The 72089-nt window shown below is 41.8% G+C and overlaps 4 protein-coding genes across 4 annotated transcripts in view; 3 read left to right on the forward strand and 1 right to left on the reverse strand.

Annotated features, from left to right (window-relative positions):
• Positions 1-4460: 4460 nt before the first annotated feature.
• LOC108703465 (olfactory receptor 10A7) lies at positions 4461-5431 on the forward strand. Its single transcript, XM_018239593.2, has one exon. The coding sequence runs from the start codon at positions 4473-4475 to the stop codon at positions 5397-5399; it is 927 nt and encodes a 308-aa protein (XP_018095082.1). The 5' UTR covers positions 4461-4472; the 3' UTR covers positions 5400-5431.
• A 6411-nt stretch (positions 5432-11842) lies between these two features.
• On the reverse strand, positions 11843-12784 carry LOC108703466 (olfactory receptor 11L1). Its single transcript, XM_018239594.2, has one exon. It carries the CDS (start codon positions 12782-12784, stop codon positions 11843-11845), a length of 942 nt encoding a protein of 313 aa, XP_018095083.2.
• A 7908-nt stretch (positions 12785-20692) lies between these two features.
• On the forward strand, positions 20693-32430 carry LOC108703553 (NXPE family member 3). Its single transcript, XM_018239737.2, has 6 exons — positions 20693-21153; positions 24149-24655; positions 27322-27542; positions 28334-28407; positions 29587-29793; positions 30798-32430. Exons 1-6 carry the CDS (start codon positions 21097-21099, stop codon positions 31328-31330), a joined length of 1599 nt encoding a protein of 532 aa, XP_018095226.1. The 5' UTR covers positions 20693-21096; the 3' UTR covers positions 31331-32430.
• A 29928-nt stretch (positions 32431-62358) lies between these two features.
• Positions 62359-72089, forward strand: part of LOC108703554 (NXPE family member 3) — a 13509-nt gene continuing 3778 nt past the window's right edge. Inside the window, exons 1-4 of the mRNA XM_018239738.2 lie at positions 62359-62476; positions 64334-64837; positions 67439-67659; positions 70127-70200. Of these exons, the coding sequence (XP_018095227.1) occupies positions 62420-62476; positions 64334-64837; positions 67439-67659; positions 70127-70200 (856 nt within the window). The 5' untranslated portion in view covers positions 62359-62419. The remainder of the gene's footprint in view (positions 62477-64333; positions 64838-67438; positions 67660-70126; positions 70201-72089) is intronic.

The following is a 72089-nucleotide window of genomic DNA, read 5'->3' on the forward strand; positions in this document are numbered from 1 at the left end:
TGCTCACGGGTTCAAAAGGTTGGGGTTCCCTGCCTTAGATGATAGCCCTTTTATATAACAATACTGTATAGTGCAGTATTAGCCTTCCAGTCATCTTATGCCCTTAGTGATTATGTGCATTACTATTATATTAAAGGTCATAGACCAATTAAACTTTAAGAGCCGAGTTTACAGATATTGATTTGAGTTTACAGATATTGGATCTACTCTTGAGCAAGAATGGTAAGTGAGAATGGCAGTATCACAGTAGCTGCCTCAGATGGCAAGGAGCAGAGAAACGCCCCTGTTTAGGGCATAATAAATCTCCAAAAATTCTATTTTTTTTCCTCTAAAAATTAAAGTGTTTCCCCTTTAAAAAGTCAACCAGAAAAATGTGAAGTTTCATTACCTCCATAGTGTAGTTAATTAATTTTACAGTAGTTTGTGGTAGAAAATCACTATAATCTGCACCATACAAAATGAAATTCAGTTTCCAATAGTAACAATAGTAAACACAATAATGAGAATAAAGATAGACACCCCCAATTGGTAAAGGTGTAAGAGATCAGTACAATGTGTACCTAAAAATGAAACCAACATCATAAGCAAATGTCTACATTAATTTAACCCTTCTGATCATTACCATACGTACTCTGCATTAAAACAACGATCCCATAGAGTGACCAACCATGGAAATGTTTCCACCATGTGATTAATTAGCTAAATGCTATAACACTCTCATGAGTTTTGACTGATGATTAAACAAGACTTTTAATCATCTCACTGTTTCTTATTAACCTCAGGGGGTAGTCAGAATAATCTGTAATTGATCAGAAGTCCCAATGGATTAATTCTTTGAATGTAAACATGAAATCATTTGTATGACATCTGCCAGTGCCAATTAACCACCCTGTGACAGTTGTGCAATCTAAAAATATTTTGTTATTTAGTTGGTGATATAAATACAGTTCCAGTTGCTCCTAAACATTCCTGCTGTGAGAACTGACAAACTGTAAGTAGCAATAAGTGCTTCAACCACTTGGATTCATTGTTTTCTTGTCATTTTTAACAAGGATTTTCCCAGAACACAGACTTTCTCTGCTGTTTCCGTGAAACTAAAAAAGAGTTGTTTGTTCCAAAGCTTTGAAGAGCAGATCATAATACAGTTCCAACAACTTATTCATGGGGAATATATTTTTTATATAGCACCAATGACAAACATTTCACTAGAATCAACGTAGTTGCAATTGCATATTGTTAGGAAACAAAAGAAGAGGACCCTACTCTCATGAGCTTACAATCTAAGAACATATTTCCTGCAGAACACAGAAATTGCAATAGGAGGGTAACTGTATATTCACAGTTGGAAGGAATGAACTGTTTTCCTTTCTGGTTTGAAATATGTTTTATAGTTCCTTATTAGCCAAGGGTGTCAAGTGTTTCTAGTCGTTTATGGGAGTCACCATGAAGTTCTGCCTATGTGAACCCAACTGGACAGCAGCTGGATGGCATCAATGGTGCTAAAGATTATTGTGAAGGAGACCTTAGGAGGAGAAGGTAGGTTGATGGTAGCTAGCTTGAGGGTAGATCCTGTCATAGCTGTATGAGTGAGGGTAGTTAGCAGAGCAGCCAGAAGGTACAATGAGAAGAACAAAAGGGCTAGTTACTTAGATGTCACCCATCAGTAAAGGGACAGGCTCATGGATAGATGGATCCCAAGAGGAGCACCACTTTGATGGCCTTGTGCTCTGGGAACTGGACAAATGCTGGTTGCTAATGAGTACTAACACTGGCTCTAAATAATTCCCTGATTGTGCCTTATACAGCAAGGAAGTAACTGTTCTAAATATCTAATAGCTGAATCAAGATGGAAGTACCAGCAAATAACCAATTAAATGCAAAGCCCAAGTTAATAAAGATCTATTAATCATGTGGAAATCCTTCCTCCATACCAACAGTAAGATCCCACCTGATATAAAGAGTTGTGTCTATGGGCAATGTTCTTCTACCAAAACTGAGCCAAATAAAGAATATGTTTTGAATGATCCATACATACAACCAAATTTCTTATATTGTGTCTTATATATTCTATAATCAATACATTAGACGACTGGTTCCAGGCAATGGGTGGAAACGCTATTTAGATCTTGTAGTTAATTTTACGTTTCTACTAGAATTTCCCAGACTTCTGTAAACGTATATATATGTATATATTAAGTGCCTACACTCCAAATTAGATGAAAAGAGGGATGCGTGGTCCCCTCTTTTATATGCCAAATGTGGAAATATCCAGGACCAGCAATCACTTTGTGAACCAATGCTTTTATTAGGACCTCATTAGCACCTTTATCAAGGATAATATAAAGGTATGTCTAGTATCTAGTAGGTAAATAACATATCATATAGCTTGCTGACTATCCTTTCTTTGCTGTTTAATTTATCCCAACTGTCTGTGTTACATGTGTTTCAATTACTGAACATCCAATGACAGAGATTATAACTTATCAAGAAGAGAGTTTTGTGCGAAAAAAAAAATGGTTCTCTAGCATAAGGATACTGTGTTATTATAAGAGCAGGCAGTACTTAGTTATGGTCAATCTATTATCAGTTACACAATTCTGATTTGTTGCCATGGGCATAAGGACTGGTAAAAGTAAACTCCTATCTAGTAAATCTGGCCCGTAATATATTTAAATACCTGCAGAACTGTTTGAAAGCTTTGGGATATTCACTTGAAATGCAGCTCAGGAGAAGTCAAGCACAATACCTTACTACTGCCATCATTTATTCCACTTTCAATTCTTTTTTTTTTTTCAATTTATCTTTTGTTCCTTAAAGAATTGCTTATATAATGATGACTAAAGCTTGCTGAAAAAAAAAACAATTTTCTTTCCATGTATCTATGTACAAGAGGAATTTGTAGAAGAAACACATTGTACTGTATATATTATTCATTACTGTGGGCACTGCTCCTTTTTTAGGTTCTCTATATTCTGTTTCTACGGCCTTTATTCTGTTTTCTACCTTGTGATGGATTTACTACTGTTTTCTCCACTTTAACATTCTTCCTTAGTCCTGTTACCTTCTATTCTCCTTTATATCATCTTTTCCCACCCAAAGTCATACATTGTTTTCTCATCCCTGTAACCTTTTCTTCTCAACTCTCCAATCCACATTTCCCTTCTTTTCCACCCATACTATTCTATACTGTCTCTTTAGTTCCCTTTCAACTATAGGTATGGGACCTGTTATCCAGAATGCTCGGGACCTGGGTCTTTCTGGATAATGGATCTTTCCATAATTTGGATCTTCATACCTTAAGTCTACTAGATAATCATGTAAGCATTAAATAAACTCAACAGGCTCATTGATCACCATTTATCATTCTCTTGTGAAGAACGTACCTGGTGGTCTAGTGGGGGGGTGGCAGGGACGCCCCTGGCATTGGGTGGTCTCTGTTAGTGTCTTAGGGTGCACGCGGCGGCGTGCTCTTGTGAAGTTTAAAGGCACGCTGGCGTGATGACGCCAGCGCGCAATGGTGTGAAATTTAAACAGTATTTAAAGCTCATTAGGGCTGTGAGACCTTGCCCGTGATAGGATCTTGTTGCTGGTGCTTTGTGAGCTTCTGTATTCTGTATCCTGATTCTGGTTTTGACCCTTGCTTGGCTATCGACTATCCTGACCTCTATATTTGACCCTTGCCTGAATATCGACTACCCCTTCTGCTGAACCCTCCTGTCTGATTGATTACCCGGTTTAGACCCTTGCCTGCCTGATTACGATTTACATCTGCCTGCCTCGACCTGGCCTGTTCTGATGACGATTCTGGTTTCCTGTTTTGTACCGTGACCTTCGGCCTAAAGACTCTCGCTAACAGTCGTGCCCCTCTGTCTATCCAGAAACTCTAGCCTTGCACCTCTTGTTTAAGTCCTGGTGGCATCCAAGTAGCTGAGGGCTCCTCCCGAGGCCAAAGGTGGTCACACTACAGGTGAAGCACGAGCCGAGACCAGGGTGCTTGGCATTTGTTCTGGTGTTGGGTGCCGACCGTGACATCTCTCTTCTATGATGCCTTGCTTTCTTACTATCCTATGCTCTCTACTCTCTTCTTTTCTGCCCCTAAGTTCTGTTTTATTATTATTATTTTCTTCCTGTTCCTGTATAAATTAATTACTGTATTTATTAACTTCAGAGTCCTACTTATTCTGTCTGTGTTCCAAATATTGTTTTCCTACAGTATGTGATTTTCTTTGGAATGGCTTCTGCCACATCAAGCCACACATACTAATCATTCCAAACTCTTTCAGTGAAAGTTTAGTACAAAATAAAGGCTATAATAAGATATTAAAGTATAGTGTAGTCGAAGGGTTATTTATCTGTGCAATGTATGTGAAAAAAACCAACTATTTTTGCTTGTGTATTTATTTCAGGGAAAGCAATTTCGTAGACCTTGGCAATCCTTCCTTTGACCCTGAAGAGCTTCTGTTAATTCAGCAATGTGTACGGACAATCAGACTGATGTCACCGAGATCCTACTGCTGGGTTTCCATGATATAAATAATTCTAAAATTCCACTTTTCATTCTATTCCTCTTAATCTACAGTGTGATATTATTTGGAAACTTCATCATCATCTTCCTGGTGACATTTAATGAGAACCTTCAGATCCCCATGTTCTTCTTTCTGAAACATTTAGGGTCAGCAGATATTCTGCTCACAACTAACATTGTTCCCATGATGTTACATGTCATAGTAAATGAAGAAATGATTATAACTCTAGTTGGTTGTCTTTGTCAGCTTTATTTCTTTGGTGTTTCTGGATTCGTGCAATGTTTTCTTCTTGCAGTAATGTCCTATGATAGATATCTTGCTGTCTGTTACCCACTGCATTATCTTTCAATCATGAGGCCCAATGTCTGTCTCCAGTTTGTTGTAGGGTGTTGGATATTAGTGTTTGTAATAACAACAACTGGACTTATTTTGGTATGCCAATTGCATTTCTGTGGCTTTAACCAAGTTGACCATTTTTTCTGTGATTTTGGCCCAGTTGTTGCTCTTTCTACTTCAGACACATCTGTAGTAACAATGTATGATTTTATAAATTCAATCCCTACTATTTCTGTGCCATTTGTTTTCATCATTGGAACCTATGTGCACATCTTCATAACAATCCTCAGGATGAATTCCAAGACTGGAAAACAGAAGATGTTCTCCACCTGCAGCTCACACCTAACTGTTGTGTGCACATATTATGGGACTCAGATCATAGTTTATATGGGTCCAACTGGAGGAAAGTATGCTATCATGAAAAAGTTCCTTTCTCTTTTGTATATTGTTATCACTCCATTTATGAATCCCATCATCTACAGTTTGAGCAATAAGGAGATCAGAGAATCTCTGAAGAAATATATTAAGGTGAAGTAGGCATGTATGTCAACAAATAACTGTGAGAGAAATGTCACAACCTCTCCTGCCAGGGGAATTGTTCTTAATTAAAAAAGTACATTTTCGTTATAATTGTGTATATCAGTTTATTTTAACTCACATTTCTGCTGTTCAGTAATATTCCCTACAACATACAGTAAGGTGAGGATGTGAGCCTGTGCTAAGTGTGTTTGGATCTCATCAGATCTGTCTGCTTTACTTAATAATTGTTCTCCATGGTACAGAATGCAATAGAGGATACAAATAAACATTTCCGTTAAAAGGTCCAGATCTATTTGTTGAATAATGTTAACTATTGCCTGTTGGATACATTCATTTAATTACTAATAGGAAGTAAAGCAGGAAAATAAATGGTAGTACAGAGATGTCTAAGTTGTTCATGGAAAACAATAAGCAGAATTTATATTTATCTTACTTAAAGATCTGCATGTTTTGTGACCTATTTTATTTGGGCAGTGTAGAGTGGTGTTAAGGGAGCTTTGACAGGTTAGGAAGACTCTTGGATGAAGGGGTTAAGGAATTTGTAAGTGTCATGGGGGGAATGGTCAACAGGAAAGGAAGTGCTTAGCTGGAAATCCAGCAGTCTTGTCTTAGCAGTGGTCATATCAGAATCCCACCCTTGTGCCCTTATAACTGGTGGTGAGGTATGGTAATGTACAGGGTTCAGTATTGGAAGGAGTTTATGTCTTCTGTCGCCCTTGGGTTGGCAAGTTGGCAGAGGAACTGGTTGCTGGAGTTGGAATGGGCTGTATTTACCTTTTTATGGAGTTTGGTTGGCATCTCCTTGAAAAATGGTCCCGGAAGTTATTGGTTTAAGTGAGGCTTACTTTGCTCCTACTTGTCTGTCCAAGTGTAGCAGCACTGGAATGGCTGGCAAGGAGGTGGCCAGTTCACTTGGTGGGGTTCTATTGGTTAGCATTACAGTGTGGCGATTTTGAACTGTCATTTTCCAGTTTATGTTCCTAATAACATTGTTAATAAAGCTGTGGTCTTTTCAAATCCCCCATGGTTTTTAGTGTCTTCATTTTATGTATGCCAGGTAACTGAAGGGTTTAGGTATGGTAAGCTGCCTTGATGCTGCCCAGATCATAGGTTACCATGTCAGCAGTCCACTACAAAATCCATGAAGTTGCATCAACACGACTTTTCTTGTCGACTTCCTAGTTCAAGTTGAGTCTTAGACATCTAGTTATTTATGTTATTTATATGTAGTTATGTCCCTTCATGGGACTGCAGGGTTCTTCAGGTAGGTAGGTCTTTCATTTGAAACTCTTTAAAAAAAATGTCACTCCACCAGTTGGTGCTGCTGACCTCCATCATAGAAAATCTTCTGCTTCCCTTGAAGTTTCTTCAGTTTCTTACCACTTACTAATTTGTTCTTTACTGTCTGGCCAAAACTAACATGAACATGAATTGGCCAAAACTAACATGATAGTGTCCTCTGGAAGGCACAAGCAAGGTTTACCATTACATGTCAAAGGGACAGAAATCAAAGAAATGTGACTATGGGCAAATTTCCCTTGTTCGCCGATTCAAATGGGCCTACTTATCAGCCTTACTACCTCCTAACAACAAGCAACAGGCAGTCATTTTACTCACTGCCTGGTCTATCGATTGCTTGCTTGCAGGCCTGTGCACAAGTCTAGCAAGCTACCAAATTTCCATACACCATTCTAGTGTCAGCAGGGATCCAGCATATTTACAGATGTTCGCATTGGACTCTTCATATTTTGGCTGATTCCAATCTGCCACTGCTTCAGCTCCTGACATTTTCTCCAAAAGATTTGCCCCCCTGCCCAAACCATTCTTCAGGGTTATCCCTCTAATCCCTTCTTTGGTCTTACTTTCCCTTTTTCCTTCACACTCTTCTAGACTCTGGCTAGGATGCTCCCAATAGAGAAACCTGTGGGTGTATTTATGAATTCACCCAGGGTACCCAGTCTTTCTTTATATAATTGTGGAGACACAGTCTTGTAGCAACTGCTAAGCACCACAGTAGAAGCACCAGAAGGTTGGAGAAGGTGGATAGTAAAGGATTACTTCTACTTACTCTAGCTTAAAAGTCTGTAAAAATCACATTCAATGTGCTTTCAGTTTCCAGTGTAATGGACACTAAAAATAATTGTGAAATTGTGTTGAATACTTGGATCTGCAACACAAAGTACATGGTCAAAGTTGAATTTAACAGTTTGTATAGGATATTGAATATATTTTATTTAACCCTCGAATAATTATTTAAAACTCTGAATTTTGGGTCAAATGAAATCCCTTCAAACTCTTGCTGTTCTTAACCACAAACAGTAGATTTACTGAAGAACAGAAAAAAAGCATTAACAGGATTTAATACGTGTTCTTTGTTTCCCAGAATTCTTTACTTAGTAAAGATGTGACATATCATCTACATAATTAAAGCAGATCAAGTAGCATCAATCTGGTCAGAAAGATCAGTTACTCAAAACCCAAAATGGAGTTCTATTGTAACCATGGCCATCTCCATGTCAGCTACGAGTGGGTAAGCTCCTCCCCTTGACTCACGACAGAAGAAACTCCCCTCCCAAAGACTTTAAAGCCTCCCCACTCCCCTACACAGGTGTCTTTTCTTTCTTCTGCCTTGGACAGTAAATATTGTTTTCTGTGGGATCCAACTCAGGGCCTCACCGAAAAGGCGGCCAATAGGGGGAGTCAGGTTTAAAGGTTTTCCTGACAAGGGCTACTGAGTGGTACAGGCAAGATACTGTACCAGATAACGGATCTGCTTACTGGGAAAGCAGTATGTGTAATTGTGTATGCCGTGGAACATAGGGGTGGGGGCACGCTCTACTGGTGGCGGCGGCTGGTCGCAGCTACGTATGAACGGTCTTCCACTATTGTTTATGGCAGGCAAAGTTGGCATTTGGTGGCTGCCGCTGGTGGTTATGTGTGTCTTTGCCCCGTGCCCCGCAGAGAAGGCGGCTGTTTCCTCATTCCCCCTCAGGTGTGTCCTCCCAATCTGCCTACTAAAAGGCGGCATCTTGGGTACATAGGGGTGCAGTGGTCTAATGGTTATCTGAAGGTTTTTTTGTATTTTTGAGATGGGTTCTATAGACTCTGCTACCACAATATATATATACTTACCACACTATATATTTGTGTATATGGTATGTATACATGTTTTAAAAAACAACCCCTCCTGGCTTGTGCAAGTCCACTGATTGCCAGTCACTACTCAGCTGGAGGCAATAATTCCTCATGTACCTGAAGGCAATAATTACTCAGTAACCTCAGTGCTGTTATCCTCAGAGATGTCTGGTAAGAAATCCATGTATCCTCCATGCTGATAACTGTGAGTGTATAACTTGTTGTAGGTGGTGAAAGCCTCAGTAAGTTGGTATATCTGTGGGGCAGCTCTGGCTGCAGATCTGTTTTCCAGATTAAGGAATTGTATCCAGATCTGGTTTGACCAGTATCCGGCTGATTCCATTAAGACACAGCTGAGCTAATTAATTGCTAATTAACCACTTACCTGTAAGGGGGGGGGAGATCTTGTTACAGGTCTCTGGCCCTGACGCTTGTTCACTTTTGAAGTTAAGCACTGGAATTGGGGAATCAATTGTATCCCAGGAATGGTTTCAAGCATATTCATTGCTGGGACAGAATATGGAGTTTGTTCTCTTTTGAATTACAGGAAAGATGAAAACTATTCAGGTTTTTCAGGTGTTTCTGTCAGTCACAGTCTGGGCTGCCTTCTGGATTGTTCCACATCATACTCAATCCATAAATGTAGTTTCTTAATGCTGGTGATACCTTAAAAGTTATACCTACTAGTTATTCCATACTAGTTACACCAGACTGGTTATTAGGAACTACTCAGTAATATCATACTTGGTATAGCATCACCAGACCTTACAATTAGGGGCATTCAGTGGAAGTATACTGTGTATAGCACTATATGTCCCTATAATCCAGCCCAATCAGTCACTGTATAATTTTGAAGGCTCACTCAATAATTTTCATAAGGTTTTATTTGATGTTTACATGATTTTCTAATAGACTTAATGTAGGAAAACCCAAATAATGTACAGATCCATTATCCAGAAAACCCCAGGTCCCGAGTATTCTGGATAACAGGTCTCATACCTTTATAAGTCTGATTTTATTATTATTATTATTATTACTATTATTATCCCTTATTGATATAGCAGGGATATAGCATGGCAAACCGTTTTACAGTCAGGCCCATTCAGTTATTGTTCAATGTTTATAGAGCTACTTAATAATATCATACTGTGTGTCATATCATAGGACCTTACAATAGGGTCACCCAGTTGACATATAATGTGTTTATCACAACATATCCTTACAATCAGGCCCAACTAGTGATTGTATAATGTGTACACAATAATATCAAACTGTATATAACATGGCAAACCCATTGCAATTAGGGCCACTACTGTTATAACACCACACTGTGCCCTTACAATCAGGGCTATCTAGTAATGTATAAGGTATACAGAACTACGTGCCCTATGCATTTAGGTCAACTCGGTAATATCATATTGTTTATAACAGGGCCGGCCCTTTGCAATAAGGTCACTCAGTAATTATATACTGTGGATAGTGTTACATGCTCTCACAATTAGGGACACTTAGTAGTTACACACTGGGGGAGCTCTTCAGGTTCCTTTTACATTCAGGGTCACTCAGCAATACTATTCTGGGTATAGCAATACATGCCCTTGTTATTATCCAGTCTACTCAATGACTACATACTGTGTATAGCGTTACAAGCATTGGGGCCACTCAGTAAATGTGTTTTGTGCCTTGCGCTATAGACCTTCACATTGAGTGGCACTCAGTGATTCTATACGGTGTTCATAATTATAGGCCCATTTTTGCAATTAGAGGCCACCCATAATTGCATATTGTGTATATCTCTACCCCTGTACATTAAAGGCCATAGTCTGACAAAATGGATATAACCCAGGAGTGGTTTGGTCTTTGCCTAAAGTCAGTGAACAATCTTATAATGATATCACTGCAGCAGGTCATGGATCATCATTAATATTGGAATCAATTCAGTATATGGAATGTCAGGGTTATGAATTATCTAAACATTTTATGTTTGTGCGGCCACTACATAGGGTTATTACCTGCCCTTAGATGATAGCCCTTTTATATAACAATACTGTATAGTGCAGTATTAGCCTTCCAGCCATCTTATGCCCTTAGTGATTATGTGCATTACTATTATATTAAGGGTTATAGACCAATTAATTGGCCAAGTTGTGGGCTTCAGGCCAAGTCATCTGTCTGTATGGCCATTCATTATGTTATTATTTCCATGCAAATGATTATTAATCAGCAGTTTGGATAAGCCATATGCAATAAGGCTTTGTGTATTGTTAAAGGGAATAATGGTTCTCTAAGTTCTAGAGCCTTTACTCTAGGCCACATTAAGGCAGCTGCTCATTATGGAAATACTTGTTTATAACCAGGTAATAAGTGAATATGGAACCTTACAGGATTTTCCTCAGTTTAAGTAGAATAGTAGAAGCAAGGGAGCAGCTGATAAAGGTCAGATAAAGTTTATTCAGTTTATAAGGCATGGGCTGTTGCTACATTTAACCAGTATTTTGGTAATGTATATCAGTAGTTTCTCAATAGCAGCATTACTGCATCTAACCATGATGCCTTAGGGCTATTTGGAATATTATGCAGTCGTATTCTGATTTTGAGAAGGGAATATTCTTCAGTTGATGGTTGGGTAGAGGTAACATGACATTTTAGGCTGCAGCTGGCTTGTTCTACAGCTAATCTTAAGTAATACTGATGCTAAAAGATGATTTTTTAAATATGAATGTACATTAAAAAGTACCTATAGGTCATTTTGATCAAATTTTGCTAAAAGGTTGTTTGTAAGTAATTGTTAGTAGAAGTTCCTAAACCTGACTGTTTTGTCAACCTGACTGTCCCATCTCAGCCTGTCAGTTAGAGTTTCTAATGCTAACGGACTCCTGTTGCACAAATATGGCCGCCCCCTCATACAGGAACATGGGGCATCAGACAGGTAATGTCAAAGCAAAACGATAAGTAGCAAACAAAGCCAATGGAAAAGGGAAAATTACATCATACTTACCTTGATTTTCCTTTCCTGGCCATCCTCCATGTCATGAAGTTTAATCCCACCCTTACTGTAGTTTAACCTGGTAGCTTGTTACTTAACACCTGTGTAGGGGAGTAGGGAGGCTTTAAAGTCTTTGGGAGGGGAGTTTCTTTTGTCTGGAGTCAAGGGGAGGAGCTTACCCACACGTAGCTGACATGGAGGATGGCCAGGAAAGGAAAATCACGGTAAGTATGATGTCATTTTCCCTTTTCTGTCTCAACTCACTAGCCTGATTCTCTTCATTAGACTCATGCTGCATGATCACACAAAAAAATAACAATTATTGGTTTAATTGTTTAATATGAGGTTTCTGTGTCCTTAGATATTTCCTGATAGTCATTTGTATTTCTTGGTTCCTTAGACTGTATATGATGGGGTTGAACAAGGGAGTCACGACAGTATACATCAAGGAAACACCCTTGTTAATAGCAGAGTGCTCTTTTGATGGGACCACATACATAGCAAACAATGCTCCATAAAAAGAGCACACAACTGCAAGGTGGGAACTGCAGGTGGAAAAGGCTTTCTGCCTTCCAGTGTTAGAAGATATCCTCAGGATGGAAATGATGATATAGACATAGGTTACACAGATGAAAATAAATGGGACAATGGTTAGAAGTGTAGACGTGGCAAATACCTCTAGTTTTACTAAGAATGTGTCTGAACAAGACAGATCCAAGAGAGGCCCAAGATCACAAAAGAAATGGTCAATAACATTGACACCACAAAACCTCAATGTTTGCAAAAAATATATTGGGATAACTGTCAGGACACAACTTAAGGCCCACAATGAAATAATCAAGTTTAGGCAAAGCTTGAAGTTCATAATATTATTATAATGCAGAGGTTTGCAGATGGCCAAGTATCGGTCATAAGACATGGCTGAGAGCAGAAGACACTCTGTGGTTGCTGATACACCATAGAAAAAGAACTGGGTAAGGCATCCTGATAAAAACACAATGCCACCATCAGTTAGTATGATCAGCAACATATTAGGTACTATATCTGTAGTAACAAGCAAGTCAGAAAAAGAAAGGTGGGCAAGAAAGAAAAACATTGGAGATCGAAGACGATAACTTGTTGACACCAATATGATTATTAAGAGATTGCTGGTTAATGTTAACATATAAATGACAAAAAACATAAAGAAGAGAGGGATCTTGAAATCATGGAGGTTTTCAAATCCTCTCAGAAAGATTTTACTGTCACTGGTAGCATTCATTTCTCCACCCATATGTTATTCCAGGACAATGAAGACAACTATTAGAAGATAATATCACTTTAGGAAAATAAAACCCCAAGTGCATGTTCAAAACCATTCATTTTCATTGGGAGAAATTCCAAATGCAAGATGCTCTTTAGCCATCCCCAACAAAACAGTAAGTTGAGGTAAACAGTGGACCAACACTGTAAATAAGTTAAAATGGGGGTATTTTTAAATATTTAAATTGCTAAAGGAACCCTGAAATTATCACCAGGTTCAGGTACTGGTGACTCCAGAGTTCACTTAAGTCCATGCACGCAATTTTGCCCAAGTAATTTGAGCAGGCAGGGCAGGAGCTTTGGAACTTGACACAAGTTGCTAAGGACGATGGGGCAGATTTACTAAAGGGTGAAATGTCATTGCACCACTTCGCCAGGCGCAAATTGACTACCACTACGCTAATTCACTAATATGCGAAGTTGCACCCTGGGCGCCAAACACTGGCAACTTTTCGCTAACGTTACTTCAGCAGTGCGAGAATTTCATAGTGAAGATGCGCTAGTGTTCGTTTGTCCTTAGCGAAAATTTGCTAGTGATCTTGCGCTTAGGTCAATTTGCATACGGCGGGTAATTTAAAGTTGGAGTATGGAGGTCTTTATTATAAATGTTGGTGCAAATGCTTGAAGTTACCACTTTTTATTAAGGGAACCTTAATAAAGACAAGAGAGTTAATATAATGCCCTACACATGAGCCCACTGTAAGATGAATGTTCCATATGTTATGAAATGTCTGGAGAAAACTGGTTAGCCAAAAAAAGTTTGTCAGGACTTTGGCAGGCAATTCTGCTTCAAAAAAAAGGAAAAGTCGCCAGCGTTTTTTGAACTGTGATGAATTTTCGGCTCACAGGATATGATGTAAGTGAGAGAAGATTGAGGAAGATGCAGATTCTTTTTAGCACTTCGCCTGGTCTGAGGTGGTGAAGTCAACTCTGGCCAAAGAGGTAACGTTCAGTAAAATTCGCATTTCAGTGGCCATTTGGCCGTTGGCCAGATCGAAAAGTCGCCTGACGATAGAGTGCGAATGATCAGCAACAGTCCAGTAAATTGGCGATGTCCTTGCGGGTTGGCAACGATGGCAAAAAGTCTCTAGCAATATCCACTTCGCTCTTTAGTAAATCTGCCCCTATGGAGGAACATACAAATTTTGTCAATGAATTCTCAATTTTGTGCTCATTTCAGCACTTCCATTAGCTCCTACATTGAGTCATCCCTGTGCTGATTCATTGCAACACAATTATTTACCTACTAAATATGTGAGTACAACACTTTAATTCAATAATAAGATTGGTGCTCACTGTTTATGGGATACTGGAAATGACTTTGCCTACAGAAATTAAAGTTATCTGTTATCCTTGAGTTCCCACTGAGAGGTAAGTGTTGACAACATGTGGTGGTGCACATTTCTATTGCACATTTACTTTAGCCCATGGGTGGCTACTGTATATTGATGATAAAAAGCCCTTTGGACTGAAAATAATCAGATTTTATATATGGAAAAATTGTTGGGGTATTGATTATCTATATTGTTACTTTTTTCACATTGGAGAGGTTAATCTGGAAAGGCAAACCTGAGCACCCCCAAAGCTGTTATATAACTACAGCCCCCTCCCCCACTCCTTTCTTCAAGTTCTAGATGTTTGGGGGTGCTGAGCACTTTGACATTAGCTTAAGGTTTTTACAGTTGTTAAATCAAATGATCTTTAGAAACTGTTGCCCATTGTAATGTTTTTTCACTTTCTGCCCATAGAGACTCTAGAGAGGCTGAGGGGAAATTTTTTTTTCCACCTGAAGTCTGTTCTCCACAAGGTTATTCATTAATTATTAAAGAAAACAGCCAAAAATGTGAGAAACTTGAATACAGCAAGCAGGTCATCATGCAGGTTTTTGCTTTCTTCTATTGCTTATAAAAGTCACTCAGTATCAATGAACCTTCAGCATTGACACCAGGAACGTGTCTCCATCTTCAGCTCAACATTATTAATCTTCCACAATTCATACTATGGTCAGTAACAGAAGATATGGTCAGATCAAAGGTGATCCTCATACAAATTAAATAAGTCATTACAAATTTATAAGGATTATAAACAATTAATCATAATGGCTGCAAAATCTGACAATGAATACAGACATTTCACATAATATTTGTTATTTGCTACTCTTTCCTGTTACTTTTTAGCAATCTAGTTAATTTGGCGATAATAATCTCATAGTAATCTGCTGATATTGATGCAACCCACTGTGGGAACCCTGAAGTTACCAGCACACCCAGGGCAATTCCTGTAATTCCAGGCCTACCTAGAGTAGCATCAATATGCACTAAATGCTTTGAGATTCGGTGTTAAAGCTCCACACAAAAAGTTAGTGCTGCATTACTTCAAGTTGTGAAGGTGGGATATTTTGTATGTTCCCTACTGGGGCAGTTTCCCAAACAATTCCAGGAGTTTTCTACACTTTCGTATATTTTTTATGAAAATACAATCCAATATGATTCTTCAACTTACTTTGGTTTCTGCCTGTCCGGCAAATAAAGACTGGAATAGGGGCACGTGCTCTCACTCAGCAAGATTTCCTAACACTACTCTGTGAGGTTAATGTAGTACCTGTCTTTATAGAAGAACAAGGAATCCTGAGGGAGATTTCATCTCTGGGAATTGGCAATTATCTTGTTGGCAGTTTGTCTCAAGGAAATTGCCAGTGTGTATAAGTGTGTGAGTGACAACATGTCCGGAATCTAGAAAGGAACTACTGGCTTAGCCAAAGCAACAAAGTTTAGGGGGAATAACCCTACTAGTAGTGTTTATCTTTAGTTATGAGTGTCAGTGGGTAATTTGGGGGGTTTGTGTGTAGGTGCAAATGTTGTATTAGGCGTCAGTGTTTGTGTGTAGATGTGAGTGGACGAAAAGTATCTCCAGCATACCTTACTTGCTCAAGGGATTTCTGCCGGGTTTAATGTCAATCCCACAATGACAACATTGTTATTGTCGGATTGACATTAAACACGGGAGGAATCCCTTAACAAGTTACGTGTGCTGGAGATACTTTTGATCATTGAATCGTGGAACAACTTCTTGCCTAAATAGATGTGAGTGGATGCATATAAGCATCAGTATATAGGCTTAATCATCTGCCAGTTGCTTTGTCAGTGGTTCACTCCTCCTCCAGTCTCTTCATTTTCTTAAAGGGACAATATTCTGCCTTTTGACACTCTCTTTCAATTTGGTTGTGTTAGATGCAAATGTCTACCCATAAGGAGAGGACCAATATGCCCCCTATTTTTACATGATTTAACTCCAACATATCATCAGTTCACAGATTTACACAAACAGAACCTTTTATATTTTAGTACCATGAAAAGATCTATGACGATACATGGTCAGCACCTACTCCAATCCATCAGACTGAACCCCATGAAGATATACAGTAGATCTGCAGAACTTGCTGAGAATGACAGAATGGGATATTGCTCAAGTCCCCGGTGACTTCTTCTACACCTTTATTCACTCACGTTCCATGTATTTTATGGGAGAAACCATAGAAGTCCTAATCACATCTAAGGACCTCAAGAATGGGCGCATTAAGGGTTGGGGCCCACCGTGTTTTTTCCCGGTATCCCGCTGGGCCAGTCCAACACTGAACATGAACCATGAGCTACCTTCCATATCCCTGTATTCCCTCACTTGCTAAACACCATACGACCCCTTCTTGTACCTATCTAATGTATCAGCCTGTACCCCTGATTCACTTCCCAGCTCTCCCTGTAACACCCCTTTCCCTCCTCTAATCTCATTGGCTCCCTCCTGTCTGCTGGGAGGAGCTACTGGTGAATAAAGCATCCGACCCTTCCTTGTACCTATCTAATGTATCAGCCTGTAGCCCTGATTCACTTCCCAGCTCTCCCTGTAACACCCCTTTCCCTCCTCTAATCTCATTGGCTCCCTCCTGTCTGCTGGGAGGAGCTACTGGTGAATAAAGCATCCGACCCTTCCTTGTACCTATCTAATGTATCAGACTGTACCCCTGATTCACTTCCCAGCTCTCCCTGTAACACCCCTTTCCCTCCTCTAATCTCATTGGCTCCCTCCTGTCTGCTGGGAGGAGCTACTGGTGAATAAAGCATCCGACCCTTCCTTGTACCTATCTAATGTATCAGCCTGTACCACTGATTCAGGGAGACAATTCCACATCTTCACAGCTCTCACTGTAACAAACCCCTTCCCAATATTTAGGCGGAACCTCTTTTCTTCTAATCGGAATGGGTGACCTTGTGTCAGCTGGAAAGACCTAGTGGTAAATAAATCATTAGAGAGATTATTATATGATCCCCTTATATATTTATACATAGTTATCATATCACCCCTTAAGCGCCTCTTCTCCAGAGTGAACATCCCCAATTTGGCCAGTCTTTCCTCATAGCTAAGATTTCCCCTTTACCAGCTTAGTTGCCCTTCTCTGTCCCCTCTCTAATACAATAATGTCCTGTTTGAGTGATGGAGACCAAAACTGTAGGGCATATTCTAGATGGGGCCTTACCAGTGCTCTATACAGTGGGACCCCCTCCTCCCGTGACTCTCTGCCCCATTTAATACAAGTCAAGAGCTTATTTGCCCTTGATGCTGCTGACTGGCATTACTTGCTACAGACAAGTTTATTATCTACAAGGACTCCAAGCTCGGTCTCCATTATGGATTTGCCTAGTGCAGTCCCATTAAGGGTATAAGTGGATATTGTTACATCCCAGGTGCAGGACTTTATATTTATCAACATTGAATCTCATTTGCCACTTAGCTGCCCAGATTGCCAGTTAGTCAAGATCATGTTGCAAGTGCCACATCCTGGATGGAATTAATTGGGCTGATAGTTTTGTCTCATCTGCAAACACTGATACATTACCAGTAGCTGATGTTAAAACAGCACATTATGAATCCTGACAGTAGTTATATTACAAAGGTTACTTTCAAGGTTCCCTCATGACATCATTGAGTATTAACCATTAATAGGATATAAAAGCAGTAACAGCAGTCACTCCCTTGGGTGCAGCAGTGGTGACGTAATAGTAGAAGAAGACGCACGTAGGTTCAATCACAATTACCCGCCTAGTAGATAGGAATTGTAAAGGACTAATTTCACCATTACAGAGATATTCTTTAGTGGTTCAGATCATCTTCAATAGAAGCCTTTGAGGGAGTAGCTTGAGACATTTTCCACTCCACTTTAGGCAAGCAAATAGCTGAAAGAGCTGCTCCAGTCCAAACTAGTTCTCCTTGGTAACCTAACTATCTAATTCAAAGCTCAAAGGAGTGCAGATGAAATCTATCATCCCCTGTGTATTACTCATTCATCCTGGGGAACCTGTTCCCCAACTCTCTTTAAGGTTTGTGTTACCTTGAACTGGACTCCTTTTCTGTGGTCTATGTCCACCTCAGCCTCGAGGGAGTGTTGCAAAAGAGAAAGAGATATGTAATCCCTTATATAGACTACTAGGGGCAGGAAAGTCACAAGAGCCACGAGAAAGTAAGGAAAACTACCCCATACAGGGCATAGATGTCAGAAACTGGGACTTCATTAGCCATTAGGGGAATTAAGCCCTTTGGGGTTAAGAAAGGCATTGAAGTTAGCTGGATTATTTGGCACGCATTAGGCACACAACCAGGAGAGCAAATATTGCATATGGAAAGGGCAATATTTGGGCAGATTGGATGTGATGGTAATTCAAAAGCATAACTCTGTTGTTGCAAGGAACCATAAGACATATGCAGGTATGAGTATCAGTGTGTAGGTATGAGTATGAGTGTATAGGTATGAGTATGTGTGTGTAGGTATGAGTATCAGTGTGTAGGTATGAGTATGAATAGGTGGGAACAGGAGTCAGTGTGTAAGTATGAATATCAGTGTGTAGGTATGAGTATCAGTTTGTAGGTATGAGTATCAGTGTGTAAGTATAAGTGTCAGGGTGTAGGTATGAGTATGAATGGGTGGGTATAGGAGTCAGTGTGTAGGTATGAGTATCAGTGTGTAGGTATGAGTATGAATGGGTGGGTATAGGAGTCAGTGTGTAGGTATGAGTATTAGTGTGTAGGTATGAGTATGAATGGGTGGGAGGAGTCAATGTGTAGGTATGAGTATCAGTGTGTAGGTATGACTATGAATGGGTGGGTGTAGGAGTCAGTGGGTAGGTATGAGTATTAGTATGTAGGTATGAGTATGAAAGGGTGGGTACAGGAGTCAATGTGTAGGTATGAGTATCAGTGTGTAGGTATGAGTATCAGTTTGTAGGTATGAGTATGAATGGGTGGGTATAGGAGTCAGTGGGGCAAATTCGCTAAGATTCGAAGTTGCGCCAGGCGCAACTTCGCCGCACTTCGCCAGGCGTAGTTTCGCCAGCGCTCCGCAAATTCACTAAAATCCGAAGTTGCGCTCAGGGGTAGCGTAAGGTTGCGAAGTTGCGCTAGCGTTGATTCGCTATGTAAAGCGAAGTTACGCTAGCGAAGGCTAATTTGAATACGGCGCCAAATTCAAATTTCAATGGAGGAATACGTATCAGCACTACAAATGCCAAGAAAACCTTCAAATCATCAAATAAAAATTTTATTTTGCCCTACACATGTGCCCACTGTCTAGGTAAGTTGCCATGAGTTAGGAAATGTAGGGGGGAAGGAAGGGAGCCCCAAAAAAAATTTCAATCTTTTTCAGCCTATCACCCATAATGTAGAAAACACGCCATCGTTTTGTGGGACTTAGAAAAAATTTTGACTTTTTTTTAAACAATCCCTATCTACTCTATTGCGCTTCACCAGGTCTGAGGTGGTGAAGGAAGTCTAGCGTAAAAGGTAGCGTTCAGTACACTGCGCGCGTTAGTGAATTTGCGTAGTTACGTCGCTAGTGAAAATTCGCCTGGCGTAAGGGTGCGAAGTAACACTAGCGAAACTACGCCAGCGTTTGTTAGTGAATTTGTGCAGTAACGAAAATACCAAACGCTATCGAATTAACGCTAGCGTTCGGCGCTTCAGCGCTTAGTGAATTTGCCCCAGTGTGTAGGTATGAGTATCAGTGTGTAGGTATGAGTATTAGTCTGTAGGTATGAGTATGAATGGGTGGGTATAGGAGTCAGTGTGCAGGTATGAGTATCAGTATCTGAATATCTGCACGTCTTTCCGGTTTTTGCGAATTAGCATTGTGAATAAATTTTTGCAAATGGCGTGCTAATGAGATGGGAGTTTGCGCTAACGCACCCAATTTATAAACATTGCGCAAGGCAGATTGATTGGTAAAGTGAATATATTTGCCCTGCGTATGATTCTATTTATAAAGCTGAATAAGTGAGGTGCAAATAGCATTGCGATTTTTTTTCACAATGCGAATGTCTATAAGAGCTTTTTAAATAAGTCAAAAATCACAAATTGCGAATATTTATGGGCAGACTCTGTGACTGAATTACGCCACAACTTTTTTGGCGGAGAAAATATTTGCAAAACAGTTTTGCAAAGTGCGCGTTTAAGTTACTGTCAATGTTATTTTCGCGCATAACCACCTCGCACTCCTGTCTCATTTGCACGCCATCTGCGAAAAATTATTCACAATGCGAATTCGCAAAAACCGGAAAGACGGGCAGAGCAGTGGAATATATTAGCATTCAGGAAAAAACATGGGCAATACAACCATTTGCGAAAAAATATGCGCTGCGTGAACTTTATAAATGACCCTCAGTCACGGTGCCCATATTGTCCATATTGTCCACATGCCAAGCTCATTGATTGGTGAGAAACACCTCTAGAGGCAGCTGATTGGACAAGGAGTAAGTAGGTAGGAAACGTAGGCAGTCTCAGCACAATGGGAAGGACTTTCTCTGGATCCCTAAGGCCAATGACACATATTGACAATTTTAGTGTTTTAGATCCCGTGTGTTTCCAGCGCAACATTTGAATTCTGAAATTGCCCCTACCTCCCCCCACTACTATCGCTCATGAGTATGACAAGATGACAGGATAGTACTAGTGCTGGTGAGTATCAGGCAGTTCTAGTATAAAATACACAAAGACTGGAAAATGCCTAGAATTTGCCACAAGTGCCACTGGCCTAAACTGCTCTGAAACATGACAAACCTGTGTGACACTGAGACATCTAATTGCCACTCATTGTTCCACTGCTTTACAGCTTCTGGCATTGTGCAGGGTGTGTTATCTGGTCTGGGAGTAACTTACTCACACATCAGATAGAGCTCAGCACTCAGTACTCAGTCATACTCATACTGTCTCTATATCTGCTCCTGAACCATGAGACGCTCCTTCTTCTGGACTCTATCAGCCTGCGCTCTGTGGGCTATCATTGGGGTAAGTAGCTTTGTATAAATACCCTATATGTGTGATTGTGTGTGTAAAGTTGTATGTGTTTGCACATCTCTAGGAATAGTGTGTGTTTGCGTGCACATGCAGTATGAGAGTGTGTGTGTGTGAATGTGTGTGTGAGTGAGTGTGTGAGTATGTGTGTGTGAGAATGTGTGTGTGTGAGTGTGTGTGTGAGTGAGTGTGTGTGAGAATGTGTGTGTGTAAGTGTGAGTGTGAGAGTGTGTGTGTTTGTGTGTGTGTGTGTGTTTGTGTGAGTGTGTGTGTGTGTGTGTTTGTGTGTGTGTGTGTTTGTGTGTTTGTGTGTGTGTGTGTGTTTGTGTGTGTGAGTGTGTGAGTGAGTGTGTGAGTGAGTGTGTGAGTATGTGTGTGTGTAAGTGTGAGTGTGAGAGTGTGTGAGTGTGTGAGTGTGTGTGTGTGTGAGTGTGTGTAAGTGTGAGTGTGAGAGTGTGTGAGAGTGTGTGAGTGTGTGTGTGTGTGTTTGTGTGTGTGTGTGTGTGTGTGAATGTGTGTGAGAATGTGTGTAAGTGTGTGATTGTGACACGCACCCCCTGCTTTTTGAAGTTTATTCTTTTAGTATTTCTAGGGCTAAATTTACAGTGTGGGGCAAGTAAATATGTGTAAAGGAAAACTATTCCGTGTTATAGAATGTCAATTTACTTTCAATATGTTCATATAAACACATGTTGATGGGTAACTGGTAATTCAGTGCTGCTTTACTTCTTGCTCTCTAAGGTCACCAATAGTAAATAAAATAGGGCATAATATAATATAATATAATACCATTATGCCCATAAATGCAATGCAATTAAAAAATATTAGCATTCATTATGATTATAATTAACATGTGCATCATGTGACCCAGGACCTCTCCCTATTCACCTATACACCCCCTCACTAAATTCTAGTGTATTTGACTCCTGATATCGTGGGCAGATTGAGCTTATCTCTGTATCTTCTCTCTCTCATTCCAGGGCACTCCCTCTAACTACAACCTGTCCTTTGACAGTTTCATACTTTACATTTCACTTAAAGGAGAACTAAAGCTTCAGGGCAGGAATGCTGTACATTACTTGTGTAACAGCCCAGGCCACCCAGCCCTAGCAGGGAAGATCTGTGCCAGTGAAGATGACCCCAGTAGCTCCCTGTCTTCTTTTCTGTTCATTCTCAGCACATTCTCTGGGATGCTACCATCTACCAGAGCTTAGGGATGCACTCAAACTATACAGTCACATCTAAACACTGAGCATGTGCAGTGCCACTGACACTCCTAACAATATCCAAGATGGGGAGCTCCTGAGCACAAATTTGAATACCTGAATCATTACTCACTGGTGCTCTGAGTGCTGATTATAAAAGGTTTTTAGGGTGTAGTTATCCTTTACAGGATAATATATAATAATACTTTTCTCCCTGTAGCTCTCAGGCACTTCTTCCCATATTCATTATGTATTCAACTGTGTGAGAAAATATATTATCAGTGATGCAGAGAAATATATTAAATGGTATGAGAGGTTTCCAATTGCCAGGACTCACATTTCAGGATTGAATGGAGTTAAGAACTCGTGGGTAGCACTGCTTCCTGATTATACAAAGCAGAAGCTCAATGTAGGACTCAGTAGCTTCCAATGAATCAGGTCTGTGGCTCCAAGTGCAGATTATACAGATGCAGGGAATTGAGAGAGCTTCAGAAATGCTGCAAATTCATGGAATGTCTCTTTCCGGTTAAATATTAACATTAACAGTGTATGTTTGGTTTACTTTATAAATGTGTGACCTAGGCTTCTCCCAACAACAACAACATAGGGACCTCATGTTCTGTGGAGGTTCTATTCATCACCCAATCATGGCCACTGTCACTCCATCTGCTTCCTTAGGCTCACACCTTTCAGGCTCCTTGACTGTCTGGAGCGGTGATCCCCAACCAGTAGCTCATGAGCAACATGTTACTCTCCAACCCCTTCGATGTTGCTCCCAGTGTGTCAGGCTCTTTGGAGACAATATAGGAAGAGCAGTTAGAACTGCTGTTTAGTGTACAGCTCACTGAACCCGTAGGGATGATTCAAGTGCAGGTTTAAGCGAAGTCGTAGTCTTAGAACAGGCAGATAGTCGATAGGCAGGCGGCAGACAAGACGTAGTGAGGGACAGGCCGAGGTCAAAAGGCAGGCAGAAGATTATCGAAATGGTAAACAGGCAGAAGTCAGTAGGCAAGCAGAAGACAAGCGAAATCCAAAGTCAGGCCGAGGTCGGTAACGAGAGAAGCAAATCCAGAAGGCAAACAGGAACAAACAGGAACGAGTCCAAGCAAAGAAATAACCAAGCACCGTTTGCTTTTGCTGAAGACTATTTAAAGGGGCAGATTTGGCGCCAAACGTGATTGACGCAGAGCGTCAATTAGCGCGCTCGCGTCCGTTGAGACGCGCTCGCGTCCGTCGCGACGCGCGCGCGTCCGAATAAACGGACGCGCGCCCGCGCAAAGACGCGAACGTGGGCGTCAGACGCCGAAGATGCCCAGAAGCCTGCGCACCCCTGCGCCTGCGCCCCACATCGGACAGAGCACTAAACATATCTGGCACAAGTACCTTACACAGTGGCCTCAAAGCAGGAGATAATTTTTGAATTCCAGGCTTGGAGGCAAGTTTTGGTTGTGTTAAACCAGGTGTACTGCCAAACAGAGCCTCAATGTAGTCTGACAATCCACATAGGGGCTACCAAATGGCCAATCACAGCCCTTATTTGGCACCCCAAGAACATTTTTCATGCTAATGTTGCTACCCAACCCTTTTTACTTCTGAATGTTGCTCACGGGTCTGGAGAATAGGAAGATAATGAACTACCTGACAACAGATTTACATATAAAGATCAGAAAATACTCAGGAAATAGATTTGATCTTGATATGTTTTGCTCTGCAAAAGATCAGAGATGTTTTAATGTGTCTAACTGCATTCCATTTCCACATTGTTTAACCCCACATTGCCTCAGCTTATTTACAGATTTACACAAATACAATTTTATATCATAAAGCACCCCCAGAGGTTAAGTAAAGATGCAAGTTTGGTGTCAACTCCAACCCATCAGTCTACAGCCCCTGAAGATAAAGAGCTTCAGAACTTGCTGAGACTGACAACATGGAACATTGTACCAGTCCCTGATGACTTTCAGCTTTCCACGAGTCAAAACACTTCCTCCTTCACATTACTGCACCCACGTTCCACCTATACCATGGGAGAAACCATAGAAGTTCTAGTCACAGCTAAGGACCACAAAGGTCGTCCAAAGACATATGGAGGAGATTACTTTATTGTGAAACTTTACTCTACCAGTATGAAAGCTGGAGTTACTGGATCTGTCCAAGATCACAACGATGGTACCTACACAGCAACATTTCTTCTTGTCTGGCCAGGAGAGACAAAGATCTCAGTTAAACTTATGCATTCAAGTGAGGCCATTGCTATTCTGCATGAGAAGAGAGACTCACGTCCAGACAAGGTAAGAAGGTTATGAATGTGAATATTACAAGACAGATTATTGTAAGACTAGTGTTCGCCTGTGGAAAAGCCAATATTCTTGTAAAACATCTAGCCATTGACTATAATGACAAGCATCTGTCACTGCACTTGCTATAAATTTTGTAAGGACAAATGAGTAACTGATCCACCAATGCTGTTGTGTTATTACCCACATCATATGTACTTGTAGTAAATAAGTTTGCCATACTACTCACTGTAGATTAACTGGAAACTTCATAGTTTTCATAGAAAATCTAAATATATAGGGAGATGGGTAGAAGTGGACAGCCACTAATACACTTGCACTGTGGGCAGGGCAACAAGTACTACTGTTAGGTGCAATTATAAAGCCCTTTGTGTTTGCCATTGCCCACATACACAATAAATGAGTTCTGTAACATTGAACTTGATTCCTTAATCAACCTTTAATCACTACAAAAGTCAGACTAACTGGTCGATAGTTACCTGTGTGTGTTAGGAACTCCCAGAGGGGCTGGGGTGTTGCCTGCCACTGCAAGGAGCAGAAGGAGATGCAACCAAGTGACTGAGTCAAAGATGATTGAGTGAAGCTAGAAGGTGAGCCAGGCCAGAGGCTGGTGAATTGGTTGCCCTGGAGGGGAGAGTCAGCAGGGATTAGTGAGAAGTCAGTGTAAGTCACTCTGTATGGTGAGCACCCAAGTGAGGGGAAAAGTCTTGAATGTGTGCTGTTGAAACTCCATTGAACTGTGTTCCTGTGACTTTAAGTTGGAAAGAGTTGCCTAAATGAACCTGTGTTTTTGCCTGGAGACCCAGGGGCACATTCACCAAACTCGGGTGAATGAATAGAGGGAAAAAAACTCAAATTTCGAGGAGTTTTTTGTGCTCCTCGACTATCGAATCGGCGTAAATTCGCCTGAGTAGAATGATTCGAATAGATCGAACGAAAAAACGCAGCAACTATTCGCCCATTCGATAGTCGAAGTACTATCTCTTTTAAAAACCATTCGATTGCCTACTTCGCCAGATTAAACCTACCGAATTGCTTTAAAAGCCTATGGGAAAGTTTTTGATCCAATAAAAAGGCATTTGATCGATCATTCGATCGAATGAAAATCCTTCGATCGAATATTCGATCGTGCGACTATTCGCCGGGCGAATATTCGCCCATTCGACTATTCGCCAGCGCGTAAATTCACCCGAATTCCCTATTCGATTCTATTCCCCAGTCAAATTTCGAGGGATTTTACCCCTCGAAATTCACCCTTGATACATCTGCCCCCCAGTGTCAATGTATTTATGTTCCTGATCCTATGGTTACTTGGCTTCCATAGCCAATTCCCCCCAAAACACACAGGGGCTGATTCACTATGGGTCGAATATCGAGGGTTAATTAACCCTCGATATTCGACTAGGAATTGAAATACTTCGAATATCGAAGTCGAAGGATTTAGCGCAGAAAATTCAATCGAACGATCGAAGGATAATTCCTTCGATCGAACGATTAAATCCTTCGAATCGAACGATTCGAAGGATTTTAATCCAACGATCGAAGGAATATCCTTCGATCACATAAACTAACATTGACTTCGATAGCTTTTATCTGCCAAACTAGGGGGTCGAAGTTTTTTTTAAAGAGACAGTACTTCGACTATCGAATGGTCGAATAGTCGAATGATTTTTAGTTCGAATCCTTCGATTCGAAGTCTTAGTCGTAGTCGAAGGTCGAAGTAGCCCATTCGATGGTCGAATTTGCCTAAAAAAACCTTCGTAATTCGAAGTTTTTTTACTTCGAATCCTTCACTCGAATTTGGTGAATCAGCCCCACAATAAAGCCTTATTTAATCTTTTCATTCAGACAAATAACACTTACAGTACATCTGTCATCTCAATTATGTACCACACAGCTTATTTTGATGAAAAAACTGTGATCCCAAAAAAGGATATATATACAGTAAGTTTTTTTAATACTGCAATTCCTAATGCTTGGTCTACGATTGTTCAAGCAAACCTGAATAGTCCTTGATGTTCATTCTCCATGTAACCAAAACCACATGGGCACTGACTACTACACACAAGCTATACATTTGCTCATTAAAGGAGAGGGAAAGTTAAAATCACGGAGGCACCACCAAGTGATTGTATTCTCTTCCTTGATGCCCCAGGCTAGTGCTCCTGTTAGCAGAAAACTTTACTAGTCTGAGGTTCTTCTCAGCGAGCACCACAGGGCGATCCTATTGTTCTTTTTCATCGTTCCTCACTACCTTGGTGTTGACTTAAGTGGACTAAAGTGAAAAAGTTGAACCTGATGGAAAGATGTATTTTTTTTAAACCAAATGAATTTATATCACACTCAAGGCTTCGAGTGACTGACGTATCTTGCCTGTTCTATAAAGCTCAATCCAAAATGAGTTGACCATATGTGATGCTCAACAGATGGTTGATTTGTTTTCAAAAGGAAAACAATGTTGTGTTAAATCAAAGTACAAAATACACCCCATGTACTGAGCAACCAGCATCTGCATATAAAGGATTATTTGAACAATATGATTAACAGTTTACTTGCAATAGAATAATAGTAATGGTTGCTTTGGCTATCTGGAATACTCAACAAATGTTAAGTTGCAGTAGACCACACTTATATGTCCTTATATATTATCTTTTGGACAGATATACTTCTATGGACACTATGAGTTGAATGGAACCAAGGAAATGGTAGAGTGTAATTTTGACCTCCCCGGACGTGATGTTTGTGAATATTATGATGCAGCGAGCGGTGAGAAGTGGGTGTGCGTCCGGCCAAAGAAGCTCCCTTGTAACTCGTACCGTCAACATTCTGCTGGAGGCAGCCGTGACATCCTCACTACTATGGAGATGGAATTCCTTTCAATGTAAAAGTTCTAAATATTCCCGTTCTTCCTCGATGGAAATTATCTAATATTTCAGTGCAACTGATGATGGATCCACATTAGATATAATAGAAGTTGGCATTGTATAAAAAGTATATACTGCAATGTATCGAATGCTTGGCGATAAAGGAATTTATTTTTTTATTACAAAAGAAGCATATGAGAGTTTTTACATTAATTTTACACATTACTATATAATGAAGGTGGCCATTTAAAGCAAATTAAGGGGCACATTTACTAAGCTCCAGTGAAGGATTCAAATATAAAAAACTTCAAATTTCAACGTTTTTTTTTTGGGTACTTCGACCATCAAATGGACTACTTCAACCTTCGACTACAACTTCGACTTCGATTCGAAGTAAAAATCGCTTGACTATTCGACCATTCGATAGTCGAAGTACTGTCTATTTAAAAAAAAAACTTTGACTACATACTTCGCCACTTTAAACCTACCAAGCTACAATGTTAGCCTATGGGGACCTTCCCCATAAGTTTTCTGAGCTATTTCTGATCGAAGAAAAATCGTTTGATTCGAAGGATTTAATCGTTCGATTGATCAAAGTATTTGCGGTAAATCTTTCGACTTCGATATTCGAAGTCAAAGGATTTTACTTTGCGGGTCGAATATTGAGGGTTAATTAACCCTCAATATTCGACCCTTAGTAAATGTGGCCCCAAATGAACCATATCAGACATTGGGCTACACATATAGACATCTTCTGAAATAGATCATCTGTATAACTATAACATAATATCCTCTGTTCTCTTAACAGGTCCGTTACTGACCAGGAAATTCCGATTAATCTGAAACCTCTCAATGTACTGCCCAACAAGAACAGCAGGAATAGTAAGTTGTTTGGCTGAGATACTTGCTGATATCTTTGAGTAGAATCTAGTGATGGGTGAATTTATTCTCTAGGCATGGATTTGCGGCAATTTTTTGCACTTCTGCATCCGCAAATGTTTTTGGGAAACTGCGGCAAGAATTGCCAGTGAAAAATTCACCGCAACAAAATTATTCAGATGCCCATTGACTTTAATGCATTTGGACAAAATAGTCGTGCGTATGGAAATTGTGGCTCATGTAAAAGTTTCCGCATGTCTTAATAATTTTGACGGCCATTGACTTCAATGCGTTTCGCTAGTTTTTCGTTGTTTCGTGAATTTCATGTAAATTTTACGGCAAAACGGGACAGATTCGCCCATCACTAGTAGAATTCATTTTACAGTTTTATTACGAGACAGTTTGGACAATGTTAAATAATGAGGAAACCACAGAAGTTTGGTGAACATGCAATAAAGATCACCATACCAATATATAGATGTAACAGTTTAGGGCATTTTTTTAATACAATCCATTTTTTGTGTTAAGAACAGTGATTCAAATTCTAGTTTCCAAAAACACAAATATTTGAACTTTATTAAGCACAAAAAACTTGAAAACATCTAAAAGCTGTCAAAGTTAACGGGAACTTTATTAGCAAATTTGTTTTTCAATTTGACTTTTTTGAGATGAATGTGAATTTGCTGCATTGTGGTTGTTTTTTCGTATTTTGAATTGTTTCATTTTTCAAATGAAATTTTTTTTCAACAAATGAGGGAATATTTACATTTCTAAAATTTGAATTCTAAAAACTAAAACCTGCCAAGCATCTACATTGGCCATAGGGTAGTATATGTTCAACTTCAAGCTATTTTAAAATTGTTTTTTTAGAAAATTTTAAAAACTATTGGAATGATATGATTTCTTTAGAGATCTCCTTTTTTATGAATTAATATTTGAGTTTTTCTCATTTGAGTTTTTAAAAATATGCTAGTAATAAAAAAAACTACGACCATTAGAAAATTTTAATTTATTTGGGTTCTTTTCATGATCAAGTTTAGGTAAACTGAAATTCCTCAGCTATCTAATGAAATGAATAATGTACTTCCTACATTGTCGGATGTCATCTTTCTTTCCTTTTTAGAAATGACATTTATTGTTAGATTGTTAAAAATGACTGTAAACTTTATGTGTCTGTTACAGGAACAAGGACAGTGTGCACTTCAGGGCTTCCAATTCCAGACCCCTCTGGGTTTTATTATCAGGATTTGTGGGAGTCTCTTGTCTGTTCCAACCAGCATTTCCCTGATGCTTCCAGTGTAGCCAATTGTCTGGCTGGGAAAAATGTCTACATGTTTGGAGATTCTACCCTGCGCCAATGGTGGAGCTATCTAGTTGACTTTATACCCAGTAAGTGCCCTTAATATTTAACCCCACATTATTGAAAGAACAGTAATTTGTCAAAACATCATAAATTGGATGTTAAATCTTAACATTAATACATTAGCAAGGGGAATGATACTGTTTACAAGGCATTTCTTGATGATATTTGGATGTAATAAGCTGTTTTGTGCAACCAATACAGAGGGTCATCAACAAACCAGGAATACACTATGGTAACATCACAGTAGTGATGCCATTGATTTTCCTTTTGTAGATATGTTGAATAAGAGCAGTATAGCCATTCAAGCTTCTAGTCAAATTGCACAAATTTAACTCTTTCCTTGCACACTCCCTTGAAATTGTATCACAATTCAATTTAAAGCTAATTCTGAGGACGTGGAATCATGTGTTGAACTCTGAGAGAAGAAACAAAAATTCTAAGGACCTATTTAATAAAACTCAAAATTTTGTAGTTTTCTAATAGAAGCAAATTTGACCTAACTCTGAAACATGAATTGGCTTCATTTATTAAAAAAAAAAAATGTATTTTTCAGCTTGTCGCACAAAAATCAGCATCAAAAATGTCAGAAAACATTGAGAATCATGAAGGCAAGAAACATGTTAAAGGGACATCTGCCATTTACTTCTATATGACTTGGACAGGCTTTAGCTGGAGTATTTTCAGATCCATATTTTTAGCAGCTTCTTAGCTGCAAAATAGTGAGTGTATTTCCAAACAGCAGGCACACAAAACAAGACCTGTCTTCACACAGGGACCAAGTACCTCTATGTTTGCAAATATCCTCTGCAGACACAGTAGAGCTTTCAACAGTGGCACTAGTCAACTCCCAGACATCTAGTAGCTTAGCAGGGAACACGATGGGGTCTCTCTGATGCAACAGGCTGGTGATAAAAAGATGTGAGGCCCTTGCAGGATAAATTATTCTCTTATGGAGACTTGTTTTGTTCTTGAATGGTCACATGATGTAGCCTTGTGTTGTGAAAATAATATTATTTCTTCTAATGTTTAGCACTCAAAGAGATAGATCTCCACGCGCCACACCATCCAGGTCCTCATCTGGCAACAGATTCAAAGTATAATTTTTTGGTCCAATGGAGAGCACATCAGAAGCCACTGCGCATGGAGACGATTTGGTTAAGGGATCTTCACTACATTGCATCTGAACTTGACAACCTGGGAGGACGAAAAGGGATGGTTATTGTTATTAATTGCTGGGCTCATTTTCTCACTTTCCCCATAGAAGCATATGTACGACGACTTCGTGGCATCCGAGATGCTGTAAAAAGGTTTTTGGAGCTGAACTCTGAAGTTAAGATCCTTATTAAATCAGCCAACACTGGGTATCGCTTCGCCCATGCAAGTGACTGGCTGTCTCTTCAGCTTGACACAGTAATGAGAGCCATGTTCTCAGACTTGCCAGTTACTATTTTGGATGTTTGGCAGATGACGTCCTGTCACCGAGCGCCAGAAAATCTCCATCCACCAAAAGTCATTGTCAAGAATGAAATTGACTTAATGCTCTCATTTATTTGCCCTTCCTGAGACTTATTGGTGCCTCTTTATCTTTGCCAGAACTGCTCATTTTGTGAAACACTAGTCTAGATTATACACATTAAAATCCTACACTACCTCATCATGGAAAGGTCCTGTTCAATAGTTTTCTGTCCCCAGTGATACAGATTATTGCTATATATAACTATCTGAAGACACAATTCCAACTACCTGCATTCCAAACTGTGGGACTTGCTCTTCTAGTCTGACTTCAATGGGTTTGGGTACCCAGACTGAAGGCCAATTAGGGTAAATGTTTATTTGCTCTTCAAAAGGTCAAAAGCCAGACTGCATAGGATCTAGCAGATTATTGGTGCAGAAAAAGTTAGTAATACATTCCAGAAGTCATTCCAGAAGTTTAGAGGCTAGCGGTAAGAGAGAGATAGAACGGTAGTTAGACAAACAGGATGGGTGCAGTTTTTTCAGAATGAGCTTGACACAGGCCTGTTTGAATAATGAGGGGAAAGTTAGGGTGAATGTATATTTGCTCTTCTAGACCTTCTAGATCTAGATATAGAAGAAGCTCAGTTTGAGGGTTGGTTTGGGTGAGACATAGGCTGGCTTATATCATCATGAGACTATAGCTGAATAGTTGCTAAATCAAAATACCAAAAAACAGTGTAAGAAGCAGAGGCCAATGCTGATTGGTGGAAGAGAGCAATGTACATTATACATGGCGTAAGTAGGCTACTCCAGAATTATGGTTTAAATTGTTTATTTAACTATTTATTTGGGTGTCCCTGACTCTCTTACCACCACTTAACCCTGAATTTGTGTCAAGAAATGAGGTCACAGAACTAGTAACCACTTCCTCTGCCCTTCTGTCTCCCCAATTTTTTATTTTCCTCTGTGTCCATCTCTCAGTCCATTTTTTCATCTGCCCTTCTGTCTCCCCAATTTGTTATTTTCCTCTGTCCCCTCTCTCATCCTGTTTTTTCATCTGCCCTTCTGTCTCCCTAATTTTATATTTTCCCGTCACCTCTCTCAGTCCGATTTTTCATCTGCCCTTCTGTCTCCCCAATTTTTCATTTTCCTATGTCCCCTCTCTCACTAGGCTTGCCACCTTTTAAAAAAATCTTCACCGGCAGGTGGAGGGGGCGGGGCTAAAAGGGTGGGTTGTGATGCTTAAGGGGGTGGGGCTGTGATGCGCTATTGGCTGGGCGGGTCGTGACGTCAAAGGGGTGGAGCCAAATGTGCACATTTGGCAAGAAGCCCAGAAAAAAGCCCAGAAAAAATACCGGCCGGGTGGCAACACTATCTCTCACCCTGTTTTTTCATCTGCCCTTCTGTCTCCCCAATTTTTCATTTTCCTCTTTCCCCTCTCTCAGCGCAATTTCTTCATTTTTCTCTGTGTCCCTCTCTCTGCCTGTTTTTTTATTTTTCTCTGTCCCCTCTCTCAGCCCGATTTTTCATCATGGAGGAAAGAGACACTGGACAAAGAAAATTTGAGGGGGAGGGAGAAAAATATGGAGGTGACTGAGGGAAAAAAATGGAGGAGAGAGAAACACTGGGCAATCTATCTTAACCTAATAGCCTCATGAGCTTTTTATGCAATGTATTTCTATAGAGACAAACATTGTGCAGGTGTCTAGTTTTCCGTTAAAAATATATAATGGTGGGAAAGATACTACAGTGACAATGTGGAAGACACAATGGTTTCACTATTTGAAAAAGATCATAGTAGTGGGACAGGTGTTACAGTTATGTAGTTAATCCACACAATAGATGCTGGTAATGTGCAAGACACAATGGAATCACTAGTCCTATGAATAAACTGGAAACACCATATTTTACCAAAAGGAAAACTGTTTATTATTTTGCACACAAGTACAGATTGATATTCATTTTCCCCCTCTCTCAGCCCAATTTTGTATTTTCCCCTGTGTCCCCTCTCAGCCCATTTTTCATCTGCCCTTCTGTCTCACCAATTTTTCATTTTCCCCTGTGTCCCCTCTCTCAGCCGTTTTTTTTTCCCCTGTGTCCCCTCTCTGAGCCCGTTTTTTTTTTTTTCATTTTCCCCCTGTATCCCCTCTCTCAGCCCGATTTTGTATTTTCCCCTGTGTCCCCACAGGGATCCTTTCAGTCAGTATGTCTGTAGGTTTTTAAATATTGATGGAATAAACTTTTGTATTTTTACTATTTACTAGCATCAGGACATTTTTCTATGGCAACATTGGTGCCAATGAATCATGAATGCTCAACTCATCCTTGTGCTTTCAAATGCAAATCAGCCGTTGTTCTATTTGATCTAATAAAAGCTTGAGCTCTGCTAAACCAAAGTCATTTAAAACAAGGCAACATGGATGGATATACAGTAGTTACAGTACAAGAAAGTAATACTGCTGTACATGCCCTTTGGGCCTCTAAGACAAAATACATGAGCCAAAATGTGAGGTTCTTTAGTTAAAAGTTTATTCAAACTACACATACAGAACAAGCCCGAGGCAGATCTATATATCACTAAACAGTGTATGTAAAACCACTAAGCAGAGAAAGGTAAGAAATAATTTTGTCATACACAGAAAGCAAACGCAGCAATGCAGTAAATGAATATACTGTAATTAGCCATATCTTTATTAAGTTACACACACACAATGTGAATCATTTTTACGTCCCTGTAGCCTGTCCTCCCCTTTCTATAGCAACAGGCAGGACTTTTGCTAAACGATCGATGTATTTATTGCATAATTCCACACTTAAAACATTCAACCAGTTATCTTTTATTCCATTTATTAGTTCCTCTTTTGTTTTGGGCTTATACACTGTTCGTATATACTGTAATACTTTAAGTTTGCCCATATCATCTCTATAGCATTAAAATCAGGAGACTTTGGGGTTGTTCTCTATCATCTTATTCCACTCCGCTCCATGTGGGAAGCAGCAGCAAAGTCTTGGGGTCATTGTCCTGGAACAGTCTGTGGCCGGAAGGCCAATGTTGCTCGATGTATGGGACTAACGAATTGTCCACAATATTTTCAATAAAGAATACTTTGTCCATTATACCATCAAATATAACAAGTGGTCCTGCACCTTTTTGAGAAATGCCTCCCCAGGCATGAACTTTTACTGGATGTTTTGGTCGTGGTTTAATGGACAGATGGTCTTTTCTTTTGAAGGCATGTCTGGCAAATCGTTCCAAAGCTACAAAAATCACATCATTAAATGTTTCACCCGAATTGAGCCACTGCTGAGCCTGAATCCCCCTCTTCTCTTTGTTTCCATCCCGTATCAGTGGAGAGTATCTGCAGAAAAAGAAATAAGAATTAAAAGGATTTGCCAATATTTGGATTTCTAAGAGACACTTACTTTAGGCTAATGCCAGACCTGGGTCTCTTCACTGGCGTCTTTCTATGTAAGGGTAATTACACATTGTATATACCTGACTTTTCCATATCTCCAACCAAGCTTGCAATGCATCCGCCGAATTGTAGTAAGTGAAAGGTTTTGTTGATATTTTGTTGCAAGGATAACCCTGATTTGTCTGGCAGTGGTTTCATCATTTTCCTTTGTTATTTCCTCCACAAGAGACATCATTTGTCTCTATATTGTACTGTGCAGTGGAATACAAGAGAAGAATAAGTGAAACAATCAAACATTGTGCTACATAAAATATCAATACAGCAGTAGGCAGGATGGTGGAACAGTTGCATATCAAGTTACTGGACTAAACTGTAAGATATTCCCAGCCCCTGCCAAATTTTGATAATAAGACATTATACATAAGGCCATATTAACACTGCTTATTTGTCAGTTTGTCAATCCCATCCCCTATACACCATGGGTTCCCCAACAGTCACATGGACTGATTATTTATCTGTGTATGAAGATCGTAAGCTGACCATAGATGGGCAAATACTGTTGAAAGGATACCAAAAGTGAACTTACTTATTTGTCTTCGTTGGCCGGTTGCAGTCTGTTGTTGCCTTGCCACTGGCATTGTAACGTACAGTTTGTCTTATTGAGAGAATGGATTTTTTAAAAGTACAAGGTTGTAATAGGCCTCAGTGTTTTGCCCAGACGGGTTTTTCAGCTCCATGTGCCATTTCCACTTTAAAGTGAGTGGTCAAAAAAAGTGAACTGGGAAGGGGCCCATGGAAAACAAGCACTGCCACGGAATCTTGTAAATGAAACACTGTACCAGACAAACATTCGTTTTCCAGAGGAAATCAAAAAAATTAAACTCAATGCTCTGAATAAAAAGAACGATTACATGGACAACATATGTATAGGCATATGCAGTAGACAGGCAATAATGTATTTAGCTTATTTTGTTATTTTATTTAACAGTGTCATTTTTAAAAAAATATGTTATAGTGTTTTGGTGAATATCAATCTGTACTTGTGTGCAAAAAAAATAAACAATTTTCCTTTTGGTAAAATATGGTGTTTCCAGTTTATTCACAGGACTAGTGATTCCATTGTGTCTTGCACATTACCAGCGTCTATTGTGTGGATTAACTACATAACTGTAACACCTGTCCCACTACTATGATCTTTTTCAAATATTGAAACCATTGTGTCTTCCACATTGTCACTTTAGTATCTTTCCCACCATTATATATTTTTAACGGAAAACTAGACACTTGCACAATGTTTGTCTCTATAGAAATACATTGCATAAAACAGCTCATTAGGCCATTAGGTTGGGATAGATTGCCCAGTGTTTCTCTCTCCTCCATTTTTTTCCCTCAGTCACTTCCATGTCTTTCTCCCTCCCCCAAAAATTTCCTTTGTCCAGTGTCTCTTTCCTCCATGATGAAAAATCGGGCTGAGAGAGGGGACAGAGAAAAATAAAAAAAACAGGCAGAGAGAGGGACACAGAGAAAAATGAAGAAATCGGGCTGAGAGAGGGGACAGAGGAAAATGAAAAATTGGGGAGACAGAAGGGCAGATTAAAAATCAGGGGGCGAAATACACTGGGCAAAGGAAATTCTAGGGGAGGGGGAAAGACAGAGGTGGCTGAGGGAAAAAAATAGGGAGGAGAGAGATAGACACTGGGCAGAGGAAAATCGGGGGGAGGGAGAAAGACATGGAGGTGGCTGAGGGAAAAAGTCTGGGAGGATGAGATATAAATCGTTTTACTTTTTAAAATAAATTAGTTAAAAAGTCACATATGGTGGGGATTGAACACTGAACCCCTCGGTCAGAAAGTAAGCAATTAATCCATTAGGCCACCACTACAACACACTATAGGGCACATTTACTTAGCTTGAGTGAATGAATAGAAGAAAAAATACTTCAAATTTTGAAAGTTTTTTTTGGCTACTTCGACCTTCGACTTCGTACTGTCTCTTTTAAAAAAACTTCAACCCCCTACTTCGCCAACTAAAACCTACTGAACATCAATGTTAAGGTCCCCATAGGCTTTCTAACATATTTCTGATCAAAGGAAAATCGTTCGACCGATGGATTAAAATGCTTCGAATCGTTCGATTCAAAGGATTTAATCGTTCGATTCAAAGGATTTAATCGTTCGATTCAAAGGATTTAATCGTTCGATTCAAAGGATATAATCGTTCGATTCAAAGGATTTAATCGTTCGATTCAAAGGATTTAATCGTTTGATCGTTCGAACGAACGAATTGCACTAAATCCTTTGACTTAGATATTCGAAGTTGAAAGACTTAACTTCGACAGTCAAATATCGAGGGTTAATTAACCCTCGATATTCGACCCTAAGTAAATGTGCCCCTATGTATAGTTTTCTAATCTCCCTTGATAAACCATTAACTGCATACAGAACTGGCCACATAACTTAGCGCTTGGCGGCCTCTGGTGGCAGAAACTGATATTACATGCGGGTAAATGCGCTAAACGTGACGAGGCTTTGTGACACAGCGTTACAACACGATAAACGTTCAAAAGAAAGTGACTATGTGTATGCATGTATAACTTTATTTGTAAACCACTGTTAAGGAGCTGCATAAAAGTACAATATATATAAAAGTACAATATATATAAAAGTACAATATATATAAAAGTATACACAGGGAAGACAAATCACCCAATAAATATACAAAGAGTTTATATCAGGACAAAAAGCTTAAGTGCTATGTGGTAAGAGACTTGTGGGAAGAAGGTCCCTGTCCAGTAGAGCTTACAGTCAACGTGGATGCATGGCCAACATACAGGTACAAATTGGAGATGAAAAAGAGCACAAGGTAAGGCATAGACAGTAGGGATAGGACTAGGCTAATGTTCTAGTGCGCCAAAAGGTAGACTCTTAGTTTTTACTTGAAGCGATTGAGAGAGGATTCCTTCTGGCAGTATTGTATTATATATTGTATTATATATTTATTATTATATATTTATTGGTATTTGTGTAAAGAGATACTGTCATGGGAAAAAATATTTTGCAAAACACATTAAAGGGATTCTGCACTGAAATCCATTTGTCAAAAGAGCAAACAGATTTTTTATATTCAATTTTGAAATCTGACATGTGGCTAGACATATTGTCAATTTCCCAGCTGCCCCTGGTCATGTGACTTGTGCCTGCACTTTAGGAGAGAAATGCTTTCTGGCAGGCTGCTGTTTTTCCTTCTCAATGTAACTGAATGTGTCTCAGTGGGACATGGGTTTTTACTATTGAGTGTTGTTCTTAGAGCTAACAGGCAGTTGTTATCTTGTGTTAGGGAATTTTATTTAAAATAATCAAAATTACAAAAACAAATCAGATTAGAACAAAGAAAAATATTACATTACTTACAAATCAAACATTTGAAAAAGACAAATTAAATATCATTATAAATATCAGAAAACCCAATCTCCTTAGTTTTAATCATAACAATATCTCGACAAATAGCATTGGTGACATTTTCAATTGACAGTTGCAACGGACTCAGGGTCATTCTGCACCTCATTTGCCATAAATGATACCTCATAACTGCCATTATTATATACAGTGTGAGTCTGTTTATGTTTCCTGCTTTATCGTTCTTAATAAAGTTCAGCAAAGTCCAGATCTCTGAACATATTTAGAGTGAAAGCTCTGGCCACACTGTCTCTTAGAGAGGAGGAAACTGGACATTCCAGTAGTAAATGCTGCTGCGTCTCTTCCACCCCACAACCCCAGGGACATTCCCTGTCAATCACATTTAAACATTTCAGATTGCCTCTGACAAATAGTCTGCCCTGCAGAGATAACCATGTGATGTCCCAAAACTTTCTTGGCAATCTCTTATTAGTAAGAAAATGGAGACTCTCCTCCATCACCTCCCCAGGACAATCTGCAACACTTATTGGAGAAACAAAATACAGATCTAAAACTCTCCAATAAATGACTTTCCTATGCACTGATCTTAAATCCTCTGCACTAATGTTCCACTTCTTCAGGATCTTTACAGTCTGCCTCAGATATGTGGGTAAAAAGCCTCCTCTTATCCGGACCTCTTTCACTCTGCCACCGAGTAGCCAATCTCTAATAAAAGGTGATGCCCAGTCTCTAACACTGATTTCCCACAGAGACTCTCTCCTCTGCACCACCCCTCCAAAGTTAAACTTCAGAAAGATGGTGCAGAAGAAAGCCACAGGACATAGCATGTCCAACCCTCCCCTTTTCTTCTGCAGGAACGTGATCCCCCTTTTTACCGGGTTGAGCCAATTCCCCCAAAGCATTTGGAAGAACAGGCTCTGGATCCGGGCATAGAGAGATTCTGGCAACAGAAAGACATAAGAGACAAAGAGAAACAGCAGAATCAGGAAAGTCTTAATAATGTGAATCCTTTCTCTATAGCTCCGCTTCCAGGATTTCCACTGCTGAACCTTTGCCAGACCTGCATTCAGTTTGCCTTCCCAATTTTCCTTAGCAAGATCTCCCTTCCCAAATTTAATCCCTAAAATTCTAACTAAACCTGGGGCCACTGGGAATTTCTCAAGCCTGAAGCTTGGTTCCCCCTCTAGAGTCCAAAATGCCTCAGATTTTTCATGGTTGATCTGAGACCCTGAGTCCTCAGAGTAACTTTCTATGCACTCCAAATCCTTTCCCTCCTCCTCAGGTTTTGATATTACTAGAGTGACATCATCCACATAGGCTATGGACTTAAAGGATCAATCCGATGGAAATGGAACCCCCTCAATCCCACAATCCTGCAGTCTCCTCAAGAATGGATCTAATGAGAAAACTTACAGAAGTGAACTCAGAGGACATCCCTGTCTCACGCCAGCTCTCACCAAAAAGTCCTCACCTTTCCAAACATTAATCAATGGGAAGCTACTTGCCCCATTGTACAAAACCCTTAGCCATCTAATGAATTCATCAGGAATGCAGTATCTTTGCAAAGCAGCCCATAGATATTCATGATTGACTTTATCTAAAGAGAGAAAGTAGTTGCCCCACTGCCAAGTCTTGCACCTCTCCAGTGCTTCCCTGAGAGAAAGAACAGCACCAAAAATGTCCCTTCCCCCCAGTGAACAGAACTGAGAATTAGAAAGAAGAGACCCAGCCACCATACCCAACCTTTGTGAGAGAATCCTTGCCAGAATCTTCCTATCACAATTGAGAAGGGCAATTGGCCTCCAATTCTCAACGTGCCTTGAATCCTTCCCCTTTGATATCAGGACAAGAGAGGAGGACTGCATAGATTCAGGAAGGCATCCCCTGGTCAGACAGTCATTAAAGACTTCAATAAGAACCGGAACCAACTCTTCTTTAAATGTGCTGTAAAACTCCGCAGTGAAACCATCTGGCCCAGGGGCCCTTCTTTTCTGCTGTTTTTCAATTGCCTGCAGTACTTCCTCCTCTGTTATCTCTGACACCAAAGGGGAAAAGTCCAAACTGGGGTCGTCTCTAGGAAAGCTTGAATCTTACCTTTATCCAAAGCCCTTTCTTTGTAAAGGTCAGTGTAGTAAGACCTCACAACCTACAGGATACCCTCCCTAGAAACTTCTAATTCACCCTGAAGGTTGTAAAGGCCCTCAACCCGCTTCTTTTTAAACGTCTCCTTACAGTTCTGGTAAGGGTCTGGGGAATTTGAGTTCCCGTAGTCCCTCTCCAGAACCAGGGACTTAAGCCGGTTGTACTGACACTGCCTCAACAAGTACTTAACTCCCCGTTCGAAATACAGATCTCAAGTTTCCTTCTTAGAGACCAGCTCTCTTTCTCTCTTTTTTAAAAGAGGCAGTTTGGAAAGAAGTCCGGAAAGTATCCTTAGCTGATTCCCACCAATCTGAAACACAATCGAAAAACTCTATCTTAGATACTTCATTCTGTAAAAGATTCTTAAAAGTCATTCTAACACTCTCCTCCTCTGGCAGCTCCTTCCCCAACCTCCAAAGCCCTTTACCAAAACCCATCCTACCTAACAGACCATAATGAAAAAATAAAGCTAAATGGTCTGAAAATTCAACCCCTATTTCCTTAAAATTAGAAAAACTTTCCTTCTTTTTGATAAAAACTGTATCCATTCTGCTGCTGCGCTCCCCACATCTATATGTGTGTTCTCCTTTTCTCCCATTTACAATGGCTAAGTCCTGCAGCTCAGCATCTTCTATCAGAGTCTTAAAGAACAAGCTCTCATATTTATTCAGCCTCCCAGTTCTGTCCTCAGCACTTAAGACCTGGTTAAAATCCCCAGCAAAAATGACTGGGACAGAAGTGTATAGAAACTGCTTGACATCAGTCAATAAAGTCCTCCTCTCAGAAATAGACTGAGGCCCATAGATGTTAATTAGCTGTAGGAGTTTCCCTTCATGCTGAATATCAAGCATCATACACCTGTCCACCTGTATGTCCACCACCTTCTTCACCACAAAGTGCTTACTGCCCTTAAAGAGAATGGCTACTCAGGCTATGGACCAAAAGGAAAGTCCCTCCCTCCAATCTCTCTTTGCTTCCCTGATCTCCTGTAGGGATGAAAGTCTGGTCTCCTGTAGGAAAATAATATCTTCCTCTGTATTTCTCAGATATTCAAAGGCAACAAAGCGGGTCCTCCTGTTCTTAATGCTACAGGCATTTATAGTAAGGAAATCAAGCGACAGATCCATCTTTATGTTTTTGTTTTTATTGATAACTGATCTGTTACTGGCCTCTCTCTTCACCTTAACTCTTGGCCCTAAAGGCACCTCTTCCCCTTCCTCCATCATCTCATCTTCCTCTAGAGACTCCCACTCTAACTCCTGAGACTCCCCAGCAACACCTTTCTTTTTCCTACTGACACCGTCTTTCTGACAAGCGTTTTTCCTTTTCTCCCGCTCCTCCTCCTCCTCAGTCATCCTTACCAGCTCCCCCAATTCCTCCTCCACCATCTCACCCCAAGAACCCCCCTTTAACACCGCAAACCTGTTTCTAGTATCAAAAGTTACTTTCCCAGGTACATTCTTTGCCTTAGATGCTTTTTTCCCATCTTTACCCACAGTTATCCACCCGACTTTGTACCTTTTTTGTTCCCCCACCCTCCGTTCTCTTCTGAATGGGCACCGTAGCTTCCTTCTCCCCAGCACCCAGCACACACTCAGTACTCAATACAGAGGGAACAGCTTCAGAAAGTTGTTTGCTCATTTACTCCTCTATGTTTGGGCAGGACTTCTTTATGTTGTGCCAGGCCTCTGGGCAGTCCCTATAAGCATGGCCTTCCCTCAAGCACAGATTGCATCTGATCTTATTCACACACTCTTTGCTGGGATGCCCAATCTCCCCACAGAAAGGACACTTTTGTACAGTACATTTCCCTGCAAAATGGGATTTTGAGCCACATTTAAAGCACAGCTTTGGCTGCCCAACATAGCAACACACACACCCCTGCTTTTACCAATAAAGAATGAATTTGGCAAGTGCTGCTGAACATACCCCTGGGAATTCAGTTTTACCTGGACCTTGTACCCCCCACCCAGAAATCCTCCTCATCATATATCTTGACTAGGGGAGACAACACAGTGCACTGCCGCTTTAGCCACATGACAATGTCTTCTGGGGGCACAGACTCACTTTTCATGATTATGGTGACATTCTGAGTTTGTGGCTTAGAGACGGGTGTTACTCTGAAACCCTCCCACTCCTTTGTCCCCTTTCTGCAAATGGTACAATCTCCAGAATTCCACCAGCCCCTGTGGCAGTTTGTAACTTAGATCAAACTCAGTGTCAGTGATACTTAGCAGGGCAAACACATCAGCAGGGGTAAATCCCATAAGTCCCTTAATCAAATTTCTTGCCACAAAGCGCCGGCCTGGAAATTCCTCCCTCTCTTTCACCCATTTGATTTTAACCACATTCCTTATTTTGTCAAAATCTTCCTCCAACTCCTCATCTGCATTCACATCAAACAGACGCTTTTGCCCCCATACATTTGCCCCCTCTCTCCCAACAAATATTCCTAAAGCAGTTGCACAAAGACCCCCAGGCAGAGAGACACCTTGCTGCTCACTCTCACTTGCACTCACCTGCCTGCAGCCACTCACTCCCAGCTAGAGTTGCCACCCGGGCGGTATTTTACCGGCCTAGCTGGTAAAACACCTGCCAAGGCCGGGGCCGGTAATTTGTAATACCCATTAAAAAAAAGCCCCTGGCCTGCCCCCAATTCGCAAAGAACTTACCTTTTTCCAGCGCCGTGGATGTCTCTGCGATGTTGCTCCGCCCCTTTTGTGGCACATCGTGTAGCTCCACCACTTTTTGTGACGTGGACCGCCCCCTTTTGGTGCCCGCCCCCCACTGGCCGGTATTATTTTTAAGTAAAGGTGGCAACCCTACTCCCAGCTGCACCTCCCCCCCACCATGCACCCCATTCACTTCATCATCCAAGCCACCTAAGCCAGTATCATGATCCAAAGTAACAGCAGCATTAACATCAGAACTTGGCATAGGGACATTTTCCTTAAGCAATTGTGTAACATTTGTGATCTCTCCAGATGAAGCATTTGCCCCCTTTCCCACTGCAGACATACCTGGAGCAGTTGCACTGAGACCCCCAGGCAGAGAGACACCTTGCTGCTCACTCTCCTGCCTGCAGCCCCTCACTCCCAGCTGCAGCCCCTCCCCCTGCCATTTAGTGGATTATTCCGCTCACCTGAGCCTGTACACTGACCCACAGAAACAGAACTATTTGCATGAGAACTTTGCATTGATACATTTTCCTTCAGCAACTCTGTAACTTTCATTATTCTCACTGATGCAACATTTCTTCCACCCTCCCGCATCTCCTCAAATGTCCCTTTTTCGGAGGGACAGTCCCTCTTTTGACTGCTCAACCCGCAGTCCCTCATTTGTACTGGAAAGTCCCTCTCTCAGCCGGCAGACGGTGTAATGTCGTGCGCACTCTGCAATCCACTGATCATGTCTGCTGTTTGCAGCCTGCCGGCTGAGAGCCGATTGTTAGAAGGAGTACAGGAGACAGCGGGGCTACAATAAAGGTCTGTTTTACTGCTCCACACGATCACTACAGTACAGTAAAGCACAGTACAGCGGGGGAAGGGGACTTGCTCGGCCAGTAAATCAGGAGTGTCAACTTGTCTGTGCGCAACGTGATTTGAATCGCACAAGGTAAAAATACTCAGCAGCCTTCAGCCCATGCAAATCCCAGAGCCTCCTCCTGCTGGAGCTGCCCAGCAGTGATCAAATCCCTCATTATGTGCTAGCCCACAGACAGGCAGGGCTGTAGTCCACAGAGGGAGGAACAATTAACTATCACGGGCCACTAAGCTAGCAGCAACAGTCTACAACTGCAGCAAGGGGGAAGCTATTCCTGAAACACAGGGGGAAGTGATAGATTTACAGTGTGACAGCGGTTGAGTTTATGGGGCAAGCGCAGCGAAGTGATACCGGTGTCAGACAGCGAGGACTGGACCATCAGTGAAACACCTGTTCCCTCTCACTAATGTCACCTGTGCGGGGAGGGGTCAGTTTATGTGGCTACAGCTTCTGGCTTATCCCCTATTAGCTCATAAACAGCTCTATATATAGATTGTATATATTGTGTCCCCCCCTGCCAAGAACATTCCACTCACCTTCACCCTGCCTAAATTAGTGTACTCACCCCACCACCATCACAGAAAAAGGCCTAAAACCAGCAAAACATCAAACAGGTGAGAAGGGGAGGGAGCGCATTATTGGAAGCATGGCCAACACACACCTGAGAAATAGATGGTATAGAAATAAACCCCAAGGACTATGATGATACTGGAGAGCAGGAGACATGACTGGTCACTGCATTTGAGTGAACAATATGACTGCTGTCTATTTATGATGGATAACTATAGTAACAGTGGATAATAGTCTGCTGGAAGGGACTGTGGCTGTGGGATAGCAGGTATAGTAGGGAGAGATGGTGTCTATAGTAACAGTGGATAATAGTCTCTGGGAAGGGAGTGTGACTGTGGGATAGCAGGTATAGTAGGAAGAGATGGTGGCTATAGTAACAGTGGATAATAGTCTCTGGGAAGGGAGTGTGACTGTGGGATAGCAGGTATAGTAGGGAGAGATGGTGTCTATAGTAACAGTGGATAATAGTCTCTGGGAAGGGAGTGTGACTGTGGGATAGCAGGTATAGTAGGAAGAGATGGTGGCTATAGTAACAGTGGATAATAGTCTCTGGGAAGGGAGTGTGACTGTGGGATAGCAGGTATAGTAGGGAGAGATGGTGTCTATAGTAACAGTGGATAATAGTCTCTGGGAAGGGAGTGTGACTGTGGGATAGCAGGTATAGTAGGGAGAGATGGTGCCTATAGTAACAGTGGATAATAGTCTCTGGGAAGGGAGTGTGACTGTGGGATAGCAGGTATAGTAGGGAGAGATGGTGTCTATAGTAACAGTGGGTAATAGTCTCTGGGAAGGGAGTGTGACTGTGGGATAGCAGGTATAGTAGGGAGAGATGGTGTCTATAGTAACAGTGGATAATAGTCTCTGGGAAGGGAGTGTGACTGTGGGATAGCAGGTATAGTAGGGAGAGATGGTGTCTATAGTAACAGTGGATAATAGTCTGCTGGAAGGGACTGTGGCTGTGGGATAGCAGGTATAGTAGGGAGAGATGGTGTCTATAGTAACAGTGGATAATAGTCTCTGGGAAGGGAGTGTGACTGTGGGATAGCAGGTATAGTAGGGAGAGATGGTGTCTATAGTAACAGTGGGTAATAGTCTCTGGGAAGGGAGTGTGACTGTGGGATAGCAGGTATAGTAGGGAGAGATGTGTCTATAGTAACAGTGGGTAATAGTCTCTGGGAAGGGAGTGTGACTGTGGGATAGCAGGTATAGTAGGGAGAGATGGTGCCTATAGTAACAGTGGATAATAGTCTCTGGGAAGGGAGTGTGACTGTGGGATAGCAGGTATAGTAGGGAGAGATGGTGCCTATAGTAACAGTGGATAATAGTCTCTGGGAAGGGAGTGTGACTGTGGGATAGCAGGTATAGTAGGGAGAGATGGTGCCTATAGTAACAGTGGATAATAGTCTCTGGGAAGGGAGTGTGACTGTGGGATAGCAGGTATAGTAGGGAGAGATGGTGCTATAGTAACAGTGGATAATAGTCTCTGGGAAGGGAGTTGTGACTGTGGGATAACAGGTATAGTAGGGAGAGATGGTGCCTATAGTAACAGTGGATAATAGTCTCTGGGAAGGGAGTGTGACTGTGGGATAGCAGGTATAGTAGGGAGAGATGGTGCCTATAGTAACAGTGGATAATAGTCTCTGGGAAGGGACTGTGACTGTGGGATAGCAGGTATAGTAGGGAGAGATGGTGGCCTATAGTAACAGTGGGATAATAGTCTCTGGGAAGGGAGTGTGACTGTGGGATAGCAGGTATAGTAGGGAGAGATGGTGTCTATAGTAACAGTGGATAATAGTCTCTGGGAAAGGGAGTGTGACTGTGGGGATAGCAGGTATAGTAGGGAGAGATGGTGTCTATAGTAACAGTGGATAATAGTCTCTGGGAAGGGAGTGTGACTGTGGGATAGCAGGTATAGTAGGGAGAGATGGTGCCTATAGTAACAGTGGATAATAGTCTCTGGGAAGGGAGTGTGACTGTGGGATAGCAGGTATAGTAGGGAGAGATGGTGTCTATAGTAACAGTGGGATACTAGTCTCTGGGAAGGGAGTGTGACTGTGGATAGCAGGTATAGTAGGGAGAGATGGTGTCTATAGTAACAGTGGATAATAGTCTCTGGGAAGGGAGTGTGACTGTGGGATAGCAGGTATAGTAGGGAGAGATGGTGTCTATAGTAACAGTGGATAATAGTCTCTGGGAAGGGAGTGTGACTGTGGGATAGCAGGTATAGTAGGGAGAGATGGTGCCTATAGTAACAGTGGATAATAGTCTCTGGGAAGGGAGTGTGACTGTGGATAGCAGGTATAGTAGGGAGAGATGGTGCTATAGTAACAGTGGATAATAGTCTCTGGGAAGGGACTGTGACTGTGGGATAGCAGGTATAGTAGGGAGAGATGGTGTCCTATAGTAACAGTGGATAATAGTCTCTGGGAAGGGAGTGTGACTGTGGGATAGCAGGTATAGTAGGGAGAGATGGTGTCTATAGTAACAGTGGATAATAGTCTCTGGGAAGGGAGTGTGACTGTGGGATAGCAGGTATAGTAGGGAGAGATGGTGCCTATAGTAACAGTGGATAATAGTCTCTGGGAAGGGAGTGTGACTGTGGGATAGCAGGTATAGTAGGGAGAGATGGTGCCTATAGTAACAGTGGATAATAGTCTCTGGGAAGGGAGTGTGACTGTGGGATAGCAGGTATAGTAGGGAGAGATGGTGTCTATAGTAACAGTGGATAATAGTCTCTGGGAAGGGAGTGTGACTGTGGGATAGCAGGTATAGTAGGGAGAGATGGTTCCTATAGTAACAGTGGATAATAGTCTCTGGGAAGGGAGTGTGACTGTGGGGATAGCAGGTATAGTAGGGAGAGATGGTGCCTATAGTAACAGTGGATAATAGTCTCTGGGAAGGGAGTGTGACTGTGGGATAGCAGGTATAGTAGGGAGAGATGGTGCCTATAGTAACAGTGGATAATAGTCTCTGGGAGGGAGTTGTGACTGTGGGATAGCAGTATAGTAGGGAGAGATGGTGCTATAGTAACAGTGGATCAATAGTCTCTGGGAAGGGAGTTGTGACTGGTGGGATAGCAGGTATAGTAGGGAGAGATGGTGCCTATAGTAACAGTGGATAATAGTCTCTGGGAAGGGAGTGTGACTGTGGGATAGCAGGTATAGTAGGGAGAGATGGTGTCTATAGTAACAGTGGATAATAGTCTCTGGGAAGGGAGTGTGACTGTGGGATAGCAGGTAAGTAGGGAGAGATGGTGCCTATAGTACAGTGGATAATAGTCTTGGGAAGGGAGTGTGACTGTGGATAGCAGGTATAGTAGGGGAGAGATGGTGCCTATAGTAACAGTGGGATAATATTCTCTGGGAAGGGAGTGTGACTGTGGGATAGCAGGTATAGTAGGAAGAGATGGTGGCTATAGTAACAGTGGGATAATAGTCTCTGGGAAGGGAGTGTGACTGTGGGATAGCAGGTATAGTAGGGAGAGATGGTGTCTATAGTAACAGTGGATAATAGTCTCTGGGAAGGGAGTGTGACTGTGGGATAGCAGGTATAGTAGGAAGAGATGGTGGCTATAGTAACAGTGGATAATTAGTCTCTGGGAAGGGAGTGTGACTGTGGGATAGCAGGTATAGTAGGGAGAGATGGTGTCTATAGTAACAGTGGATAATAGTCTCTGGGAAGGGAGTGTGACTGTGGGATAGCAGGTATAGTAGGGAGAGATGGTGCCTATAGTAACAGTGGATAATAGTCTCTGGGAAGGGAGTGTGACTGTGGGATAGCAGGTATAGTAGGAGAGATGGTGTCTATAGTAACAGTGGGTAATAGTCTCTGGGAAGGGAGTGTGACTGTGGGATAGCAGGTATAGTAGGGAGAGATGGTGTCTATAGTAACAGTGGATAATAGTCTCTGGGAAGGGAGTGTGACTGTGATAGCAGGTATAGTAGGAGAGATGTGTCTATAGTAACAGTGGATATAGTCCTAGCAGTATAGTAGGGAGAGATGGTGTCTATAGTAACAGTGGATAATAGTCTCTGGGAAGGGAGTGTGACTGTGGATAGCAGGTATAGTAGGGAGAGATGGTGCCTATAGTAACATGGTAGTCTCTGGGAAGGAGTGTACTGTGGGATAGCAGGTATAGTAGGGAGAGATGTGTCTATAGTAACAGTGGTAATAGTCTCTGGGAAGGGTGTGACTGTGGGATAGCAGGTATAGTAGGGAGATGGTGTCTATAGTAACAGTGGGATAATAGTCTCTGGGAAGGGAGTGTGACTGTGGGATAGCAGGTATAGTAGGGAGAGATGGTGCCTATATAACAGTGGTAATAGTGGAGGGAGTGTGACTGTGATAGCAGTAGGGTAGGGAAGGGTGCCTATAGTAACAGTGGATAATAGTCTCTGGGAAGGGAGTGTGACTGGTGGGATAGCAGGTATAGTAGGGAGAGATGGTGCCTATAGTAACAGTGGATAATAGTCTCTGGGAAGGGAGTGTGACTGTGGGATAGCAGGTATAGTAGGGAGAGATGGTGCCTATAGTAACAGTGGATAAATAGTCTCTGGGAAGGGAGTGTGACTGTGGGATAACAGGTATAGTAGGGAGAGATGGTGCCTATGAGTAACAGTGGATAATAGTCTCTGGGAAGGGAGTGTGACTGTGGATAGCAGGTATAGTAGGGAGAGATGGTGCCTATAGTAACAGTGGATAATAGTCTCTGGGAAGGGAGTGTGACTGTGGGATAGCAGGTATAGTAGGGAGAGATGGTGCCTATAGTAACAGTGGATAATAGTCTCTGGGAAGGGAGTGTGACTGTGGGATAGCAGGTATAGTTAGGGAGAGATGGGTGTCTATAGTAACAGTGGGATAATAGTCTCTGGGAAGGGAGTGTGACTGTGGGATAGCAGGTATAGTAGGGGAGATGGTGTCTATAGTAACAGTGGATAATAGTCTCTGGGAAGGGAGTGTGACTGTGGGATAGGCAGGTATAGTAGGGAGAGATGGTGCCTATAGTAACAGTGGATAATAGTCTCTGGGAAGGGAGTGTGGACTGTGGGATAGCAGGTATAGTAGGGAGAGATGGTGCCTATAGTAACAGTGGGATACTAGTCTCTGGGAAGGGAGTGTGACTGTGGGATAGCAGGTATAGTAGGGAGAGATGGTGTCTATAGTAACAGTGGATAATAGTCTCTGGGAAGGGAGTGTGACTGTGGGATAGCAGGTATAGTAGGGAGAGATGGTGTCTATAGTAACAGTGGATAATAGTCTCTGGGAAGGGAGTGTGACTGTGGGATAGCAGGTATAGTAGGGAGAGATGGTGCCTATAGTAACAGTGGGATAATAGTCTCTGGGAAGGGAGTGTGACTGTGGGATAGCAGGTATAGTAGGGAGAGATGGTGCCTATAGTAACAGTGGATAATAGTCTCTGGGAAGGGACTGTGACTGTGGGATAGCAGGTATAGTAGGGAGAGATGTGTCTATAGTAACAGTGGATAATAGTCTCTGGGAAGGGACTGTGACTGTGGGATAGCAGGTATAGTAGGAGAGATGGTGTCTATAGTAACAGTGGATAATAGTCTCTGGGAAGGGAGTGTGACTGTGGGATAGCAGGTATAGTAGGGAGAGATGGTGTCTATAGTAACAGTGGATAATAGTCTCTGGGAAGGGAGTGTGACTGTGGGATAGCAGGTATAGTAGGGAGAGATGGTGCCTATAGTAACAGTGGATAATAGTCTCTGGGAAGGGAGTGTGACTGTGGGATAGCAGGTATAGTAGGGAGAGATGGTGCTATAGTAACAGTGGATAATAGTCTCTGGGAAGGGAGTGTGACTGTGGGATAGCAGGTATAGTAGGGAGAGATGGTGCGCTATAGTAACAGGTAGATAATAGTCTCTGGGACAGGGAGTGTGGGATGTGGGGATAGCAGGTATAGTAGGGAGAGATGGTGCTATTAGTAACAGTGGATAATAGTCTCTGGGAAGGGAGTGTGACTGTTGGGATAAGCAGGTATAAGCTAGGGAGAGATAGTGCCTTATAGTAACGTGGATAATAGTCTGTGGGAAGGGGGATGTGAGCTGTGAGGATGAAGCGTATAGTAGGGAGAGATGGTGCCTATAGTACACAGTGGATAATAGTCTCTGGGAAGGGAGTGTGACTGGTGGTGATAGCAGGTTATAGGTAGGGAGAGATGGTGTCTATAGTAAACAGTGGGATAATAGTCTCTGGGGAAGGGAGTGTGGACTGTGGGATTAGCAGGTATAGTAGGGAAGAGATGGGTGCCTATGAGTAACAAGTGGATAATAGTCTCTGGGAAGGGAGTGTGACTGTGAGATAGCAGGTAGAGTAGGGAAGAGATGGATGCCTAGTAGTAACAGTGGATAATAGTCTCTGGGAAGGGAAGTGTGACTTGTGGGATTAGGCAGTATAGTAGGGAGAGATGGTGTCTATAGTAACAGTGGATAATAGTCTCAGTAACAGTGGGATAATAGTCTCTGGGAAGGGAGTGTGACTGTGATAGCAGGTATAGTAGGGAGAGATGGTGCCTATAGTAACAGTGGTAATAGTCTCTGGGAAGGAGTGTGACTGTGGATAGCAGTATAGTAGAGAGATGGTGTCTATAGTAACAGTGGATAATAGTCTCTGGGAAGGGAGTGTGACTGTGGGATAGCAGGTATAGTAGGGAGAGATAGTGCCTATAGTAACAGTGGATAATAGTCTGTGGGAAGGGAGTGTGACTGTGAGATAGCAGGTATAGTAGGGAGAGATGGTGCCTATAGTAACAGTGGATAATAGTCTCTGGGAAGGGAGGGTGACTGTGGGATAGCAGGTATAGTAGGGAGAGATGGTGTCTATAGTAACAGTGGGATAATAGTCTCTGGGAAGGGAGTGTGACTGTGGGATAGCAGGTATAGTAGGGAGAGATGGTGCCTATAGTAACAGTGGATAATAGTCTCTGGGAAGTAGGGATGTAGCGAACGTCGGAAAAAAAGTTCGCGAACATATTCGCGAACTTGCGCAAAAACGCGAGCGGTTCGCGAACGGTTCGCGAACCCCATAGACTTCAATGGGAAGGCGAACTTTAACATCTAGAAAAGACATTTCTGGCCAGAAAAATGATTTTAAAGTTGTTTAAAGGGTGCAACGACCTGGACAGTGGCATGCCAGAGGGGGATCAAGGGCAAAAATGTATCTGAAAAATCTGCCTGTGTGTGCTTGGAAGAGATAGTGTAGGGGGAGAGCTGTTAGTGATTTCAGGGACAGATGATAGTAAGTTTGCTGGCTAGTAATCTGCTTGATACTGCTCTGTATTGGAGGGACAGAAGTCTGCAGGGATTTGAGGGACATTTTATCTTAGGTAGCTTTGCTGGCTAGTAATCTGCTGTTCTCTTTAAACAACTGCCATACGTTGACCTTGTAGGCATTGTTTGCCCAGTTTTTTTGGACGCAGCCACTGAAGCACAGTTGCCAGAAAAAATATGCCATATAAATGCTGAAAATAGTCATTTTTCGCCATACGTTGACCTTGTAGACATTGTTTGCCCAGTTTTTTTGGACGCAGCCACTGAAGCACAGTTGCCAGAAAAATTATGCCATATAAATGCTGAAAATATAAATTTTTTTGGTTGCAGCCACTGAAGCACAGAGGCCAGAAAAATTATGCCATATAAATGCAGAAAATATGCATTTTTTTGGTCGCAGCCACTGAAGCACAGTTGACAGAAAAATTATGCCATATAAATGCTGAAAATATAAACTTTTTTGGTTGCAGCCACTGAAGCACAGAGGCCAGAAAATTATGCCATATAAATGCAGAAAACATGCATTTTTTTGGTCGCAGCCACTGAAGCACAGTTGACAGAAAAATTATGCCATATAAATGCTGAAAATATAAATTTTTTTGGTTGCAGCCACTGAAGCACAGAGGCCAGAAAAATTATGCCATATAAATGCAGAAAATATGCATTTTTTGGTCGCAGCCACTGAAGCACAGTTGCCAGAAAAAATATGCCATATAAATGCTGAAAATAGTCATTTTTTGCCATATACGTTGAGTCAACGTATGGCAAAAAATGACTATTTTCAGCATTTATATGGCATATTTTTTCTGGCCTCTGTGCTTCAGTGGCTGCGGCCAAAAAAACTGGGCAAACAATGCCTACAAGGTCAACGTCGTTGACCTTGTAGGCATTGTTTGCCCAGTTTTTTTGGCCGCAGCCACTGAAGCACAGAGGCCAGAAAAAATATGCCATATAAATGCTGAAAATAGTCATTTTTTTGGTCGCAGCCACTGAAGCACAGTTGCCAGAAAAATTATGCCATATAAATGCTGAAAATATAAATTTTTTTGGTTTGCAGCCACTGAAGCACAGAGGCCAGAAAAATTATGCCATATAAATGCAGAAAATATGCATTTTTTTGGTTGCAGCCACTGAAGCACAGAGGCCAGAAAAATTATGCCATATAAATGCAGAAAATATGCATTTTTTTGGATGCAGCCACTGAAGCACAGTTGCCAGAAAAAATATGCCATATAAATGCTGAAAATAGTCATTTTTTGCCATACGTTGACCTTGTAGACATTGTTTGCCCAGTTTTTTTGGTTGCAGCCACTGAAGCACAGAGGCCAGAAAAAATTAAACCAGTAGGGTTTGCACCCTAGTTTGTAACGGTGGCGGAGGGAGGAGGAGGACGCTAAAGGACAGCTGTGTGTGGAGTCATGAGGCTTGAAGAGAAGGACAGCTGCATAGAAGTCAGAACAAGTCTTCCGGCGTGCAGTAACCCTCCGAGATCCACCCCTCATTCATTTTAATAAAGGTCAGGTAATCGACACTTTTGTGACCTAGGCGAGTTCTCTTCTCAGTTACAATCCCTCCTGCTGCACTGAAGGTCCTTTCTGAGAGCACACTTGAGGCTGGGCAAGACAAGAGGTTCATGGCAAATTGTGACAGCTCTGGCCACAGATCAAGCCTGCGCACCCAGTAGTCCAGGGGTTCATCGCTCCTCAGAGTGTCGATATCTGCAGTTAATGCCAGGTAGTCCGCTACCTGCCGGTCGAGGCGTTCTTTGAGGGTGGATCCAGAAGGGTTGTGGCGCTGCCTTGGACAGAAAAACATTTGCATGTCTGACGTTACAGACTGGCCAAAGGGCTTTGTCCTTGCAGGTGTGCTCGTGGCAGGATTACTGGCACCTCTGCCCCTGGAATGTTGATGAGTTCCTGAAGTGACATCACCCTTAAAAGCATTGTACAACATGTTTTGCAGGCTGGTTTGTAAATGCCGCATCTTTTCGGACTTGTGGTATGTTGGTAACATTTCTGACACTTTATGCTTGTACCGAGGGTCTAGTAGCGTTGCGACCCAGTACAGGTCCTTCTCCTTAAGCCTCTTGATACGGGGGTCCTTCAACAGGCATGACAGCATGAAAGACCCCATTCTCACAAGGTTGGATGCAGAGCTATCCATCTCCGCTTCCTCATTATCAAGGACTGCATCATCCACGGTCTCCTCCCCCCAGCCACGTACAAGACCAGGGGTCCCCAAAAGGTCACCACTAGCCCCCTGGGAAGCCTGCTCCTGTTGGTCCTCCTCCTCCTCCTCCACAAAGCCACCTTCCTCCTCTGACTCCACTTCTGGCACCTCTCCCTGCGTTGCAGCAGGTGCCTGGGTTCGTTCTGGTGATTCCGACCAGAAATCGTGCGCTTCCAGCTCCTCGTCACGCTGGTCTACAGCCTCATCTGTCACTCGTCGCACGGCACGCTCCAGGAAGAAAGCGAAGGGTATTAGGTCACTGATGGTGCCTTCGGTGCGACTGACCATATTTGTCACCTCTTCAAAAGGTCGCATGAGCCTGCAGGCATCGCGCATAAGCACCCAGTAACGGGGGAAAAAAATCCCCAGCTGTGCAGATCCAGTCCTACCACCCAGTTCAAAAAGGTACTCGTTGACGGCCCTTTGTTGTTGCAGCAGACGTTCCAACATAAGGAGCGTTGAATTCCAGCGAGTCTGGCTGTCAGAAATCAAACGCCTGACTGGCATGTTGTAGCGCTGCTGAATGTCAGCAAGGCGTGCCATGGCTGTGTAGGAACGTCTGAAATGGGCCGACACCTTTCTGGACTGGGTGAGAACGTCCTGGAATCCTGGGGTACTTGGAGACAAAACGTTGGACTATTAAATTTAACACATGTGCCATGCAGGGCACATGTGTTAAATTGCCTAGTCTCAACGCTGCCAACAGATTGCTTCCATTGTCACACACCACTTTTCCGATCTGCAGTTGGTGTGGGGTCAGCCACCGATCGGCCTGTGACTGCAGAGATGACAGGAGTACAGATCCGGTATGGTTTTTGCTTTCCAGGCACGTCATCCCCAAGACAGCGTGACAACGGCGTACCTGGCACGTCGAATAGCCTAGGGGGAGCTGGGGGTGCACAGGTGTGGAGGAGGAGAAGGAGGACCCAGCAGCAGAGTAAGAAGAAGAAGAAGACGAGGTAGAGAGCGATGGAGGAGTAGAGGTGGTGGCAGAACCGCGTGCAATCCGTGGCGGTGACACCAACTCCACTGTTGTTGTTGAGCTACCCATTCCCTGCTTCCCAGCCATTACCAAGTTCACCCAGTGGGCAGTGTAGGTGACATACCTGCCCTGACCATGCTTGGAGGACCATGCGTCAGTAGTCATATGGACCTTTGGCCCAACACTAAGTGACAGAGATGCGGTAACTTGGCTCTGCACATGTTGGTACAGGTGTGGTATTCCCTTTTTAGAAAAAAAATTGCGGCTGGGTACCTTCCACTGCGGTGTCCCAATTGCTACAAATTTGCGGAAGGCCTCAGAGTCCACCAGCTGGTATGGTAAAAGCTGGCGGGCTAAGAGTGCAGACAAGCCAGCTGTCAGACGCCGGGCAAGGGGGTGACAGTCAGACATTGGCTTCTTACGCTCAAACATGGCCTTCACAGAAACTTGGCTGGTGGCAGATGACTGGGAATGGGAACAGGTGGTCAAGGTGGAAGGCGGAGTGGAGGGTGGTTCAGACGGGTCAAGGAGAGCAGAGGTAGAGCAGTAAGATGCTGGACCAGAAGGAGTGTGGCTTTTAGTTTGCCTGTTGCCTTTGAGGTGTTGCTCCCAAAGTGCTTTGTGCTTGCCGCTCATGTGCCTTCGCATAGAAGTTGTACCTATGTGGCTGTTGGGCTTACCAAGGCTCAGTTTCTGACTGCACTCATTGCAAATTACAATGCTTTTGTCAGAGGCACACACATTAAAAAAATCCCACACTGCTGACTTTTTGGAAGTGTGCGATCTGGCGGTAACAGTAGAAGTTGGCGGAGTTGGCGGTATTGGCGGCAATGGCGGGTGCGTTGGCCGGCTGAACACAGGTGCCGATACATGTTGTTGCCCTGCTGATCCCTGCGGGCTGTCCTCCCTGCTTCTTCTAAGTCTTATTCTCCTACTGCCTCTCTGACTCTCCGTCTCTCCATCTGAACTACCCTCCTCTTGCTCTCTTCTACTAGGCACCCACAAAACATCAATCTCCTCATCATCATTCTCCTCAGATGCATCAATTTCTTCTGACACATCACAGAAGGAAGCAGCAGCGGGGACCTCCTCCTCATCACTCATTATGTCCATCTCTATCGTGTTCTCTGCCAGAATTAAATCTGGTGTAAGGTCCTCATCTCCTTCATCTTCTTCTGGCAATAATGGTTGCGCATTACTCAGTTCAAGAAACTCATTGGAAAATAACTCCTCTGACCCCAGTGAAGAAGGGGCACCGGTGGTGGAGGAAGTGTTACGTGGGGTGGCCATAGCAGTGGAGGATGAGGAGGATGTTGTGGTAAAGTTAGAAACGGTAGAGGATGGGGTGTGCTGTGTAAGCCAGTCAACTACCTCTTCAGCATTTTGGGAGTTCAGGGTCATTGGCTTTTTAAAACTGGGCAATTTGCTAGGGCCACAGGATTGCATAGCAGCACGGCCCCTAGCACGGCCTCTGCGTGGCGGCCTGCCTTTGCCTGGCATTATTTTTAAAAAAACAACAACAACAACAAAAACTCAGTTGGTTTTTCTGGAAACGATAATACACACAGCTAGATGGCGGGTTGAAGAAAACACTGTGCAAATAATGCCTACAAAGTCAACGTATACACTACTACAGCGGTGGATACGGATTACGTAAAATATATGAATGCTGCTTGAAAAAAAGTAACTCAAGTGGTTTTTCTAGAGACGATAATATTATCAATATTTAGACAAAATGTGAACAAGGTCACACAGCTCGATGGCGGGTTGAAGAAAACAGTGTGCAAATAATGCCTACAAGGTCAACGTATACACTACTACAGCGGTGGATACGGATTACGTAAAATATATGAATGCTGCTTGAAAAAAAGTAACTCAAGTGGTTTTTCTAGAGACGATAATATTATCAATATTTAGACAAAATGTGAACAAGCTCACACAGCTCGATGGCGGGGTTGAAGAAAACAGTGTGCAAATAATGCCTACAAGGTCAACGTATACACTACTACAGCGGTGGATACGGATTACGTAAAATATATGAATGCTGCTTGAAAAAAAGTAACTCAAGTGGTTTTTCTAGAGACGATAATATTATCAATATTTAGACAAAATGTGAACAAGCTCACACAGCTCGATGGCGGGTTGAAGAAAACACTGTGCAAATAATGCCTACAAGGCCAACGTATACACTACTACAGCGGTGGATACGGATTACGTAAAATATATGAATGCTGCTTGAAAAAAGTGACTCCGGTGTTTTTTCTGGAGACGGTAATATTATGGATATTTAGACAGAATGGGAACAAGGTCACACAGCTCGATGGCGGGTTGAAGAAAACAGTGTGCAAATAATGCCTACAAGGCCAACGTATACACTACTACAGCGGTGGATACGGATTACGTAAAATATATGAATGCTGCTTGAAAAAAGTGACTCCGGTGTTTTTTCTGGAGACGGTAATATTATGGATATTTAGACAGAATGGGAACAAGGTCACACAGCTCGATGGCGGGTTGAAGAAAACAGTGTGCAAATAATGCCTACAAGGTCAACGTATACACTACTACAGCGGTGGATACGGATTACGTAAAATATATGAATGCTGCTTGAAAAAAAGTAACTCAAGTGGTTTTTCTAGAGACGATAATATTATCAATATTTAGACAAAATGTGAACAAGCTCACACAGCTCGATGGCGGGTTGAAGAAAACACTCTGCAAATAATGCCTACAAGGCCAACGTATACACTACTACAGCGGTGGATACGGATTACGTAAAATATATGAATGCTGCTTGAAAAAAGTGACTCCGGTGTTTTTTCTGGAGACGGTAATATTATGGATATTTAGACAGAATGGGAACAAGGTCACACAGCTCGATGGCGGGTTGAAGAAAACAGTGTGCAAATAATGCCTACAAGGTCAACGTATACACTACTACAGCGGTGGATACGGATTACGTAAAATATATGAATGCTGCTTGAAAAAAAGTAACTCAAGTGGTTTTCTAGAGACGATAATATTATCAATATTTAGACAAAATGTGAACAAGCTCACACAGCTCGATGGCGGGTTGAAGAAAACACTGTGCAAATAATGCCTACAAGGCCAACGTATACACTACTACAGCGGTGGATACGGATTACGTAAAATATATGAATGCTGCTTGAAAAAAGTGACTCCGGTGTTTTTTCTGGAGACGGTAATATTATGGATATTTAGACAGAATGGGAACAAGGTCACACAGCTCGATGGCGGGTTGAAGAAAACAGTGTGCAAATAATGCCTACAAGGCCAACGTATACACTACTACAGCGGTGGATACGGATTACGTAAAATATATGAATGCTGCTTGAAAAAAGTGACTCCGGTGTTTTTTCTGGAGACGGTAATATTATGGATATTTAGACAGAATGGGAACAAGGTCACACAGCTCGATGGCGGGTTGAAGAAAACAGTGTGCAAATAATGCCTACAAGGCCAACGTATACACTACTACAGCGGTGGATACGGATTACGTAAAATATATGAATGCTGCTTGAAAAAAGTGACTCCGGTGTTTTTTCTGGAGACGGTAATATTATGGATATTTAGACAGAATGTGAACAAGGTCACACAGCTAGATGGCGGGTTGAAGAAAACACTGTGCAAATAATGCCTACAAGGTCAACGTATACACTACTACAGCGGTGGATACGGATTACGTAAAATATATTATGGCTGCTTGAAAAAAGTCACTCCGGTGTTTTTTCTGGAGACGGTAATATTATGGATATTTAGACAGAATGTGAACAAGGTCACACAGCTAGATGGCGGGTTGAAGAAAACACTGTGCAAATAATGCCTACAAGGTCAACGTATACACTACTACAGCGGTGGATACGGATTACGTAAAATATATTATGGCTGCTTGAAAAAAGTCACTCCGGTGTTTTTTCTGGAGACGGTAATATTATGGATATTTAGACAGAATGTGAACAAGGTCACACAGCTAGGTGGCGGGTTGAAGAAAACACTGTGCAAATAATGCCTACAAGGTCAACGTATACACTACTACAGCGGTGGATACGGATTACGTAAAATATATTATGGCTGCTTGAAAAAAGTCACTCCGGTGTTTTTTCTGGAGACGGTAATATTATGGATATTTAGACAGAATGTGAACAAGGTCACACAGCTAGATGGCGGGTTGAAGAAAACACTGTGCAAATAATGCCTACAGGGCAAATAATGCCTAAAAGGTCAACTTATACACTACTACAGCGGTAGTAAAATAAAAAAAAGTAAAATAAAAAAAAAATGAATATTAAAAAAAAAAATTAAAGTTGGTGCTGCTGAACTACTAGGAGCAGCAGATTAGCACACCAGTCCCACTCCCCAACACTGCTAGACTAATAGCACTGGGCTCTTATAGTAGTAGTAGTAGTAGTAGTAGTAAAACAACAAAAAAATAAATAAAAGCAGTCCTTACAAGGACTACTGTTATTGCAGCAGTCAGCAGATGAGATCAGAAGCAGGACAGCTGCCCACTGCAGCTACATACAGAGCACTGCAGTAGAAGGTAGATTACTAGCCAGCAAAGCTACCTAAGCTAAAATGTCCCTCAAACCCCTGCAGACTTCTGTCCCTCCAATAACAGAGCAGTATCAAAACGATTACTAGCCAGCAAACTTTCAACTGTCCCTGAAATCACTAACAGGCAGCAGCTCTCTCCCTACACTATCTCTTCAGCACACACAGGCAGAGTGAAAAAACGCTGCAGGGCTTCGGTTTTTATAGGGAAGGGGAGTGGTCCAGGGGAGAGCTTCCTGATTGGCTGCCATGTACCTGCTGGTCTGGGGTGAGAGGGCAAAAAAAAGCGCCAACAATGGCGAACCCAAAATGGCGAACGTCGCGCGACGTTCGCGAACTTCCGGCGAGCGCGAACACCCGATGTTCGCGCGAACAAGTTCGCCGGCGAACAGTTCGCGACATCTCTACTGGGAAGGGACATGTGGGCTGCTTTGATTTTTTTGCCCGGGCTGCTTTTTACCCCCAGTCCGGCCATGGCAAGAATCTTATTGGTTGTCATTGGTTACTGCTCCTGGGCAAACTTCGTGCCTTATATTACATATGGGGGTTAGAGATTTAATGATCTTCTCATATTCTATAACAGTCTCTGCTCCAGCTTTGCCTTTATTTATAGTCTCTGCACCAGTATCACCAGCACCTTGCAATGCAGTTTGTATCACAGTCACTCCATCACTGGTCACTGCAGTCTCTACTTCAGCCTCCCCCTCACCTGGTAGCACAGTCTCTGCTCCCACTAACCCCTCACTCACCGGCCTCTCATTTCTTGCCTCCATCGGAGAATGCTTTAACTCCATGCTGTCTCTGAGATCACTCTCAGCCACGTCCAGTGCAATGTAGCAACCTGGCTCCTCAGCATCAGCGGCCATTTTCTGTTCACCAGACCCCATACTGCCATTCCCAGCAGTCTCAGCACTGACTTTTGGGGTAGCCTCTGTTGCAGCTCTACAGCTCCCCGCAGATACTCCAACTCCAGCTCCCTGCTCCAGCGCAGCATCCATTTCCAGACTCTCCTGGGCCTCACCATAGGCAAAGCCATCACTTTCCATTAGAGTCTCATCTGTAGCCAGCGTCAGCTTTGGATTGCTTACAACAGCACTCTCCACAAGCTCTGCCATATTGGAAGTGGCAGCCCTCCTGCTAGAACCCAACCGGGTCTTCAGCACACGGCTTGAAGCCAAGGCTCCCTTCTTCTTCATGATAGAAGAGGGGCTAAAGGGGTGATGGGGGGGAAAAAAAAATAAAAATAAAAAAATAAATGAGAAAACTAACCCCCCAGATCCGCAAGGGACTGGGAGAAAACACAGCAAACAGAGCACACCCTCCACACAACCTCTCTTGTGTTAGAGAGCTGTTATCTGGTTACCTTCCCATTGTTCTTTTGTTTGGCTGCTGGGGGGGGAGGGAGGAGGTGATATCACTCCAACTTGCAGTACAGCAGTAAAGAGTGATTGAAGTTTATCAGAGCACAAGTCACATGGCTTGGGGCAGCTGGGAAATTGACAAAATGTCTAGCCCCATGTCAGATTTCAAAATTGAATATAAAAAAATCAGTTTGCTCTTTTGAGAAATGGATTTCAGTGCAGAATTCTGCTGGAGCAGCACTATTAACTGATTTATTTTGAAAAAAAATGTTTTCCCCATGACAGTATCCCTTTAATAGTTAATAGTGCTGCTCCAGCAGAATTCTGCACTGAAAATCCATTTTCTCAAAAGAGCAAACTGATTTTTTTATATTTAATTTTCAAATCTGACATGGGGCTAGACATATTGTCAGTTTCTCAGCTGCCCCAGTCATGTGACTTGTGCTCTGATAAACTTCAGTCACTCTTTACTGCTGTACTGCAAGTTGGAGTGATATCACCCCCCCCCCCAGCAGCCAGACAACAGAACAATGGGAAGGTAACCAGATAGCACCTCCATAACACAAGAGACCAGCTTGATCTAAGAACAGCACTCAATAGTAAAATCCAGGTCCCACTGAGACACATTCAGTTACATTGAGTAGGAGAAACAACAGCCTGCCAGAAAGCAGTTCCATCCTAAAGTGCTGGCTCTTTCTGAAATCACATGACCAGGCAAAATGAGCTGAGATGCACCTACACACCAATATTACAACTAAATACACTTGCTGGTTCAGGAATGACATTTTATATTGTATCATTTGCAGTGTAAATTTAGAAATAAAAACTATGCCATAAAAATCATGACAGAATCCCTTCAAGGACGTCTTCAGATATCATTCATGACACAGGCTGATAAAATGGTGACTGCACCCAGTACATTTACTTCTCAAATGTATCTGATTTAGAAAGTGCAGCTGTTGTTACCCAATAACACAGAGGTACATTCTTGTCTTGGTACTTTATGGTTATTCATCTCGGAATCTAGGAGAACTCCAAGAAAAAAATTGGCAATTCAAATTTTTTTTCATGAAGTGCAATCCTATCATTCTCAAATCAAATACCCCCTTGAATGTGAATAGGAGCTCATAAAAACAGAACACAGATTTACTGCAGTGTCTAGGTCAGCTCAGCTTTAAGCAAGTGAGCTGGAGAAGAAGACCTGTTGGCACATCTGGTGGTACCATAAAGCTCATAGAAGAAGACAAAGGTGCATTGCTGGAAGGGTAGTGTAAAAGCCACATAATCCAAGATCACAGCGTTTGGCAGTCACTGCTTCAGGGTCTGAAAGGCATTTTGTTGCGTCTGTGCTCTAACCCCTAAAATGTTGCAAGCAGTTGGGTAAGAGGAGTTGTGATATGGAGAAAGCCCTTTAGATATCAATGTTTTGGTATGGAGGCCACTACTCGGTGGTCTGTATTTTGTTGGGATCTGGGACCACCCCTCAACCCCCCGGATTGTCCTACAGCAAGTCAGGTAAATGCTACTGTTAGTGAAGCAACTCGTATTGTGTGTCAGTGAAGTTCAGCAAAGGAAGTGCAGTTAATCAGGGCGTGGAGTATAGACTTTGGGCTTCATAATGACAGAGTAATTATAAGAGCACAACAGATCTCTCACTGCAGTGACTGCTGCTGAACCATGAACAGACGCTTGCTCGGGATTGTGTCCTTCTGCACTTTGTGGTTTGTCATTGGGGTAAGATAGTCTGTTCACTGTATGTGTGTATGTGTCAATGCATATGTGTTTAAGTAACTGTATGTGTGTGTGCGTGTGTCACTGTTTGTGTGTGTTTGCATCTCCATGTACAGAGTGTGTGTTAGAGTGCATGTATGTATATGTGAAGGCATGAGTGGTGTAAATCTGCTTGTATGATATGTGAATGTGTGTGTGTTTGTGTTTATGACAATCTGTATAGGGGGCTCAAATGCACACCCCAGAAGCACTTATTCAGGGAGCACATCTGCTCTGGGTGTGGCTTTGTTCTGCACTTTACTCAGAATAAACAATTGATGCAGAAAATAAGGGACGGGGAAGGGGTTTCCTCTATGCGCCTCCCCTCACCCACAGCTAATTGATTAGAAGTCATTAGAAGTCTCTGGGTCCCAGTGCTTTTCCTACAGTAAAAAAGATGCAGGGAATTGTTTTGACTTTAGATACCCTGAGATTGAATGTAATGTCTTTGGGTGTAACCAGCAGCCCTTTTATATTATGTAACTCCACATACTGTAGGCTGGGCTAGATCTTGTCCGACTAGAAAACAAGCAGGATGGGCCTTTGCTACATTTAAAGGGTGTAGAAATGTTGTTGTGCAACTAGGGTCGCCCATCAATGCTATCAGGCTGTGATTCCTGTACTACAGGCCAGTCTTGCCTTAGGGGAGAGCTACCCCCTTGCTATCCCTCCTAGTTGGAGCACAGGCTGCTCTTGCTCACAAGTTCTATCTTTTCTACATAGTGCTGTTACAGAGAACTACCCTGTCCTGACTACTCCTCATTCATGGGGTCTCTGTATCATCCAGAGCTTCACCACCCTTGGGACCTTCCTTAACTGGGGCCTAAGCTCCAGGCTCCCAGTGCCTCCACTCCCTCCTGGAGTGGCAGGGGGAAAAAGAAACTCCACCCTCTGTCCAGCTCTATACTGAAGTGTGACAGCAACTTGTCATCAGCCTCTGGGCCAATCACACACTGTACACGTTATGCTAACAAGCAAAAGTAGATACATGGGCTTTAGCCCAGCAACCAGAGAACAAGGAAGTGACGTGGAAGCCAAAAAACAATAAAATGAACTTTAATATTCTATTCACTAAAGGCACTGAAAACGTATTTATCCCTTTATGTGAGTAGTTAATATATTACTTGTGTTGCCCAACACTTCAACAGAATGAAGCGGTTCTACTGCATTTATATCCCCTATAAATAAATAATAGATGTCCCCATTTTGTCCCCAGGATTTTTAAAGTTCTTCCCCCAACAGAGTCTTTGCTGATTTCTGCTCACGGTTCAGCCATTTATATCAGGGTCCTTTATGAGCATCAGTAGTGATGGGCGAATTTATTCGCCAGGTGCGAATTCGCGAAACGTCCGCGAAAATTCGCGGCAAAAAACAGACGCCGGCGTCAAAAACGGGACGCCAGCGCCGAAGCGAAACGGCGAAAATTCGCCCATCGCTAAGCATCAGCATTAGGAGGCTTTGACTTGGAATATCGTGTAGTATTAGTACTAATTCTAAACATTCAATACCAGGTAGAATAATAATTTCTCCCTAAGAATATCGTACTTTACACTCATATCTTTGAGCAGATGCTTCCTCTCTCTGAGCCCCAGTTGTGGTAAATGCTTTCTACTTCCTCAATGAAATTTTCCCTCACTCTCTCTCTCTTTTCTGCAACCACTTTGCTAAACCAATATATGTGTTTAATTCTCCCTTTTTTTCTGTTTACTCTTTGTTTCCATTTCCTCCACTTTTCTTTGATCACCAAATACAGAAATAAATGAATATCAATGCATAAAGTTAATTATTAGTTTTCATTATTTAACCCCATATTATCCTCAGTTAATTTACAGATTTACACAAATAGAATCATTTAGTAGAGATTACCACAAGACCCTTGCAGATACTCATACAGTATCTACTCCAACCCATCATCCAACATCCCCTGAAGATAAAGAGCTGCAGAACTTGCTGAGATTGACAGAATGGAACATTGTACCAGTCCCTGTTGACTTTCAGCTTTCCACAAGCCATAGGACTTCTTCATTCACATTACTGCACCAACGTTCCACTTATACCATGGGAGAAACCATAGAAGTTCTAGTCATAGCTAAGGACCACAAAGGTCACCCAAAGACATATGGAGGAGATTTCTTTAATGTGAAACTTTACTCTACCAGTATGAAAGCTGGAGTCAGTGGATCTGTCCAAGATCACAACAATGGTACCTACACAGCAACATTTCTTCTTGTCTGGCCAGGAGAGACAAAGATCTCAGTTAAACTTATGCATTCAAGTGAGGCCATTGCTATTCTGCATGAGAAGAGAGACTCACGTCCAGACAAGGTAAGAAGGTGTTGAGCATCCATGTCTTTATTTTAAGCCATTAAACCTCCTTCATTTTTTCATGGTGGGTACAAGGTAGGAAGGGAATGCCTACAAGCTTCCACTCACCCTCCACTCTTGCTTCCTGCTCTGACTAACACAGCCAGCACAGGATCCAAGGGCCATGCCGCAGGTCTGTGGGGTCTGAAGTTGAGCTATAGTATTAAAACAGTCAAACACTGTGTGCAGAGTGAAAAAAAGTTGCCAATGGCAGACTTTTTGCAACATCACAATTAGGCCTCTTTTCTTTAGCTTTCTTCACTAGTTTTCTGAAATCTTTCTTGAGGAGTACCCCCCAGTTTTGTCATTGGTACTAATATGGTCCATGACCGATGGGTCTTCATTGGCCTGTCTCAATAATCTGCCCCTCCATTACATCAAATTCAAGGCAAACAACACACAGTTGTGAATGCACTGTTGTGGCAACACATTATCGTGTACTAGCTGTGCCGGCTGTGATGAACTGTCCTTTGGTTTACATGACCGCTATAGTGCATTGAATTGCAGGTGTGAATGTCTTTCAGCTTTTCGACAGAAGGAAGTTTTGTGAGGTATAGATACATCTTCTATATCTCATGTTTTCATTTCAAGTCAATGGGCACCATTGCCTCCAGTCATGGGTGCTTTTGAGTTGGTGGTGGACAGTGTGGCATATTGCACAGTACTATGTACTATGGGAAGGGTAAATAGAATGTCTTTAGAATGCTTCTAAATGCATACACATCTCTATATCCTTATAAACAAGGCAAGGCATAGGTAAGGTCAGTCTTCATGGTTCAACAGAAAGGTGAGCATTCCAGTTAGTTGGGTCACTTGAAGTTTAATTGAGTTCAAGGAGACAAATGAAGCATGTAAAACTGCAGTCAGGCAAGCAAGAATTATAAATGAAAAGGACTGAAGGTAATTTGAAGGTAAAACAGGTTTAACAAATGATTGTATTGACCCTACATATATGTTATATAATGTTGAATTTTGCTTCAGTATCTGCTCTTGGGGGCAAATTCACTAAGATTCGTAGTTGCGCCAGGTGCAACTTCGCCGCGCTTCGCCGCACTTCGCCAGGCGTAGTTTCGCCAGCGCTCCGCAAATTCACTAAAATCCGAAGTTGCGCACAGGGGTAGCGTAAGGTTGCGAAGTTGCGCTAGCGTTGATTCGCTAAGTGAAGCGAAGTTACGCTAGCGAAGGTTAATTTGCATACGGCGCCAAATTCAAATTTCAATGGAGGAATACGTATCAGCACTACAAATGTCTGGGAAACTTTCAAAACATCAAATAAAATTTTTTTTTTGCCCTACACATGTGCCCACTGTATAGTTAAGTTGCCATGAGTTAGGAAATGTAGGGGGGAAGGAGGGGAGCCCCAAAAAAATTCTCGATCTTTTTCAGCCTATCACCCATAATATAGAAAACACGCCAGCGTTTTTTAGGACTTAGAAAAAATTTGAACTTTTTTGGAAGCAATCCCTATCTACTCTATTGCGCTTCGCCTGGTCTGAGGTGGCGAAGGAAGTCTAGCGTAAAAGGTAGCGTTCAGTACAATGCGCGCGTTAGTGAATTTGCTAGTTACGTCCGTAGCGAAAATTTGCCAGGCGAAAGGGTACGAAGTAACACTAGCGAATCTACGCCAGTGTTCGTTAGTGAATTTGCGAAGTAACGAAAATGCCCAACGCTAGCGTTCGGCGCTTCGGCGCTTAGTGAATTTGCCCCTTGGTGAGGAGCATTATGAATTGTTTTTCACAGTTCTGACTGGTGCTTAACAGCCGAGAGTCATTAAATAAACAAGAAGACTTAATTTAGACACTTCTGAAAATATATTAAATCTGTAGTAATAAATCAACTTGACTTGCTGTGTTTTTCTTGAAGACGTTTCAGGATCCAGGATCCTTAATATATAATGAGGAAGTTACACAACTGTGCAAACAGTCATACAATAGTGCTGTAATTGTTGGATTGTGGATTGTTGTCAAATACCGGCACTACACTAAGTATGCTCTAGTCCATGGGTCCCCAACCTTTTTCACCAGTGAGCAACATTCAGATGTAAAAAAAAATTGGGGAGCAACACAAGAATGAAAATTGTTCCTGGGGGTTGTTAAATAAGGGTTGTGATTGACTATTGGTAGCCCCTATGTGGACTGGCAGCAGACAGGAGGCTCTGTTTGGTAGGACACCTGGTTTTTATACAACCAAAACTTGCCTCTAAGCGTGGAATTCAAAAATAAGCATCTGCTCTGAGGCCACTGGGAGCAACATCCAAGGGGTTGGGGAGCAACATGTTACTCATGAGCTACTGGTTGGTGATCACTGCGTCTAGTCCAATAACAAAAAGTAAACAAATGGTAAAAGGAAGAGAAACTCACAGTTCACCCCAGTCTGAGGTGCATATATATGAAACAAGACAAAAAGATGTGTCTTTACCAAAAATTAACAAAAGAAATGTAAAAATCCAAAGACATTTATTAGGACATGTAAGACCAAAGACCTAACGCATTTCATGCCTGCTTGAGATAGTGTAATGGTCATGTTTATAGCTCCTAATATACAGTATTATCTTTTGTACAGGTATACTACCATGGGCACTTTGAATTGAATGGAATCAGGGAAGTGGTGGAGTGTAATTTTGACCTCCCGGGACGTGATGTTTGTGAATATTATGATGCAGCGAGCGGTGAGAAGTGGGTGTGTGTCCGGCCAAAGAAGCTCCCTTGTAACTCGTACCGTCAACATTCCTCAGGAGGAAACCGTGACATCTTCAATAATAAAGAGAAGGAATTCCTCTCAATGTACTGATTCCAAATATTCACATTCTTCCTCTATCGAAACAACTGATGTGGGATTCACCCTAATTGAAATATAAGTAGGCTCTGGAATATTTATTTGAATAACGTACAGTGCAATGAATTAATTCATATATGATTATTGGAGAATTGCAGAATCTTTAGCTTGACCACTTTACTGTGTGTTTAAGAGCTCTATAATGGTAAAGCATATATTATTCTAAAAGGGATTCTGTCACTGGAAAACATATTTTTTGTTTATTTTTCCAAAACGCATCAGTTCATAGCTCTGTTCCAGCAGAATTCTGCACTGAAATCTATTTTTGAAAAAAGCAAACAGGTTTTCTTTTATATTTAATTTTAAAATTTTAAATTGGGTTAGAAATAATGTCCGTTTTCCAGGTGCCCCCAGTCACGTGACTTGTGCTCTGATAAACTTCAGTCACTCTTTACTGCTGTACTGCAAATTGGAGTGAAATCACCCCCTCCCTTTCCCCCCAACAACAGAACAATGGAAAGGTAACCAAATAGCAGCTCCCTAACACAAGAAAATCACTCCCTGGTAGATGAGAATAGCACTCCAAATCCCACTGCAACTCCTCTCGTTACAATGAATAGGAGGAACAATAGCCTGCCTGAAAGCGGCTCCATTTTGAAGTGCTGGCTCCATCTGGAAGCACAGGATTATGCAAAATGACCTGAGATGATACACACATCAATAGGACAAGTGGAAAAAAAATACTTGTTAGAAGAAAAGCTACACCATAAAAATCAAGACAGAATCCCTGTAATGCTGAATCCTGGGGCCATGCACGCCCTCTCTGCAGCTGATTTTATGAATTATGGTTTGGGAGGAGACTCTAGAATTACAAATTACAAAATCTTGTTTGAACTAAAGCTTCATTCATTTCCTCAGTACTAAATCTAGGGGGATATTACCACTGAACTTCCTGTGTTGATCTGTAGCTTCTTCTTAAAGGGATTCCGTCGTGATTTTTATGATGTCGTTTTTATTTTTAAATTAAACTTTTTACACTGCAAATAATTCACTCTACCCTGTAAAATTTCATTCCTGAACCAGCAAGTGTATTTTTTTTAATTTTTAATATTGGTGTGTAGGTGCATCTCAGGTCATTTTGCCTGGTCATGTGATTTCAGAAAGAGCCAGCACTTTAGGATGGAACTGCTTTCTGGCAGGCTGTCATTTCTCCAATTCAATGTAACTGAATGTGTCTAAGTGGGACCTGGATTTTACTATTGAGTGCTGTTCTTAGATCTACCAGGCAGCTGTTATCTTGTGTCAGTGAGCGGTTATCTGGTTACCTTCCCTTTGTTTCTGCTGTTAGGCTGCTGGGGGGGAAAGGGAGGGGGGATGATTTCGCTCCAACTTGCGGTACAGCGGTAAAGAGTGACTGAAGTTTATCAGAGCAGTCACATGACTGGGGGCAGCTGGGAAACCAACAATATGTCTAGCCACATGTCAGATTTCAAAATTAAATATAAAAAATCAGTTTGCTCTTTTGAGAAATGGTTTTCATTGCAGAATTATGCTGGAGCAGCACTATTAATTGATGTTTTCCCATGACAATATCCCTTTAATAATCATACTGGGGTTCACTTATCAACACTGTACAAATGACCACCTGCACAGTAGCTCATAGCAACCAATAAAAATGTGAGCTTTCATTGTTCTACCTACAGCCTGCTAAAAAAAACCGAATCACTGAATTATTATATAACCAGTAAATTAAAGCGATACTGACACATTCCTATAAAAATCATAGGAACGTGTCCTTATAAAATATATGCTGCACCTGTAATCAATCCCCATAAAGCCCCCCGCAAAGGCGCCCCCAGCCCCCGCAAAACGATGTGCTGCCGACCTGCTCACGTTACTAACAGATCTTCCAGGTTGCTTCAGTGACGCTGGGATGGGGGCGGAGCAATCCTTCCATAGGCTGAATTCCTGTTTTCATTCATAATCAGCCAATGGAAGGATTGCACCGCCCCCAGCCCAGCGCCACTGAAACGGCTCACAAGATCTTTTAGTAGTGTCGGAGGGTCGGATGAATGCAGGTTTGCGGGGGCTGGGGGATGCTTTGTGGGGGGCTTTGAGGGGAATGATTATGGGTGGAGCATTTACTTGATACTGATACGTTCCTATGATTTTTATAGGAATGTGTCAGTATCGCTTTAAGTGTTGCATGCTGAGCAAAATAAATGTTCCTGATTGAATCAGTTCCTATTGTAATTATAAAAATAGCTTATATATTATTTGATGGATTGCAGTATATAGGAGGATTGCCCAAATAAATGTTGTCTTCCTCCCTCCATATTACAGATTTTAATAGAGATTGTCTCCATTTTATTCCCAGTATTTTTGTGGATAAAATTGTACATTTTGATTTATTATTATTTAGAGTTCCTGGTCAGCCTGAACATTCTTAATATATCATTGTTTTTCTCTTTACAGGTCTTTTACTGACCAGGACATTCAGACTAACTTGAAACCATTGAATGTACTGCCAACAAGTGTGAGCAGGAATGGTAAGCCATTTGGGTACTTTGTTGAGTTTAATGAAGAGGGAATCTATAATAAAAAGGGATCTATTTGTTCTCCTAGATATGTTTAATGCAATGGCTGATACAGAAATGTAATTAATTAGAAGAAAAAGAAAACCACCCTTCTTCTATAATTACAACAGCTGATCTCCAAATGTTATTAGCTTTCCAATTCTAAAAACAATGGACCGCAGGAATTTAAAGAAACAAGAACTACCAACTGTGCAACACAGCAATTCAACCGCCTTAGTAATTGGTGGTCAACCTTTGCTTGTCATTTATTAATGACCTGGAGGTGGCCATTGAAAGTACTGTTTCTATTTGTGCAGATGAGACTAAATTGTGCAGAACTATAGGTTCCATGCAGGATGCTGCCACTTTGCACAGTGATTTGTCTAAACTGGAAAACTGGGCAGCAAACTGGAAAATGAGGTTCAATGTTGATAAATGCAGGTTATGCACTTTGGCAAAAATAATATAAATGCAAGTTATACACTAAATGGCAGTGTGTTGGGAGTTTCCTTAAATGAGAAGGATCTTGGGGTCTTTGTAGATAACAAGTTGTCTAATTCTGGGCAGTGTCATTCTGTGGCTACTAAAGCAAATAAAGTTCTTGTATAAAAAAGGGCATTAACTCAAGGGATGAAACATAATTGTGTCTCTTTATAGGTCCCTGGTGAGGCCTCATCTGGAGTATGGGGGCAGTTTTGGACTCCAGTCCTTAAGAGGGATATAAATGAGCTGGAGAGAGTGCAGAGACTAAGTGCAACTAAACTGGTTAGAGGGAGGGAAGAGTTAAATTATGAGGGGAGACTGACAAGGTTGGGGTTGTTTTCTCTGGGGGAAAAAAGGCGCTTGTGAGGGGACATGATTAGACTTTACAAGTACATTAGAGGACATTATAGACAAATAGCAGGGGACCTTTTTACCCATAAAGAGAATCACGTACCAGAGGCCTCCCCTTCAGACTAGAGGAAAAGAAGTTTCATTTAAAGGAACAGAGTAGGGGGTTCATCACAGTGAGGACAGTGAGGTTGGGGAATGCACTGCCGGGTGATGATTCAGTTAATGACTATAAGAGGGACTTGGATGATTTCTTGGACAGACATAATACAAAGGCTATTGTGATACTAAACTCTATAGTTAGTATAGATATGGGTATATAGAATTTAATTAAAAGTAGGGAGGGGTGTGTGTATGGGGCTGGGTTTTCATTTGGAGGGGTTGGACTTGATGGACTTTGTCTTTTTTCAACCCAATTTAACTATGTAACTATGTAATTGTGTAATTGTGTAACTGTGTAATTGTTTCAGTTCATTAATTATCTACTTGCAGATCATTTGGTTAGTGCCTCCTTATGATGAGACAATCAATTCATAACTATATAAAGTTAATTTGTAGGAATCCATTAAAGATTAATCAAACAAATTGATATCAATCAAAGTGCTGTGCCAATAAATAATGGTTATATTCATTTTCTAGTCGCTTGTAGAATTAATTGGTGACCATTAAAAAATATTGGATAAATTAATTCCCAATCAGCTCAAATTCATAAGAAAATAGTAGAATAAAGAAATATAGAGAGGTGGAGTTGTCCCGTTAGCTACTTCCTATAGTTTTTCTATCCCTGGGACACCATAAAGCTGTAGAAGGTAGAGTAGCCGGGACTGTGGTCTTGAATATTAGTTTGCCCTAAACTGTGGAGAGAACTAACTGTAACTGTTGGATCCTCCAACGTGCGTTTCACAAAATTAGCTTTCTCAAGGCAAATGGCGGCTATTCGGATGAAAAACAATTTAAATCCCTTCCAGGTTCAGTGTCATGTGGAGGATCTTGCGGGAACTTCTCTGTAACGACATTCGGTTCTCTCACCA

The sequence above is a fragment of the Xenopus laevis genome, chromosome 3S, assembly GCF_017654675.1.
Source record: "Xenopus laevis strain J_2021 chromosome 3S, Xenopus_laevis_v10.1, whole genome shotgun sequence".
NCBI classification, from domain to species: Eukaryota; Metazoa; Chordata; class Amphibia; order Anura; family Pipidae; genus Xenopus; species Xenopus laevis.

What these genes read in the sequence shown, in the direction of transcription:
- LOC108703553 (XM_018239737.2), top strand. Translation starts at nt 21,097, where the DNA reads ATGAGACGCTCCTTCTTCTGGACTCTATCAGCCTGCGCTCTGTGGGCT. An exon ending in GAGATGGAATTCCTTTCAAT is followed by an intron (nt 27,543 to 28,333) that starts GTAAAAGTTCTA and finishes TTCTCTTAACAG; the next exon opens with GTCCGTTACTGACCAGGAAA. An exon ending in CAACAAGAACAGCAGGAATA is followed by an intron (nt 28,408 to 29,586) that starts GTAAGTTGTTTG and finishes TGTCTGTTACAG; the next exon opens with GAACAAGGACAGTGTGCACT.
- LOC108703465 (XM_018239593.2), top strand. Translation starts at nt 4,473, where the DNA reads ATGTGTACGGACAATCAGACTGATGTCACCGAGATCCTACTGCTGGGT.
- LOC108703466 (XM_018239594.2), bottom strand. Translation starts at nt 12,784, where the DNA reads ATGAATGCTACCAGTGACAGTAAAATCTTTCTGAGAGGATTTGAAAAC.